Source organism: Protopterus annectens, chromosome 1.part1 (assembly GCF_019279795.1).
Source record: "Protopterus annectens isolate FY-2018-M chromosome 1.part1, PAN1.0, whole genome shotgun sequence".
Lineage (NCBI taxonomy): Eukaryota > Metazoa > Chordata > Ceratodontiformes > Protopteridae > Protopterus > Protopterus annectens.
In genome coordinates this window covers 655,627,151-655,699,239 of record NC_056726.1, presented here as the reverse complement: position 1 = coordinate 655,699,239, position 72,089 = coordinate 655,627,151, and positions in this window count along the sequence as shown.

Below are 72,089 nucleotides of genomic sequence, written 5' to 3'. Positions count from 1 at the left end.
TTTAGAGGATCACCAGTTCACTTACGGCAGGTCTTTGGCATTTCTCCCTGACAGAAATGTACAACTCTTTTGTGATCAAAACTTGTAAGTTATTTCTTAAGACATTTGACATTTAAAAGATGAAAAATAAATATAACATTTTTTTTTTTTGCAGAGGCAAGCTGCTCTGCACCCCCTAGATGGGTAATCACTCCCCAAACTCCTGCTACTTGTATATTCTAACTCCAAAACTGTTGTTTCTTGAGATGAGGATAAACTGCTGAAGTACCATCACCTTGATCTTTAAGTACATATCACAGGAATCAGAAATTGATGATTACACCACAGAGTCTCAATCACTAGTGTCTCAAATTTAAGCATGCCATCATTATGGAATGTAGAAGGAAACCTGAGCACTCACTAAAAACACAGGAATGACATGCAGACCCTGCACCGAAGACACCCCAGCTAAGAAAGCTGAGGCATTGGTGCCATCACGCATTATGTACCTATCAGAATAATGTCATGGTGTCAAAGTTATTAAAATATATAAATGGTTTATAGATTAAAACATTAGTGTTATATTTTGATCACAGCTTTCACCTTCTAAAAACTGTGGTGTGTGTGTTATGTGTTGAGGATTATTTAAGAATGGGTAGTTGCAACACACAATACATAATAATCTAGTCACAAATATCTGTTATCAGTACTGTCAAAAGGAACAGGTGGCCTGGCTCAGACCATAACTGGTGATTGTTTTGCAGCTTTAACAACAGTTCTGTTGTCCAGTTAGCATTCATGTATCTTCAGCTAAGTATCTGCTAAAACAAACTGCACCTCCACTAGAGGTTTACTGTACATGGCTTATCTGGCAGTACAATAAGCCTTTATATGCATACTATATTTCATTTAATTCTTGGACTGGTAGGGGAAAAGGAACATTCCCCTGGATTATCAAAAGCTTGCACGGAGTGCAAGATTAGTGCAGGGGCTCACGCAGGCAATATGTCTGTCGTGCGATCCAGGAACAGCCGGCAGGGGCATGCACGAGAGCTCCAGCACTAATCTTGCACGGACTAAGCCCTGGTATGCAAATCACCTTATTTGCAGGAGAAATCCATGCAAATGAGGTGATTTTGCAATACAGGAAGCTTGCAATAGTCCATGCAAGACTAGTGCAATCTGCAGAATTGTACTTGGTTAGTAACCAAGTACATTTCTGCAAATTCCAAAATGGAGCTATGACAGCACCAAATAAAGGCTGCATATCATTGAGGACGCATGCCAGTGGCCAAGTATAAGGCCATTGGCATTGCAAACAATAACAAAAATTAAAAAAATCAACTTTTATTTTTTTTTCGCCAATCTCGGCTGTTTAAGCATAAGGCAGCAGTGCTCAAATGGGATCGGGGGGAAAATAAGAAAATAAACCTAAAATGAGCATTCTAACTAAAATCAGTATTCTGCCATACAAGTCAATGGCAGGCAGAAGACAATCTGGCCAGTGAGTAGTGGTTGCTAAGGGGGGAGGCTCAGTGTGAGACATGTAACTATGCATTAGCAGGCAATCCTATGCAAATGAGGGGAAGGATAGTGAATCCCAGTTTTCCCCAGCATGTGAGACAGGTCCCATCAGTGTAAGAGTATGAATAGCTGGGTGCAAGCCTAGCAGATAGGTGACATCATGGTGGGGTGTCAGGCATACTGTAAAGCAGACTGGAGTCTTGTGGCCCGAGTTTGCTCCTCGCTTAGCACAGTTAAGCTAGGGGCTGTGTCTAAACCTGCCTAGCACTCTTTACAAAGTGTAAGCAGGTGTGTGTGCCGCTCACCAGGTTTTACAGGAAGAAAAAAGAAGTTAAACCAGGAAATAGCAGCAGTGTGCACATTTGAGCACTCTGTTTGCAAGGCGCGCACACGAGGTTAAACAGGTAAGAAGCTGGCAGGTGAAATGTATCAGAATCAGCCAATTACACAGGCAGCAGATCAGCCCAGCCCAGCACACCACTATAAACTATGCAAACACCTTTCCCCCTTGTTTTTTCCCAAAATACTCTGCACCACCAGTGTATATGAATGGGGAAATCGTACAAAACGAAAGCAAGAGAAAAAATGTTAGGGGCTGCTTTTGCTATCATAAAACAGCATGTGCAAGAGGCTGAGGGTGGTGAGGATGTGAATGCTGCCGAGCAATCCACAGTGAGGAGACGGAAAAGAGTGTACAGACCCAGGGTAACCTACCAAGGGCTACATGAGCTGCAGATAGTGAAGCACTATAGGGTGGACAGGGACCTCCTACAGCAAATTATTGAGCTGTGCTGGCCATGCCTCACACACAGAACTAACAGAGGGGAATGCATCCCAGTGGATACCAAGGTATGTGTAAGCCTAAGAATACTAGCTACAGGTACCTTCCAAAGACCAACTGGGGGTATGATGGGGATTTCACAGGCATCAGCATCCAGGGTACTCCACCAGTTCCTGGATGCCATGTCAGCACATGTCGGTGAGCATGTATATTTCCCCAACACCCGTGAGGTGTTGGCCAGCAATATGCGTCTCTCCCACCAAATAGCAGAATACCCTGAGGTAGTGGGTGCAATAGACTGCATGCACATATGCATCAAAGCACCACCTGGTGAGCAGGATAGGGTCTACATCAACTACAAGGGCTTCCCCTCCATCAACTGCCAGGTCGTGTGCGATGCCCAGGGCATAATAATGAACGTGTGTGCTGGCTGCCCTGGAAGCTATCACGATTCCCACATCTCACAGCTGTACCAGAGATTTGCCAGTGGGGACATCCCACACGGTCACCTAGTAGGGGATGCTGGATATGCACTGGAGCCATGGCTGATGACACCCATGAAAAATGCACATACACCCAAACAAGAACTCCATAAAGAGGCACATGCACAAACACAATTCATAACAGAGCACGTGTTTGGGATGCTCAAGTCACAGTTCCGGTACCTGGACACATCTGGTGGAGCCTTGCAGTACTCACCAACTGCAAGTACCCAAATTATCCTTGTATGTGCCATGCTACACAATATGATCCTTTGGAAACAGCTGCAGCAGGAACAGCATGGGGCAGGGCCACACAGCCCCCCACCATTGCCATGGCCTGCACAGGCACAGAGTGACGCGGAGGAGGAACAACCTGAGCCTGCCCCAGTAGGCAGAATGAGGCATGCCCAGTATGCCCTGGCCTTAGAAAGAGGCAACTCATAGCACATGCACTGACACAGTAGGAACCCAGGGAATGACACCTCTTTCTGACTTGCACATACAGTAAAATGGATGCCAAACATGACACTACTTGTGCTCAACCATGTATAGGGAGTGTACTATGTGCATCTGACATAGGCAGCCCTGCAGCACCATCCTCAATACTGGGACACCCACAAGGTAAGTGCCTCACATATGCCAGTCGGGGGGGGTCACATACTCAACAACAGTTACAGCCAACAGGACAGGTATAGACAAACACAAACAAATGCTGTACTATGGCCTCTGAATGAGCCCTATGGGTAACCTCCCCCCAAGGACTACACAGACTGACTACAGCATGCCAGGCAGTTGGATGTCAGTTGTGAAGGCTAGGAAGTCAGAAACTAACATGTAGGTAATTAAAAGCTAAGATCTGTAGTACACTGGTATGCCTCTAGCCAGCGCGATAGGTAAGACTACAGCCTGAAATGGAGTGCCTGACATACCAGTACAGTCCTAGCAAATGTGTACAAGTGTCAGGTGTGGCCCCCCCATCCTCCATAGACTTATAGTAACCATCAGGTGTGCCCCCTCACTCCTGTGTAGAAATGTAGAAATAGTCAGGTGTGTCCTCCCCCATCCTACATAGAAATATAGTAACAGTCAGGTGTGCCCCCCCCAATCCTGTGTAGAAATGTAGAAATAGGCAGGTGGCCCCTCATCCTACATAGAAATCACGTAACAGTCAGGTGTAGATCCCCCAGACCTGTGTAGAAGTGTAGAAACAGTCAGGTGCTCCCCCCCCGCTATGCAGAAACGTAGCAACAGTCAATGCCAAATGACCGATGCATACCCTGCAGACACAGCATGCTACCTATTGGTGTACAGCACAAAGGTCAGCACCGCAGTACAAACTACCTGGACTTGATTTACACATGCAATACAGATGGCCATACTGGGCATGCTCACACACTTAGAGGAATGAAAGCAATGTCAGTCAACAACATACTGAAAGCCCATGCTGGGCATGCTCACACACTTAAACACAAGAAGGCCATATTAAAAACACAAGAAGGCCATGTCACAAACAACAGTGGACCAGACATATCTGGCAGTTGCAGTTCTCAGTGCAGACACATGTCAGTATGCACCACTCCTGCCTTGCATACACAGTGGATAGGAATACAGACATATATGTAAGGACAACACACTATAATAAGCCAAAGGTAGACGGACATAGATGTGTAGAAGAGGGTGACTGTAACAAGGAGCCATACAGGCCTGTCCCACCCAGCACACAGCCAAAGGGTCCCAAACACATGAGGTGCAGATGTCACTCACTGCAGATACTAGCCACCAGTATCTGTCAGCATGACAGACTATGTGGTGCACATGCCAGCTGTGCAACATGATTGTACAAGGAAGTAGTGATCTAGTAGCTGTATACACGTACCTGTGACATACGACCCCATGTGTGCCCGCATGTGGCGTGTCAACCTCTACATGAATAGGTTATGGCCCATGCATACACCACCCTCCCCATAGCAGTACTATGACAAGCCAGCTGAGGTCATCCAATGTGAAATACACCTTTGGGAGAGCTGTAGCTCAGTAATCTCCATGGCACACCCCATAACTGCGTACTACTGTAGTGTTCTAAATTAGTTAGGTTGGAGTTCTAACCCCAGTCTTGGCAGCTGTGTTTGTGTGCATGACTGTGTAGAAAGCAATGCTTTTTAGGCTACTCACACTCCGTACAATTCATATATTCAACATTGGCAAGGCTGCTGATGTCACTCACCTAGAAATACACCTCTGGGAAGGTTATAGCCCAGTAATCTCCACAGTGCATCCTGTAACTGCGTACTGTTGTAGTGTGATAAAGTAGGTAAGTGTTCTAACCCCAGACTTGGCAACTGTGTGTGCGTTTGACTGAGTAGAGAGCAATGTTTTTTAGGCTACTCACACTCCATACAATTCATATACTCAACTTTAGCAAGGCTGCTGATGTCACTCACCTAGAAATACACCTCTGGGAAGGTTGTAGCCTAGTAGTCTCTGTAGCATGTCCTGTAACTGCGTACTGCTGTAGTGTGACTAAAGTAGTTAGGTAGATATTCTAACCCCAGACTTGGCAACTGTGTGTGGTGTGTGTGTGTGTGTGTGTGTGTGTGTGTGTGTGTGTGTGTGTGTGTGTGTGTGTGTGTGCGTGTGTGTGTGTGTGCGTGTGTGCGTGTGTGCGTGTGTGCGTGTGTGTGTGTGTTTGTGAATCTGTCTGTCTGTTTCTGACTGAGTAGAGAACAATGCTTTTCAGGGTACTCACACTCCTTAGAATCCACATACTCAACTTTGGCAAGGCTGCTGATGTCACTCACCTAGAAATACATCTCTGGGAAGGATGTAGTCCAGTAATCTCTGTAGCGCATCCTGTAACTGCATAGTGTGATAAAGTAATTACGTGGATGTTCTAACCCCAGACCTGACAACTGTGTGTGTGTCCGATGCGTAAAGAACAATGCTTTTTAGGGTACTCACACTCCTTAGAATCCATATACTCAACTTTGCCAAGGCTGCTGATGTCAACCACCAAGAAATACACCTCTGGGAAGGTTGCAGCCCAGTAATCTCCGTAGCGTGTCCTGTAGCTGCTTACTGCTGTAGTGTGATAAAGTCGTTAGGTAGATGTTTTAACCCCAGACTTGGCAACTGTGTGTGTGTGTCTGACTGAATAGAGAAAATGCTTTTTGGTGTACCCACACTCTTTAGAATTCATATATCCAACTTTGGTAAGGCGGCTGATGTCACCCACCTACAAATACACCTCTGGGAAGATTGTAACTCAGTAATCTACGCAGCGCATCCTGTAACTGCGTACTGCTGTAGTGTGATTTAGAACTGTAGTAGGGTTCCATCTCCACCCATGGCAGTTCTGGATGTTTTGTGTGGGTTTCAATGTCTGTGTATGGAGCATTGCATTATAGACTAGTCACTCGCAGTATATTTCAAATGCCCTACTTTGGCAATCCTGCTGATATCATTCATTGTGAAATACACCTTTGGGGCAAAAGCTCTCTAGTAATCCCTGTGGTGCATCATATAACAGCTTCATGTTGTAGTGTGATATAGATCTTGGTCAGGGGTTCTATACCCACACATGTTGGTTGTGGATGTTTTGTGAGTGTCTATGTAGGGAGCAATGCATTTTAGGCTACTCACTCGCAATACATTTGAAATGCCCTACTTTGGTAATCCTGCTGATGTCATTCATTGTGAAATACACCTTTGGGGAAGGCTTTCATTAGTAATCCCTGTGGTGTGTCCTGTAACAGCTCCATGCTCTAGTGTGGTATAGATCTTAGTCAGGGGTTTTGTTCCCACACATATCAGTTGTGGATGTTTTGTGTGTGTCTTACTGTCTGTGTAGGGAGCAATGCATTTTAGGCTAGTCACTTGCAGTACAGTTGAAATGCCCTACTTTGGTAATCCTGCTGATGTCATTCATTGTGAAATACACCTTTGGGAAAGGAGTACTCCAGTAATGTCTGAGGCACGTACTTTAACCGCTTAGTGTAATAAACTAGTCAGGCATGGTTTCTACTCACAGATGTGACACGGGTGTGTGTCTGTGTGTGTGTGTGTGTGTGTGTGTGTGTGTGTGTGTGTGTGTGTGTGTGTGTGTGTGTGTGTGTTTGTAACTTGTATCCTGTGTAGAGGTGGGTGTGATACCTGTGGGTAATGTGGAGGGGGTTTTCCATATTTCTTATATGGTGGCCCTACTTTATATCAGAATGTCAACCATACAGGGAAAACAGATGTAAAATAGCTGAGAGGATGGGGTGCAAAGCCATACCCATACATGTGACATCAAGGCCAGGCAATCACAGTTAGCAACCCCACTATTACCCAGAGCACACTCTCAACCCATGTTTCATACACACACATAACTAGGCAACACCTCTGTCAACCTTTGTACATATGTCGTGCATGAAGTGGTGCATATGTGCTGTACACCATAATTAGTGTCATCATATCTGATAACATGGCAGTGATATATCAGACTGCTAAACATGTTATGTACAGTAGGAGTTATATTTCATGACATAACCTGGACATTGTGTGGATGTTTGTACAGTACTGAGGTCTGTGTACTTATGGTGAATGTCAGCAGTGTATGTATTGTTAATATGTACTTTAGCCTGTGTACAGACTGTGGTAGATGTCATTGTTCTATTTCCCCTCCTATCTGATGTTACATGCTGCCCCACTGTATGGTACCATATTGGCGTACATGTTTGTAGGGCCATGCATACACATGTCCCATACCACAGACAGCCATCAGACCAAACTGTGTAGCATCCCAGTATATGTAGGGTCATTCTGTGAGTGGCACATATGAGGATGGTGTAGAACAGATAGGCCATATACAGTAATATTATGCTAGCTTACCATATGTGGCTGTGTTCACATTGGTTGTGGTTATGCACTTTCACACAGGTGTATCTTACCCTGTGCTGTGACATGCCTGTTGAGCCTGCTATATATGCAGGTACACGTGCATTCCCCCATAGGAGATGTAGGCCAGTGTAGAGCCAGTCCGCCTGTAGCCTGCACAGTGCACTGTCACATGCCTAGCAGCTTAGTGTACGTACCCAGTGAGATGTCAGGTGCAGATACTTGCCAGATGTACTGCTGTAGTGCCTCCCATAAAATTCATGTATGTCAGACAGAGCAGTGGGATGCTGCACAGATGTATGTCAATATCTAGTGGGTAGTATGTGGCCATGGCACCCCTGTACCAGCAGTCATTATGTGTTAGGCCAGACAGGAGTGTGTGAATGCATAACCTCTGGTGGCAAATGTATAACAGTCATTATGTGTTATACCCATCTACATGGCTGCCTGCATCCATATTGTCAGGCATGGTGCACATGTTGTGCACTAAGAGCTGATGTGTATACCTCTGGACTGTACAGAGTGTGTCTGAATTTCCACATATATTTGCCAATATCTCTGCTGCAGTCCACAGGGGCATTACATGCTAGCAGCGGTACTTTACAATGATTTCCTTAGGATGTCTGTCAGTAGCCAATGGCGCACATGTTATAAGCAGATGTGACCTTCCACACACACACGTCTGTGAAGACAATCCCCATGACAATAGCAATAGTGTACTAATATACCTGCTATACATACCTGACATCCTCTTGCATTATGACTTTGGGACTATAGGGCCTGGGGTAGGGCTATACTCTATGTCTAGGACATATGGTGGAATTATATGTACATATACTTATCCAGCTAGCCATATATATATGTATATATATATATATATATATATATATATATATATATATATATATATATATATATGTATATATATGATTACACATGTGTACTACTTCCAGTTACCACTGTCACAGCAACCACCCACTATAAATCCCTACATCATGTGGGTGTGGTCCCTTTACATTTCCTGTGTGATGGACATCCTTCCTGTGTGTGGGCATCAGTGTTACAAACAGCAGGTAGCAATACCTCTTACAGGGGAACCTGCACACTCAGGGCAGCCACATATTTCTAGGAGGATCAGGAACTACAGACAGACTGTGAGTAGAGTTGTGTTATGCTTTGTATAGTAGTGGTGTTACAGGGTGTGTGTGTGTACATACTAGTTTACCTTGGAATGCAGTCTGTCTGCATAGCTCACTACTGTGGGCCTATTCCTCTTGCTGGACAGAGGTATGCCTATCATGTGTTGTCCATCCACCACACAGGTCCTGTGTCAGATATTACATTGGCAGTATGTGTGTTGAGTGCGCATATGTGCCTGTGTTCGAGCCTCTGTCCTCCACTTACATACCAAGCTTTGCACATATTTCATGCAGCCGGGGGTTGTTCTGTACTGGGCTGTGAGTATATCACACTGCCATTGCTGCCATCAGTCCACTGCCGTTGTATCTCCTACAAATACAGTGGGGTTGGGGCCATATATGTGTGGCCGTCACCTACACAATACATGTGTGCCCTTATGCACTCCAGAGGCCAGTGTATGTAACAGTGGTATATGGCCCTGTATTATTGAGTCTGGTGGGGAAAACCATAAATGACCAAGGCTGTTACAAAATGTGGGGGTGTCAGGGGTGAGCCACAGTAAGGTATCTGTATGTACAGTACCGTATACTTCACCTATATTTACATTACTTACATGAATTGGGGTAATGTAAGCCTACTGCCTCCTGCCATACAGATTGTTTTGCTTGTCAGTGTGCCCATGAAGGTGTCAGTTATGCCTTGTTATGTAACAGTTACAACCCATTTGATCACATAATGTCTTTACCACCTACTGAGTTTGTACAGAGTGTAGATAGAGGCTGCTGAACTATACACCTGCAGTACATACTGTTGATTGTTTGGTATCCTGTGGCCCAGTCTGTCTTCACAATTGTACAATTTGAATGGCTTGGCCTGGACAGCAACAGTTGTGAACCTTTCCAGACTATGGCATTACTATAACTGTTTCACATTTGCAATACTCTGTTGATATGGTTGTCAGTGTCTGAACAGCTATATGACATGGCATATAGAACTGTAATAGTACACAATTAAAGGTTTTCCATTTCTGCAAACCTGTGTGTGGTGTCTTTCCTATGACCTCTCTATGGTTACATGTTGCAGGCAACGATTGACATTTGTATGGGTGGCCCATACAGTGTCCAGTTGTTTAGGTGTTAATTGTAAGTATAGTTGCTGTTCCATATTGTGTGCACTATCTACATATGAATCTTACTGTACATATATCTCCATTTTTAATTTCTCCAAGTCTTTTGGGTTTCTAATACCATGACGAGAATGGACCCCATTCCTAAGTCAAAGTACGATTAAAGTTCATGAAATTAGTATTGTTTCATTCTTTGATGTTAGACAAAAGTGCTCTTTGCAGAACCCGCAATGTGCCCAGTAATGACTCCTTCTGCAATTTGTACAGTGTTTATATATATATATATATATATATATATATATATATATATATACATACACACACACACACACACACACACACACACACACACACACATGAACATATTTATCTATATACAATTGATGTTATGTGATTATTTGTGAGTCATACATATATATTTATATATAATATAGCTGTTTATCCGTCTGCATTTACAGATATATTTTTGTCCATATGCCCATGCTCATATTTTTGGCCTGTACCTCATTCTCTTGGCAATTGACATGGATGATCGCAGCATTGAAGTCAGTAACTAGTGCCGACACTTTTGTGTTTCAGACTTCATCTCTTTCAAACTATGTGTTCTAATGCATATAACTGTGTAACTATCAATGATTTAAGTGTATTACAGCAGTATTTGACATATATCCCTATTTGTACCCACATTTTGGAACCCTTTGTCCAGACTTCTTGCATTAAGAGGTTGTGTGGTATGATAGTACTACATTTCCTGTACTGTTGACTGATTATGCTGGATGATATGTTTGTGAAAACATCAAAGTTATGTATATCAGCCATTGTTTAGTGATAAATCACTTTGTGTATGGTGTGCAGGGTCCTGAGTTTGAGCCTTGCAGAGGCTGGTTATTGTGTTGCTGAGCAAAACGCCGGCCGTTGGATACTGAGTAATTAAGGCACTTTAAAGCAGTTGTAAGTGGGTTTGCGCAGGTTTGCGCGGAGCTAAGCACTGCCTACACAGGTTAAGTAATTTAGAAGCTAACTGAGTGTAAGACACTGTAACCAGAGGTTAGCAGTGCTTAGCTTCACACAAACCTGCGCAAACCCACTCACAACTGCTTTAAAGTGCCTTAATCACTCTGTATCCAATGGGCCGTGTTCTGCCCAGCTACAAAATAAGCAGATCCTGCAAGCCTCAAACCCAGTAGACCATCAAAGAAGTGAATTACCACTAAGCCATGACAGACACATATAAATCTAATGGTTTCAGGAACATATCATCCAGCACAATCATTCAACAGTACAGAAAATGTACTTTAACATCTAGATGTGTGTGTGTGTGTGTGTGTGTGTGTGTGTGTGTGTGTGTGTGTGTGTGTGTGTGTGTGTGTGTGTATATATATATATATATATATATATATATATATACATATATTTATACCTCTCTCTCCATGCATACATCTATACATATATGTCTAATATATATATATATATATATATATATATATATATATATATATATATATAGATATATATATATATATATATATATATATATATATATATATATATATATATGCCTATCTATATAATTATATATGTAAAACCCCATTCATATATATATATATATATATGTAAATATTTATCTATCTACATACAATTTATGTTATGTGATGATTTGTGAGTCATATATATATATATATATATATATATATATATATATATATATATATATATATATATATATATATATATATAATATATATATATATATATATATATATATATGTATATATATACATACATATAGCTGTTGGTCTGTCTACATTTTTCACTACATATCTGTCCATATGGCCATGCATGTTCAGCTCATATTTTTATCTGTACCTCATTGTCTTGGCAATTGACATGGATGATCGCAGCATTGAAGTCAGTAACTAGTGCCGACACTTTTGTGTTTCAGACTTCATGTCCTTCTACATGTGTATTCTAATACATATAACTGTGTAACTAGAAACATTTTAAGTGTATTACAGCAGTATTTGACATATATCCCTATGTGTACCCACATGTTTGCACACTCTGTCCAGACTTCTTGCATTAACAGGTTGTGTGGTATGATATTACTACATTTCCTGTACTGTTGACCGATTGTGCTGGATGATATGTTTGTGAAAACATCAGAGTTATGTATGACTGTCATGGTTTGGTGGTAAATCGGTTTGTGTATGGTGTGCAGGGCCTTGGGTTTGAGCCTTGCAGAGGCTGTTTTTTATTGCTGCTGGGCAGAACACTGGCGGTTGGATACTGAGTGATTAAGGCACTTTAAAGCAGTTGTAAGCAGGTTTGTGTAGGTTTGCGCAGAGCTAAGCACTGGTAACTTCCAGTTACAGTGTCCTACACTCAGTTAGCTGCTGTATTGCTTAACCTTTGTAGGCATTGCTTACCCCCATCAAACAAGCTTAAGCCTGCTTATTGCTGCTTAAAAGTGTGTACTGCCGCTTACCCTCATGCTAATTTCTTTAAAAGAAAAGAAAAAAGGTTTGATAGGAAAATGGTGAAAAAGGGGTACAAAGAGGGTAAGACAGTAGCGAAAATAGCTACGCATGTGCAGGAAGGGTGTAGGAAAGGTCCATAGCTGCCCATTTCTTCTACAGCAACAGCTGTGCATATACACTGAATTTGGAGGTAGATTTGGACCCTCAAACCCCTGGGAGAGGGGTGAGGACAACATAAATTCATTGTGATGCCAATTAGACTGGATTACGTGTCCAGTGGACACATGTGTGAAATGGACAGCTATGTATGGAGTGAGATTTTTTTGTGGTAACAGATTGCCCTTTTTTTTCAGGTGAGAGTGGAATGTTGGGGAGGCGTAGTAGGTATATTTGGGGAGGTAGGTTGGGTAGGTTAACAGACATGACACACAAGATGCATACTGAGGCAGTATATGACACATTTGGGGGTAAACACCTTTATGTGGAGGGGTGTTGGGATATCGGAAGCCCACAAGCCTCCCAGTGGTAACAGTGGGACTGAGGTCCCCACCCATGGGTAGTCACCACTTTACCTTCACAGTCCCGAAGGTGGCTGTACTGGCGGCTGTGCCACAGAGCCAGGCTGACTCTCTAATTGTGACACACAGCCCTTAAGCTGGCATAGAAGATCACCAAACTGCTCGTTGATTGCTCTACGCACGACGACCCCTACCTGGCGACAGGTGATAGGTGCCTGTCCGTGCCCACTCCCGGGGGGACGAGCCCCATCCCCTGAGGTGGTTCCACCCAAAGGTGGTGCTGGACCAATGTTCAAAGAGGTGTGGGGTTGGGCCCCAGACATGCTGGTGCCTGGTGCCTCGGCCAGCTGAGGTAAGACAGGTGGGTCCGCTGGGACTGGCCTTCCCAAGCGTGCTATAGTGTGTAAATTTCATTATCATATATGGGTTAGTAATTGTCAATACGTTCCAGGGTTAGGTAATACAGCATGCATAGATATTCCCATTTACACAGACACCAGATACGGAACAGTTGCATAACAAACAGAACACATGCATATATGGGACCACAGTGGTAATAAGAACAGCATGCAGGTACGTTGATGGCACCATGCCAACAATGTTGGAATAATTCAATATGGCACATGCATAGGAACCATTAGAATATTTATCAAATGATTGGCCTTTATCAGAGTCAGTACATACCAGTTGGGGGTGGGTATGTTGATTATTGTTGGAGATAAGGTGGGGGAGAGAAAGATGTCAATTAACAAGTAGTATATTCATGTGCTCATCATTACTTTCCTAGTCAGTGCTGTTATCTGTACCTTACAAGTCTTACTAACTACCCTATAGACCTATACTGGACACTGATATGGCTGTCAACATCATTACACATGAACCGGTTTTACCTGGAGTATATACCTCTTACCTGGTATACCTGTGGAGGGAATGTTTGTTAACACTGACTAACTGTTTGTGCACATACGCCCGGATTCCGGGTTGATGTTTTGCACTATGCTATCCAACTCTTTCTGCACAGACTCTGGCCATGTGTTGACCACATGCTGGTGTGTCTGGACATATCTAGAATATTTCCCTCTTCCACCTTTAATGACCTGACACACACATATACATGCTTTCATACACAGTTATATTATGTAGCACAGTGTGGATGACAGTGACCAGTGATACTTTCTTATTTAGAGAAACTGCAACACTCACAATGACCTACAATACCAGGGTGGACAGTACCAGTACAGGTTGTATTGGTCTGTATTTATCAGCACATTGTTTGTATCCATAGTACCTGTGGAAGCAATGTTTGTTAGCACTACCTGACTGTTGCCACACAAAGTTCCAGATTACACATAAGAAATCTGCACATACTACTCACTCTGTTATTGTACACACTCTGACCACAGCTTAACAAGTTGGGGTGTAAATGGGACATATGTGGTTTCTTACTAGTGTGGCAGACGTTTGTCATAGATGTGCATCAAGCAGTTGTATTTCCTGTTTGCTGCCTATACGTCTGGGATTATCCCACTGATTTCCCAGGGGGACAGGTTGATAGGCAATAGATATGGGCCACTTTAATAGACATTCTGGACATATCTGTACAGTTGTGGGGTATGATTCTGTATGCAGACTCCTACCACTGGCAGGATATGAACCATGGCTGTGTGTGCTAAAAAAACAACACTTCACATCTCAGTTACATGTGCTATTCGGTTTTTGTTGTCTGCATTTGTGGCCAGTTTTGAAAAGGCTAAGCTATGGGCACACCTGCTTACCTAATGTTGGCAATGCTTAAAGAGGTATACCACTAGGCAGATTGAATTGGCTCCCTACACATTGCTTACACTTACTAAGTTGAGCTGTGCTGTGGTTAGCATTGATTAATAGTTAATTAGAACTATATTTGCCTTTTGGCAGTGATTTATTATTCATTACAGGTTATATATGTGTCTGTAATCCGTGATTCATGTGTACATACACTGTATGGGGACCTGGGGACTTCTACACTTTATTACAATAACACCTCAAATCTATGCTTACTGCAGTACTCTAGTTCACATATTTATGTTCTGTGGCAGTTTATACAACATCACACTGTACATAGATTCAGTTCACATGTTTCATTTGATTTTCCTGTGGTGAGGATTAGTTTGCTGATACCTCATTTATATGTATTGCTATGATGGCTTAGTGGTTGACTATGGTGTATAGGGTCCTGGGTTCAAGCCTAGCAGAGGCTGTTTATTTTGTTGCTAGGCAGAAAAAGGCCCATTGGATAAAGAGTGATTAAGGCACTTTAAAGCAGTTGTAAGCGGGTGTGCTCGGGTTTGTGTCGAGCTAAGCAATGCTAACCTCCGGTTACAGTTTCTTACACTCAGGTAGCTTCTACTTTGCTTAATGCAATGCTTACCCCTGCGCAAACACACTTAAACATGCTTACTAGTGTTTATATATGCTTACTACTGCTTATTTCTGCTTAAACCTGCTTACTAGTGCCTTATTCATTATGACACTGACACTTCACATGTGCATTTAATGCAGTACTCCAATTCACATTTAAATGTTATTTAGTAGGTTATACAGCCAAAAAAATGTAAAGAAAGGCTCATATACAGATTTCACATGGAAAATGGTATTTGCTGCAGTGGGACTCGAACTGGGAATGCCAGCTCATTAGGCGGATTCTCTGACCACTACACTATTGCTGTGTTGTGTCATTTGCATATATCTTCCTTGTTATCCTCTTCAGCCTTTTAAGCTGCTTTAACTGTAGCTTAGCGATGGGCACACCTGTGCACCTACAGTTAGCTGTACTCGGAGTTTTAAAAAAATAAAGGGGTTTCTTCTTTTTATTTTTATGTCCTGTTGCTGTTGTACACATGGGGGACTGTTGGTGCGGATATGTGGACACCTATGAGCGGTCCCGCTCATTTATTTATACTTTCTGCTGTTCTATTTTTTAGGGACATGTTTATTGTGAGAGCTCTGCTCTCAGACATGCCCCCTGCACTTGTCCATGCTCCGTGTAGGATTAGGAGTTCAGGCAGCGCACCTTCATTATTATGCATGGCGCAATGCTGTCCTCCTCCTAAACGGCCGCTTCCATGCAGGACTAGACTGGTCCTGCATGGAAGATTAGTAAATCTGGGGGATTGTGTTGTTTGTGCTTATTCAGTGCACCATCCTGCAAGCAGCTCCACTGCAGTGTGACAATGTTCTTTTGTCCAGTACCGGCAAATGTTTATGTCTGAACCATTGCTATACAAAGCCAGGCTGGAGCTGAAGGGATCAAAGAATGGACCTCTAATGTGTATCATGGTAAGTATCAATTATTAGATTTCACAAAATTAAGTGAGGATGAGTTTATCCATAAAGCAAATGTTAGGTGACTATGTTCAGTGTAAACATACTCTCATACTGGGTGACGTCAACTACTCCTCCATTAACTGGTAAAACTACTCATGTACCAATACACTTGGCCAATGTTTCTTGGAATTCATTAATTCCAATGCCCTGGACCAGCTTGTTCTTACTCCCACTAGAGGTAGCAACATCCCTGACCTGGTCATTACTAACATGAGTGACCATTGCTCTATACTAATAGTCAGCTCTTCCCTGGTTAGATCCGACCACAAACGAATCAACTTGGAAATCCACATCCCTCCCACCCCACCCCACCCCACAAAAGTATCCACCATGAAAAACTTCTCCAAAGCTAACTTTGTTCTCCTAAAAACAGAGGTGGCTAACTTCATGGCACCCATGCCAATGGAGAATAGTTGCATGACTGCCAAATCATACACCAGTGCACTGTACGAACACATACACAAATGCATGGATCTCACCATACCCAATAGAATCAAGACACTCTCTTCCAAAAAAAGGAAGCCAATCTGGTGGCCCTCTGCCATAAACAAACTCTACAATAGAAGGAGGAAATGGATGCGGAATAAGGTGAAGTCCCAAGACTGGAAAAACTTCCTTATCAGCCTCAACAAAAAGTTGAGATCCCTCATTAAATCCTCTAAAGCTAGCTATGAAAACAGAATTGCAGCAGATAGTAAAGACACCCACAAGGCCTTCTATAGTTATGTAAAGAATCTCCACAGCAATACCCAGAGCTACTGCACAATGGTACCTCCTATACCGAGCCAACAGATATTACCAATATACTGGCCAACAGATTCAGTGCCAGCTTTACCCCTCCCCTCTAGGACCAATCACAATACCAGTAGATTTCCAGGCACCCAGTATTACTGCTGCACAGGTTAAAACTGCACTGTCCAAGGCCAAGAATACAGCTTCTATGGCCTGACAATATCCATGGCTGTGCTCTACATGAACTACAGAGTGAACTGGCATCTTACCTGTGTGCCTTGTTCAATCACAGCCTCACATCAGGCTTTGTTCCTACCGAATGGCGCACTGCTACAATCATCCCTCTCCACAAAGGAGGAGCAACTACAGACCCTGGGAACTATCACCCCATTAGCCTGACAAGTCTGATCTGCAAAGCTATGGAACACACCATCATGGACCTAATAAACAAGGATATAGAGAATTGCCAAACTCTGGATCCCACACAGTTTGGTTTTGTGAAGGGTAGAATATGCCTGCTCAACTTGATCGACTTCTTTGAGTCAGTCACCAGAGCTGTGGATGAAGGTAAGGTGGTTCATACAGCCTAACTTGATTTGGCCAAGAGCTTTGATACCATTCCCCACTCAGGAATCATAGAAAAACTCACTATGCTAGGCATCAACCCATATATCACTAGGTGAGTTTCAAACTGGCTCTCAGAACCCACAGTGTGAATGTAGCTGACTCCAAGTCAGACTGCTGACCAGTCACGAGTGGAGTCCCACAAGGATCGGTCATGGGTCCTCTCCTGTTTGATATCTACTTCTCAGAAGTCCAGGCCAACACAAAGGGACTCTGGCTGACAACATTTGCAGATGATTGCAAGTTGGGAGTCATTATTAACACCTCAAGTGATGTTGACATCCTACAGAAAGGCCTCACTCAGACCAATGGCTGGTGTTAGAACCATGGCCTTAAGCTCAATGCCAAAAAATGTGTCATCATCCCCTTTGGAAAAAAAAACAGTTCCCATTAATTACCACATTGATGGTAGTCCACTGAACACAGAAGGCGTAATAAGAGATCTGGGAACACAGGTTGACAGCAACCTCTCTTTTGTCCACCACATTGCCACTGTGGTCAGAAAGTCCTTCTATGTGGCATATCTCATTACTAAGGGTTTTGCATCCAGGAAGAAAGAGGTCATTGCCTCCCTCTACTCTTCCCTCATTAGGCCAGTCATCGAGTACAATGCCCTATTTGGCATGTACCTCACTAGACACCTGCAACAACTGGAGAGGCCACAAAAGTACCACACAAAGAGGATCCTACGCCTTAAACACTTGTCCTATATGGACAGACTCAAAAAACTCCAACTATTCTCTGTCTCATATCGCCTACTTAGAGGTGATCTCTGCTTAACTTACAAAACCATGTCTGACCCAGCTTTGTTAGAAATGCTACATATAAAGAAATCCCAATCCCTCTGCACGACATGCTGCAGAGACCTCAACCTCATTACCACAATCAACAGAACACGCTGGAGGGACAGGTTCATAACCCAGAGACTGCCCATGCTATGGAATAAACTTCCCATACATGTCAAACAGAGCACCTCACTGGCCCTCTTCAAAAGAAATCTTGATGAGTGGATGGTAAATAGGAAATTCATCCTGTGGTTCACTGCAGTAGCTCTACTCGACAGAGGCACTGGGAACTAAGATTGAGTGGCACGATGCCTGGTTAATCCTATGGGCTAGGCTTGTAAAGGCTCCAGGGCCATTAGACTAGTACACACCTATGAACCTATGAACATTACTTAAAATATGACGTTTATTGCTCAGCAGTGATAGCTCTCTCTTCTATGTCATCCAAATAATCCCCATTAGAAACACTCCACATGAGAGACAGTATGACCCAGTAATTTGTTCTTCTTCTGTTCTACAAACATTCATATTTACATTTAAAAAAATCAGTCTTGCATTAAATTCAGCAACTGGTTTCCCATCATTCTCAGTGATGCTAGGATTTCAAATACTGCCTGTATTCAAAAATCAAGAGCTTGAGGCCAAACTGAATTCTCTCCTTCACCACAGGAAAACAAAGTTAGGGAGGGAAAGTGTGAAAGGTTGTGACATGCTTGCCTTCCACGGCGGTTGGTTGACTGAGTGCACATGTTGGGGGTGGCTAACAATAAAATCAACAAACAGCAGGGGTCAAAATGAGATATTAAAAAAAACATACCGTGCAGAATCCATGTCAGTAAACAAAACTCATGACAGCATGTCTTAACTCATAAATCAATATCTGTGTACAGTATTCCTATACAAAAAAAACTCAGTGGAAATAAGAATAAAATCTTCTGTCAGTACTCGACACAAATGTACACTAGCCAGATCCCGGTCATTCATATGGGGCACAGTTAAAAACACCTGCTATTCTTCCTGGAAACATTCCTTCATCTTGTAAAAAAAAAATAAGTTTATTTCAGAGTTGCAGTCATTTTAATAGATGGTCTTTACATGTTATTTCTGCAATTTAATAAGTATGGCTTTTTTATTTTTTTTTTATGATAACACATTCATTGCATAAAATGATGAACTGTCATGTGACAATCATAGTGACCTTTGTTCAGTTTAAAAGTACATTCCCAGAGTAACTTCTGAAAAAAACTTTGTGTCTGTCAGCAAAACTGCAGTAAATAAACAGATAAATATCCAGAGCTTCCTGCTAGTGCAACTCGCAGTTTCATGAAGCCAACTCACTGAACTGCATTTTTCATGGTACTCTATATGCCGTGGGCATTACAGCCTGCATTTAATAAATGGTGTGGGTCTTCAAAATGTGCTGTGCTCACATAGTTATATAGGTAATTATTATGCTAGCTGCCCTTTGCAGGCCTTTTAAAGTCTAGCCAAGTTCCGTTTTAGTGCTCAAATTAACCTACCCGATTTGGCGTTAGTTTGGCCGAACTGAGCAGCTACGGAAACTAATTTGAGAGTTTACTGAAACTTGTACTCAGCTTTGAAAGTTTTATATGAACTGACTGAACTGCTGTTTTATTTTTTTTTCTATTGCTGCCCAAGCTTCATAAAAGCTTATTTTCATTATACTAAAATGTTTAAAATTGCAAACCTGCCTTCAATTACTATTTCTGTAACTACAAACCTCACCAAAATGGAGCATAAGTGGAGAATAAATAGAGTTTTTTCATACCTGTAAACCACAGGGTTACCACCTGTCCTTCTTTGCAAAGGAAAGTCCCTTTTCGGGTAGTGAAAAAATTAAAACTTGGTAAATGTACTGAGATTTTAGGACAAAAATATTTCCTAAGTTTTTTTAAGTTGCATAAAACAGTGAAACTCCTAAATGTTATATGAAATAGCATATGCAATTCAAATGCTTTTATTTGGGCAAAAAATTAAGTTCTGTACTTTGCAATGGCCATGGTTATGTTTTGTCCTGTAAAATTATGTTTCTACATAAAAATGTCCCACTTGCACATTTAAAAAGGTGGCAACACTAGTAAGCAAAATTACTCTCCCTGAGGTATTTCTGCCCAAGCCATGAATTGGAATACAGGTCTGTGTCAGTGAATGTAGTTCTGAAAGGGAAACTACTGACTGGAAAACTGAAGCCAGTATTTTTCCTTGATTATTAAATCCTGTTAACATATGTTTTATGAAGAGGACAAAAGCCCTGTTCCTATATGGAGACTTGTTCTGATCACAGAAATGGATTATACAGCAGTGAAAAGGGTTATTTCCTAAAAGGATTGTACAACTAAGTGTTGACATGTGTGTACTGCAATGAATGCATTTTGTTAAAAATGCTAAAGTTGAAAGAGGCTTTATTATCCTCCAATAAGTCCCTTCAAATTATTAGTTTCAACTCGACAAAAAGCAAGAAATATATCTGCAGATGCACATTTCATTCACCTAGAAGAGAGATGTTACAAATCAGCACTTATCTTTCAACAGCAAATAACAAGAGATAGCAAACTGAACCTTCTACTTTGTTGCATTACCACAAACCCAGTACAGCAAGCATTTGAAGAAGCTTATGTTGGAATATATGTTGGACTATGGTATATAGATGGTGCATTATGCCTGGGCAAGTATGAAGCCAGAGGAAACTGTGGTGGAGTCCCTAGCATTCCTGTTGTGCAAATCGGTCATCCAACCTAGGTATAGGGTTGAAAGACTAATTCTACCATCTAGTAACTGGTTCATTCTAGTCTCCCTAAGGATAGCTGGTGATCAACAGATGTAATTTTATTGTATGACTAGAGGTCTTGGGGTTGAAATGATCTCAACCTATTCTCAAAAGTTTTATCTGGTAAAACAAATATAGAGACATACCTACTGCTGTTCAAGTGATTTGCCTAAAAGGATAAGTGACCCCAAGTTGAGTGTGTTAGGATCCTGTCCTCACACTTGTCCAGAACTGCACTGAATGTGTATATGGATCTGTGCAGTCATGATGCACATAGTTGTCAAAACTGAACATAAAGAGATCTCATTTTGTCATTTAATTCATTTACTTGTTTTTTTATCTATAGTTTTTATATGAAACTTGTTTGAAGTTTTTTGAGGTTCTTCACATTTAGCTGTTTCAGTCTTTTCAGTTTTGATTATTAACTTGAGTCTCTACAATTATGATTTTTTTCGTTAAAAACCTATTTAGAAACATATTGAAGGTTCCCATTTGAGTATGATTGCATCCCTGAAGAAGAAATTCGAAAGCACCACAAATGTTTAGTGTATTTAACTTACTTAGGCACCCATCTGACACTTTTAACATGTAAGTTAAATTACTTTGGTTTGTGGACACTCCTGTTTTACTCATTGCATTTTAGTGACTGAATGCTCAAAAGGTATTTAAGCTATAGATGGGATTGTAACAATTCTTATTGGTGTTTTATGATCACTCTGATAATTCAATGGGAGTGCGAGGACTGGGTTCACCTTTCAGATCTGAATAAAGGCTTCAGCCCACTCTTACACACCTATACACACCCTAGCCACTCCCATTTACTATACAATAAAAACAGACTTAACCCTGTAATCTTCTGTAACACTAAGTAACGCTTGGATACAATAATAAAGGAGTGTGAAACAAACATCTGTCTGCTGGTTATTTGGAGTGTCTACTATATGTTTTTTGAGGATTCAACAGGATGCTGGCTGACTGATAAGGCAGAGAGATATCTCTCTCTAGTGCATTTCCTACCTCTACTGAGCATTTTTGGTTGGGTATACCGGTCCTGTCTATTTTATTGTTACTAAAATACCACTCTTAAGTTGAACAGGACTAGGCCCTTTTCTTGACACAGGACTATTTTCCCTTTGTGAGTGCACCTTAGCATAAAGAGATCCTGGCAAGGCTGGTGCTTGACCTGAGGCACAGTCATTGAGACTTCACAACTGAGCATTTAATATGGAGACTTCACAGCTGAACATTCAATATGGACAGACAGATAAGGTCATAAATCACAGATTTAATACATATTCTGAAGTTACCACACATAAAAAAATCACCAACCAAGGGAGCTAAAGTCACAAGAACACCAGTTTGATAAATGTTTTCATTCCAAAAAAATGGAACTTATCTGATTAAACACTCACTCACCATTTCCTCCAGTTTTTCAAACTGAGCTAGTGTTGTCAGAAAAACATTCATTCTTAGCTAAAAATGTAAGTCAGATTTGCACACACCAAGGGTTGACAATAAGCATTCACCGAGGCATATGCCTGTACCCATAAATAAACAAAAAGTGTTACCTTCTGAACTGATTGGTTTTGAGTGTTGTAGGAAAGGCCACACAGCAAAGCACTATGTAATTAATACTAATATTGTGATTGTAAAACTCTTAATGCTAACTCCCTGACTTTTTAAAAATTCATATCTAAAAGCATGCCAATAGAATGTGAGACATTGTTCCCTACTAGATTTATAGAATCTGCTTTTTGCCTTACTGGTGTCACTAAGTTAGATAAATGCACCACTGTAGTAGATTGAAAAATCATTGCAGTATACAAAAACTACAAGGATCGTTAAACTCAGAGATCATGGTTGCATTTTTTAGAGCACAATGTATGTAAGCATTAAAATAATTGATACACAGAAAATTAGGTAATGCCATGACTTTCCTCAGTTCAAAGATGAATGCAATGCATGAGGGTAAGGACAGTGGTCATCCAGTAGGTATCAGAAGTACAATGTCACAGTAAAGGAAGAAGTGTGGAACTCAAAACTTAAAAAAGGTACCAACTATTGACTCTGGTAGAAGGGACGGATAAACCTGAGTCTTAACAAAAGAACCCTATACTTGAGATAACAACAGAAATGAGTACTGAGCATGGATGGGCTGACAGTTAGTTAAGATAAAAAATCAGTACAGAGACTGATATGGATTGAACAGATTTATAGGTACATAGAGAGAAATAGGTTTAGAGAGAAAGTTGGAAGAATCTCATATTGAAATAAAATGGAAAAAGGAACTTGAACAGAGTCATACGCTTCTTCCTGTTACACTAAAGCAGAGAGTCAGTCATGAAAAGGATGCAGGACTCTTAAGGGTAGAGAAAGAAAAAAAAAAACTACTGAAGTAGGGAAAATTCCAGTAGCCCTGCCAAAAGAAAAATATTTTGTGTCACGTTTTGTGAAAGAGGAACTAGATGAAGAGGAAAAATGTGTACCTGCATTTATAGGTGAACAAACCACAGCCTAAACTTTGAGGCAAGGAAATAATGCTGACCTGCATGACTAAAGAGAAAGTGATACTAATTTCAAAAAGGTCCAGTAGGAGAAGAATACACAAAATAAAGCTAAAGATAATATAGCAAAAGAGGAAGGGGATCAGCACAAAAATAAATAGGACATGCTGGAGGGACAGATTCATTTCCCAGAGGCTCCCCTCACTCTGGAATAGAATCCCAATTCATGTTAGACATAGCCCCTCACTGACCCTCTTCAAGTGAAATCTGGACGCGTGGATGGGAAATCGCAAATTCACCCCTGGGATCTCTTCTGTGTCCCTGCTAGACAGAGGCGCAGTAAACTAATCTTAAAAGGGTACCTTCTGTGACCTACTTTACAGAGGCACAGTAGGCTAATCTAATAGAGAGGTGGAAGACAACTACACTCTGGCTAGGCTTATAAATGCCCTAGAGCAGATAGCCTAGTATCTACCTATAACCTATAAATAGCCTCACTCTATTTCCACCCTTTGAGATAAGAGGTTAATAGTTCTGTAGAGTTGCTAAGACAATAAACAGATAATGAGGCAGCTGTTAGTCCCAAAGCATTTAAAAGACTTGTAATAACATTAGAAAATAGTCATATTTTTTGGTGGTGATTTAAGGACAGATAACACAAAGGGTAGTATTTTAGCCAGGTTTTATTAGACTGATACTAGCAGGAAATTGAGAACTTTTGTGCTGCATGCCCAGAATGTTAGAAGACAGCACCCAGCCAAGAATGTAAGAGCCCTTTGAGCCTCTTTCAATTCATGAAAGTCCCATATGAAGAAATAGTGACAGACTTGGAAAGACCACTTGGAAAGTCAATTAAGGGCTGCCAGTACATCCTAGCAATCAATGATTGTGCAACAAAATTTCATGAGGCAGTATACCCATGAAGAGATAATACAAAATCTATAACAAAATAGATTTTATATATACTAGAAATCCTCTTAGACATTCTTATTGAGCAAGATGCCCCATTCATATCTGGAGAGTACAAATCTGAGGTTGTCTGCACACCATCGTCAAATACATAGGTTAGTTGAATATTTTAATAAAACAACAATGTTGAAGTTAAGGATGGTCATAGAAAATAATGAGAGAAATTGAGGAAGACTGCTACTATTTATTCTCTTTGCCATAAGAGAAGCACCCCAAGCCTCAACTGGGTTCTTCTCATTGGAATTACTATATGATAGACATCCTTGATGCTTGCTGTATACAGCAAAAGGGACAGAGAAAGAGGAAAACACCTCCTGTAAAAGTCTGTTAGAGCATTTTGCTGGCATAAAGGATAGGATAGAAACCATAATGTCTACAGTAAAAGGACATATGGAAGGAACTCAAGAGACACAACGCACAGGCTATAGTAACAGTGTTTGTTTCAGAGAGTTTAAACTAGGCAATATTCCTCTGAGGTTAAATAAACAATAAATAAAGTAAACTATAGGAATATCCTGGAAAAAGGAAACAGAGAAGACATATTTCATATATTTCTGAAGTCTTGGAGAGGGACTAAAGTTTCTGTAGTGCATGTCTGCAAAAGAAGCTAAGGCCCCCACAGCATTTACTGAAGTAAAAATTGGAGAGACATTATCTAAGTTCCAGGAATAACAAGTCACAGTGTGCACTTAGAAACAAAGATATATTTTCAGAGTTGCCTGGCAGAATACAGTTAATCCATCACATCAATTTGACACAATATCCCACTCGGGCATTTTTGACAAATTCAAGAGGTTAGGTACAAACCCATATGTCACCTGGTGGATTGCCAACTGGCTCACAGAAAAATTCCAGCAAGTTAGAATTGGGGAGTCCACCTCTAGAAAGAGGCCAGACACAAGTGGAGTCCCTCAGGGATTGGCCCTGGGATTGCTCCTTTTTGGCACTTACTTCTCTGAAATCAAGGCCAATGTCAATGGTCTCTGGATGACTAAATTTGCAGATGATTGCAAATTAGGAGCTGTTATTGAATCCAACACTGACACAAATGTTCTCAAGGAAGGGCTGGCACAGACAAACAACTGGTGTCAGAGTTATGGACTAAAACTAAATCCCAAGAAATGCATAATAGTATCCTTCTTGAAGTCATCCACCCCTACTATCATATTGACAATTCATCCCTTAGAGGTGACCCTTCACCGTCACATATCTACAGTAGTGAGGAAATCATTCTATCTTGCACAACTTATAAACAAAGGTATAGCATCTAGGTCCAAGACAGTCATTGCTCCACTTTATTCGGTATTCATCAGACCTATCATTCAGTACAATACCCACTTTAGTGTGTACCTAACCAGGCATATCCAGCAAATGGAACATCCACAGAGGTTCCTCACTAAAAGAATACAGGGTATCAGTAAAATGTCCTATGCAGACCACCTCAAGGCCCTATCCCTGTATTTTGTTTCCTATAGGCTGTTGAACAGAGAGCTACGCCTGACATGCAGGGCATTGTCAGACCCCACTCTGATGGACTTCCTGCATATCTACAAAAATAAAAAACAGCAGAATTACCCATTCTAAAGACATAAACATTGCCTTAATATAAATAGGACCTGCTGAAGAAACAGGTGTGTATCCCAGAGACTACCCTGTCTCTGGAAAAGGCTCCCCATCCATGTGAAGCAGAGTTCCTCCCTAAACCAATTCAAGTGTAACTTGAATAATTGGATAGGGAACAGGAAATTCATCCCTGGCTTGGTACCTATGTCAGTAATGGACACAGGCAATCTGTAAATGGCTCATCTCCCAGGCTCTTGTTTGTAAATGTTTCATCACCCAAGGCCCTGCTTACACTTATCAAGGTTATCAGAATTTGTCAGAAATTTAGGATGTGTGGCTAGATTTAAAAAGGCCCTTGTATTCATTAGCCTATTAAACACCTACAAACCTATGAGCCATGCCTCTCAAACTCTTAGAGCAAGAAATCTGGACAAACCCATAAACAAAAGCAGGAAAGAGGCCCAAAGAGAGAGACAATTTTTAAATATTTCTCTTACAAACTTATAAAGTCAATAGAATAACAGGTGTTGCATTAGCATGAGTTTGCTGAAGGGTATGAAGTCTGAAACTCAAATGTCTGTCATTATTTTCTAATTTCAGTCTTTAATGATTTGCCACTAATTTGCCAGAAAAACACAATTGTATGAAAAATGGACCAGAAATATGAGGCAAAAATCTGTACAGTTGAGAGGTGTGCTATGAGCATATTAATCACAGCACAGAAACTGTGCCTGGTGAGAAAGTAAATGTAAAGCTCTGCCCAATACCAGAGTATCAATGCCAAACAGATAGGGAAGACATACAGAAAATGGTCCGACGTGGCGCTATGAATCTCTTAGTGAACAGAATAATTCATCATGGTGATATTCAAGCTGAATTGGTTTGTAAGCCTGTGCAATGATTTAGAAGATTGAACAACAGGTTATGAAAACACAGTTTTATTACAGGGACTGGAGACTACTTCATGATGCTAAAGGAAATTAAAATGAATGATGAGGATCTGTTTAAGATATTCATTATTAATTCCATCTACAAAAGCATGGGTTATAAAGACAGCATATTGCAGGTGTGTCAAAACTTAATAACCTTATGTATGATATGTAAATAATATAAGAACAGACTCCCAGACCAAGATCAATTTTTTAAGTACATCATTTTCCTTAATAGCAGTATCTTCTAGCTCTTTTATCTGATAGTTCTTTTCACAAACTGAAGTGGAATAAGTCTTATTTTTACCACACAGGTCCAGCTGGATGTCAAGGTCTATAAGCTTAGTAAAAGAACACACCAGAGATTGAACTGCAACACTTGTTAGGATCTTTTTCACTTGCATATAAATTGGAAGTCACTTAATGCTGGTAAGTTTTAGCTGTCTGCCCTGCATGGTTAAATAGTTTAAACTTGAAAATGCTGAGTTGTAACAGCAACTAATTAAGAAATCTGATCATAGTCAGAACAGGTCCTGCTGTGAGAGAACATTGGCCTAGACAGTGGCTGTGTAATGTGATGAACATTGCACTTGTCTACACATCTCGCTAATGCTCGGCCCACTTATGTACACACAAGAGTGGCAAGATGATAAAGGCAGCTGTCGGCTTTAAAGGGCTCATTGCATATTTTAGATTAAAGGATGAAAATGGGAGTATAGGGCAGTAGGCAAAAGGAATCCTATAAGGGAAGCAGGTAAGGATAGGCAAAAGGAATCCTATAAGGGAAGCAGGTAAGGATAGGCAAAAGGAATCCTATAAGGGAAGCAGGTAAGGATAGGCAAAAGGAATCCTATAAGGGAAGCAGGTAAGGAAAGAATTTGATGTGGGAGGAGAATGAAGGGCAGCTTTATTTATTTATTTATTTTGTGGGACAGGTACCCATTTTCTCTATGCAAAGAAGATAAGGTGGTTAAAAGTAAGGGAAGATGAAGGAATGGTAAGAGGCTGAATCTACATAGCAGCGGCAAACACACAAACATATAACACAGACAAGATTAATGGGTAACAACTTCCACACTGTCCAACATCTGCATGACTGTTTATGGATTGAAAACTATCTCAAATTGCATAAATATTCCACATTCAGAGCTAACACAGTATGTCAACATAAGTCAAAATGAAAACTGCATATATTGACAGTATTATTAATTTTTTTTATCTGTGATGAGTTTTTTTTTTTAATTTATATTGACATACTGTGTTAGCTGTGAATGTGAATGTGAATTGTTTATGCTATTTAACACAGACAAGATTGACAGGGAGAGTGGACAATGGGATTATAGAGAGAAGACAAATAAAGGGGTGACAATGTTGATGAGGTGGACTGGACAACAAACAAGGGAGGGCAAGGACACAAAAAGGAGGGTAAAACTGGGATGAAAGATAGTTTAGGTATGATCTTCAGGACCGGCTTGCCTTTTCAACTCTACAAGCTGCATCAGGCATCTTTCCGGGTGGGTGATGCAAACTTACTCAGTTTCATCCCATGTGCCTGCAGTTTTTCATTACATTCCCTTATCCTTTGCTGAAGTTCTTTCTCAGAGTCTGCCTGTAATGCCACACCATCTCCATACAGCAACTTTGTTGATCTGTCCTCTCCAACCTGTTTGGTTATGTAGTCCATCACCAGTATGAACAACTCAGAGCTGAACCATGATGCACACCCATTCCCACTGGGAACCCCTCTGTGAGACCGGACACTGTTTTTACTTGAATCATATATACCTTGTACATAGTCTGCACTAATTCTACCAATGTTTCCATAACTTCAAACCACTGCTGGAATGCCCAAATCAACTTTTGGGGGGCCTTCTCATGCTTTCACCAAATCTAGGAATGTCCATTTGGAGTCTTTCTTCATCTCTAACTTCTTCTCAACTATCTGTCTTACTGCAATCATTGGGCCAGTTGTGCTTCATCCTGATCTGAATATGAACTGCTTATCTCCCAGCTTACTTTTTACTGCTCTCAAAATCATTTATCATTCATCTTCTCCAGAACCTTCATGCAGTGTGATAGGGGTTTGAGACCTCTATAATGCCCAGAGTTGTGAATGTCCCCTTTGTTCTTGAACACTGGCAATAGTATGTTTATTCTCCAGTCATCTGGAATATGCCTTTCTGCTATGAGTACCCTCATAAGCCATTTCTCCCCCCTCTCGTCCATCATCTTTATCATATCTGCTGTGATCTCATCTGAGCCTGCTGCTTTCTCTGACTTCATTTTCCGTGTGCATATCTTACTTCTTCTTTGGTGAGATCTTCCTCTTCTTTCATCATAGGCTGTGAATAGAGTAGTAAAACTTCTGTGGGATATTCTTTATTCATAATCTGATGGAAATACTCCTTCCATCTGCCTTTTGTTCTCTGAACTGTTGAGTACGTTGTTACTGACATCCCTTATGAAGGGTATCCAATTATCTTCTTTATCTTTCTGTCTTTGCCTTACAACCTGATGAAGTTTCACTGTGCCTTCTATTGAGTCACTTTCCAAAAGCTGTTAGAGTGCCTCTGTTGCCATGTTCTTTGCTATTGCAACTCCTCTCTTAGCCTCTTTTTAGCTAATCAATATCCCTTCCTATCCTGGTCTGTCTTTTCTAACTCCCACTTTTTCCTGCCATCCTTTTTTCTTTTGATGACTTACTAGACTTCTTTATCCCACCACCAGCTTTCCTTATGTACCTTATTTCCATACCTGGCTTGGCAACATATCTGTTTTGTAGTCTTTACAAATGCTGCTATGAGGCACTGATATTCTTCTTCAACTCCACTATTATATCTTCTACTTGAGGCACTAGAGCCCTGAGTAATGCCTCAAACTGTTTTGTTTTCTCTCCAGTCAACTTCCAGGTCTTCAGCCTGGTCTCTGTTAACCTTAGAGCCTTCTCTGACTACTGCTTGCAGTTGACTGTGGCAACCAGTAGTTTATGCCATGGGCCAACTGTTTCACTGAGGATGACTTTGAAATCACTGATTCTTCCCCCCTGGACTTTCCTTACTAGGAAGAAGTCTACCTGAGTTGCAAGTTGGCCGTTCTTGTATGTCATCATTTGACTGACTCTCTTGCTGAACCCTGTGTTGGCCACTACCATCAAGTCATTTGCCAGACAGAAGTCTACAATGGCGTCTTCTTCTTTATCCTGTTGCCCCACCCATGTGGAAACCAGGAAGCCCTCATTTCCTGTTCTGTCTGTCTGATATGTGCATTGAGATCACCCATTATGAACACCACTTCCTGTTGTCCTGTTTTATCTAGTAGGTCCAGCAACTGCTGTCTGAATGCGCTCTTTTCCTCATTATCACAACCCTGCTGTGGGGCATAGGGTGAGATTATGAATAGTATCCTATTCTTACACTGGAGTCTGATTGCCATGAGTCTATTACTAATTCTGATGACATCCCTCACTGTTTTCTGATGTCTCTTCTTCACCTCAATTCCCACATCATTTCTAGTCTGCCCTCCTCCTGAGTAATAGACTCTATATCCCAAACCAAGTGGCTTTGCTGCACTGACCTTCCACCTTGTCTCTTGGATACATATGATGTCCAGCCTCCTCCTCAACATCATGCCATCCACTTCCAAGCTGCATCCTGTCAGTAAACTTACACTGAGTGTAGAAATTCTTAGTTCATGTTTGGCAGGTTGATTGGTTTTATATCCAGCTTTTGCTCAACAGAGCTACACCAGGTAACCCAAGCTGGGCAACTGGGAAGCTTATTCAGCTAGGGCTGCTGAGCTTTATGGCAGGAACACACTGGCTAATAGGGGCACATACACTGGCAAATACCCTGCCATGGCTTACTGACTGCTGCTGGTGAAATGATATGGGTTAGGAATCGTAAGTAGTAATGGTCACTGGACTGTCTGTGAACTGGGTTTTGTTTTGGTGGAATGGCAAGCACAATGTGCCTGGGATGAGTCAGAAGCCAGCAGTAAATATGGTATTATAAAATATGATAGCAATTTTAAAACTGCAAAAATTGTAGACAAAGCACCACATTTCTCTTAGAGAAGCAGAAGAAATTTGAAGGACAATATTAAAGGAAAATAACAGATACGAAGTTGGAAAAATATAAATAACTGTATGAAATTGTTGTAACACATTTAGCTTTATTAGATGTGCAAATGTCTCTGAACATCCAGATACCTGTATTAAGTGTTATTTTAAATGAAAAGTATTTTTTTGGTGTATATTGCTACATGAGTAGGTAAAAGATTTTACACAGCTATCACTATTTTGGTACCTTGTTTAGCTTTCCTATAATAATTATTTCAAACCTTTTCTTGTTAACCTAGCTATACCAATCACATTCTGTTAGAATCTACTTAAAATTTCTATAAATGATGAAACATAGTTTGTAACCTTGTATCTTTGTCTCACTGCTATGTACATACTAAGTATATTTTCAATAATTTGTACTATTGTAACATTCAATTTATTTTGCTTTATATTTTATGTCAATTGTACATAACTTTTTGTCTTTATGACTGTGGAGCTTTTCTCTCTAGGCCTCTGCTGAAAATGGGTCTCCATTGGTAAACAAATGTCAAATAAATAAATAAAAAATAAATTTCATGAAAGAGCAAGATAACATATTGTTATCGATGAAAAAGTCAAATGAGTGTAATGCACTGGCTTTGCATTTATTTATTTGACATTTGTTCACTGGGATAGTCTGACTGGGCAAAAGCCCTTTTTCAGTGGAGGCCTGGGGAGAAAGCTTCACATTAAACAAAATACAAAAAAGTTAACAAGATAAGATAATGTGCGCTACAAAAATTTAGTAGTACATCTGTTACTGTAAACAGAAAAAGCCACGAAGGGGCTGTTTTAGGGTGTAAACAAGTCTGAGATAAGTGATTTCATTTAGTCTAAAGGAGGAGTAGAGGTGGAAAATAAAGCCATGTATTACGACAGACTGTGGGTAATAGACTACCTAGGATCTAATGAGTAGGAGTCTGAAGAGAAGTGAGTAATTATCAAGTTAAAGAATTTGGTGGTTAGTTAGAATAAGATAAAATTTGAATAAAGGATGTGAGTTGAGGAAAGCAGAGGAGGTATTAGAGAATATGTAGGTATCATGAGGGTTTTCAGGTTTTAAAGGTATTCAATAAAACAGATTGGAATGATGATTCTAGAAATATGCTATTGAAGACAGAGCAAATACCAATTACATCTTTATCTTTGCATGGACATGGGGTTAAATGACTGAAAGTCAAAAGCCAAAATTAAATTTAAAGAATACTGGTTTTATTCAATGTCGTTGTTATAATGATAAAGTTTCCTATAAATGTTTTAACATTTTTTTAATGCAATATGTGATTTAATGTTCGTCAATGGGAAAATAGCTATCTTCCTAACTTGTGTAGTGTTCAACATAGTGAGAATTTGATTGAATGAAATTTCTCATGTGACTTATTGTGGGACTTTTAATAAGCTTTTAGTGAGAATTGGATTAAATGGAATTTGTCATATGATTTGTTGCGGAACTTTTAATAAACTTAGGAGGGTTTGGTGTGCACAAAAGCTTCTTTCTTTTTTGGAACCCAGTAATATATACATTAGCATCACATGTATATTCCTTTTGTAAACATAGCTGTTAAGCTAGGAGTTGTACAAGAGAAATGTATTGTAAACATTAAGTTTGTTTGCTATTTTTATGTATTAAAGAGAGCTAATGTGCAATAAATAAAACATATGTTTTCCCTTTAACTTGAATCACCAGACGGATTGCACTTTGTCTGCTTTTCTTATCTAAAAAAAAATTAAAAAATAACAGAAATACACAAATGCTGCATTTCAGCTACACCTCCACATGTGCTTCAGCTGTGAGCCCTGTCCCTCTATAGTACAGCACAACCACCCACGAGAGTCCCCAGCTTCCACCTTGGATCTAAAGTGATGATGCAACTAACAGCATACCCCACCCCTGATGGGCACACTCATACTTCATGTCTGCTTTGTTAAACATCCATGTTACTAAATGAACCTGGGTTACCTGGTCATAGTCAGGGCTTTAGCCCTCTATGTCATGGGTGCAGACAAAGTCTGATACTGAAAAGTAGGATTTTGGTCATGCCATATACTTGAAGTATTTCTGATCATTTGTTGCTTGAAGTAAATTGCCATTAACTGATGTAGTGGCAACACTTTGCATTCACTGGAGAATACCTAACATCATGACAGTAAACTTCATGCAACTTAGTGTTAGTTTGATTACAATTAACCATTTCCTCTGTTACTGTAAATCTTTTTTGAGAGAACCCTGCAGTCCTCTTTTTACTTGTGTTACTTGAATTTAATAGTAAACTATTTCTTCACATATAATTTAGTTTAGAGTCAAGATAATCATAAGACAAATCACTGATAAATAATAATACATGACTGAAAGCCAAAATAAGCTCCATTAACTCTGAGAACACTCTGATTGTGAACACTTCTGTTTCAGGCCTACTTAGATTCCTACTGGGGAATGAGGTTGACTCAGTGTTATTTATAGTTACTGCTGTAGACAGTCACTAGAAGGACACTTCATATTTATCTCTCCACCAGTTTATCTGGTTCCTTAGCAGCAACATTAAATACTGGCTAGATATTTGTCAGTATATGAATAATAACCAAGTTTTGATAAATCCAGGTTATAAAAATAAAAGTTAACAAATTACTATTCTGGTACAGGAAAATTTTCCATTTCAGTTCTCCTGCAGCTAGGATAGCAATAGGGAAAGACGTCCTTTTCCTCCAGCTTGTATATTGTCTCCTACTCATTGTTTCCTTATCACAGAAAAAAAAACTCTGCAGCTTTACAAACCACCTGTAACATTTGCTGATCATTACACTTTCTACTAAAAGGGAACATCACTACCTTTCTTTTTCAGAAGCCAAATAGCTGCCAATACCACATGGAGCCTCACACTTACTGGGTATCCTATTATAAAGAAGAAAGCTTCATCTTCTTTGCACAGATGTTTCCAGAATGAGCAGTACTTCCTTATAGTCTGAGATCCTTCACTCATATCATTCGCCATTTGCTAACTCCTTTCTCCAACATGAAATATACAGAGCATGCATTCTCTATACTTGCTCCAAAGACATGGGAGGCCAAAAACATGTTAACTATACAGTTATTCATGCTCTTCAAACAGTGGAAGCATTTCCTTTTCAAACAATTAAAATGCAACTGGTCCATAAACAATAATATCACATAACATACTCTGACTACAGTTCTTCACTTCAGTCCCCACTCCGTCTGCCACCCCTAACACACTCAATAAGTTTGTATTTCAGTGACTGCATTGGTGGGATAGTAACTACTTCTACTTACTCTGTCGCTCTTACCCAACTTCTTTCATACACCTTTCATTGTCTCTTCCTTCCCAGATCCACCCCCCCCCACTTTATCTTATCGTACCTACTGAATTCAAAACCCCATCTCTTACTCCCTGCTTTTCCTGATATTCTAGTCTCAATATGTTATCAAAGAGCATTACAAGATTCATTAAACAGGATAATGTTCTCCTTCTAAAATGAGTTAAACAACTCAATGCCTAACTTTGTACTGTATAATTATATATTTTCACATGTATTTTTTTAACAAAAAAAATCTTTATTGAATTATCATTTATGACATAGGTAATCATGCATTTATATAAAGGACAACAAACCATAGTGAAATGTTTTCAATTGCAAACATTATACATCACATACAATTTTCTAAACAGTCATTGTCACTCGGACATTACATAGCTCATTCAGTCCCTGCCTTTCCTTAAACCTACTTCCTATTCCAAAACATTATTCTGCATATATTGTCCCACAATTCCAATTTCTTTTATGTAATTTGCTCATACCCTTTTCTACAGATCCCACTTCTAGTTATTTTATCTGTTACCATATTCACTACTTCTAATATGGTTGGCTTAGACTTTGATTTCCATTTTCTAGTAATTGCTTTTTTGCCAGCAACCATAATTAAAGTCAGAAAGGCCTTACTATGTCTAGGCAATTCTAATTCTGCATCATAGCTCAAAAAAACATTTCCTTAGTATCATCAATTTGCTCACCCAGTATTTCAGGGAATTTTTAAAGTCTGCCAATTCATTATACTTCCAAAAGATATATTATCAATTACATCTTTCTTACGTTCAAAGGTTCATACTAGGCTAATGACCACCAGGGTCTTTACAAGGCTAGCAATGCAACTCAACTCAGTTTTGTTCCAGAGTTCCTTGGATGCCTATACGGTGGGGTATGTTAGTAAGGAGGTAGCTAAGGTTTATGTGTGTGGGGGGTACATTAGTTGAAGATTTATTTACTTACTGTTGACCTCTGTCCATCAAAGACATGGGGGCAGGTCAGGGTTGAATTATGATTTCCTATCCAATGAACAAGGTTTCTTTTGAACAGGATCAGGGATGAACTCTGCTTCACATAGATTGGGAACTTATTCCATAGCACGGGGATCCTTTGAGACACATATCAGTCCCTCCAGCAGCTTCTATTTATGTTGCAGACAAAGTTCAGGTCCTTGGATCTAGTGTTTCTGGTCTTGTTTGTCTTGCGGATGTGCAAGAGATCCATCAGAGCTAGAGCCTAGGATGCCTTATTTGCTAGGCATAGATCGCCTCTCAGTAAACTGTAGAAGACTGAGTACAGAGGTAGGGCCATAAAGCAATCTGTGTAGGATAAACTATTAATACCCAGGATTCTCCTGCTGAGAAACCTTCGAGGACATTTCAACTGCTGCAAGTGCCTGGCTAGTTACATGGCAAAAGGGGCATTGTACTCAATGATGTGTCAGATATGGGCTGAATAGAGTAGTATTCTTACTTCCTTGGACCTGGATGTCATACCCTTGCTTATTTGTTGGGTGACGCAGAATGATTCTCTTACTATCTTGGCTATGTGTTGGTTGAATACCAGATTATTGTCTACATATGTTCCCAGATTCCTAACTTTTGGGTCAACTCTTAGGGGTATTTTATCAATGAAGTAATTAGCTTGGGTGAACACTTTCACAAATGGTACTATAATGTATTTCTTTGCATTGAGTTTTAATCCACAGTTTTTGCAGAAGTCATTTGTTTGTGTTAGACCCTCTTGTAAAATGTTGGTGTCATGGGGGGAATCTATAATGCTCCAAATTTACAGTCATCTGTGTACTTGGTGAGCCAGAAACCTTTGACATTAGCCTTGACTTCTGAGAAGTAGATGCCAAACAGGAGCAGGCCCAACATGAGCCCTGGGGTACTCCTCTGGTGACCAGTCTCTTGGTGGAGGTCTCACCGATCCTGACTTCTTGGGTCCTGTCTGTGAGGAGCTGGCAATCCAGCAAGTTATGTAGGGATTTATGCCTAGTTCTGAGAGTTGTCAACAAAACCTGAGTGGGTTATTGTATCGAATGCCTTGACCAGGTCAATGTAAGCAGTATGAACCATTTTCCACTTATCCATAACCATGGTGACCCTCTCAAAGTTTACCAGACAGTGGCAGCTGGTGACTTCAAATCAAAAGGAGGCTGCAGGAGACAGCTGAATGGGTGGGGCCAATGGGAAGAGGTGTATCCAACTAGAAAGGGGTGGAGCTATGCTAAAAACTGCCAAAACTGAGACTTTAATTAAATACACTGCCCTGGGTGCCACTGTCAAACCGTCATTATAAGAGTCCAATCAAGACAAAATGAATTGTAGAAGAAAAAAAATATTTCAATGCATTGGCTACATGACAGCTTACTTAATATCTAGATGGAAATAAAAAGGTTGTGAGGCATGAAAAAATACATTACTTTTTAAATACATTACTGGAATGCCAGTCAAAATCAAGTATAAAAAAACAAGCAGCACTCAACTCAAATCACTTCTCCTTGCATTGCAGTTCAAATTATAATTTATATTTAGCTTTATAAAAGTACCAAATAACATGCTGAAAGTAGCAATACCCCCACTTGTAAAAATGTTTCTTATCCAAAAAAGACCTGCTGCCTGACAACAACTATCTACTTGTTTCGTGGGGAAAACATGACCAAGGTAAAAAATGAACAGCAAACAAGAAACAAGCTCAAGATAAATTGCTTAAAGGATTACTGCACAGGTTATGGACCACACATGATAGATTGTTATTCTGTTTAGTTTACAGGTAAAGCCTACAAAGATGACTGCAAGTCTCCAACAAATGTAATAAGCTTCTGAAAATACTGTAATCCTGTCCTTTATTACAAATACTGTCATGTGCATTTCAATACCTAAGGCTTATACGCTATCTAGTTATGTAAATATTCTCTGCATGGCAACAACAAAAAGGCTTTCAATGTTAGTAATTCTTTAACAGTATGCTTATTAAAGCTTACTTGCATCATACAGTCTCAGACAAGCTTACCTGATGGTCATTAAAGCATTGCTACTTAAACACAGAGCAACAGGCACTGCAACAACATGCATTTTCCGAATAAGAAGCATAAATCAACAGTATAAAAATATGACAGAAAACCAGAACATTCTGCAAAATCAAGGACAGATGAAAAGCCACTGTAGTACTTGTGTCTACCTTGGATGGGGTGATACTCTGCACACTTACACTGCATAACTGCTCCTTGCCTTGCTTCGACACATCCAGAGTCACTACTTGGGGGAGTAGGGTGCAACAAGTATGTCACAATTTAAAATATCTCTGGCTGACGGTGATGGCTGTGACACATTTGTCATACCTCTCAACCTCAGAGCAAGAAATCTGGACAAAGCCATAAACAGAAGTGGGACAAAGGCCCAAAAATAAGGACAATTTTTAAATATTGCTCTTATAAACTTAGAAAGATAATAGAATAGTAGGTCTTAAATTAGTATGAATTTTCTGAAGGGTATGAAATCTGAAACTGAAATGTCTGTCATTTTCTAACTACAATCTTTAATGATTTGCCACTAATTAGCCAGAAAACCATAATTTTATGAAAAATGGACCAAAAATGTGATGAAAAAATATAAAATAGTCACACAATACAGCTGGGAACCTGTCAAAGAAGGGACACTTTTTAATATTAGTACTTTTAACTTGAGCAGCTGACAAAATAAGAGAATACACATGCATTTCTGAAATTAAAAGTAATCTATAAACTCTGATCATTACAATTATTTATTAATTGTTAACCCTCCATGTTTTCTTCCAAATTTGCCATTTTGCGAAGGGATTGTTAGGGGGAGAGCAACATTTTGAGCCACAATTAGGGACAGTTGAGAGGTTTGGACATACCTAATTCTATAAAGTGATTTATTTGCATGTACCTCTCATCCTCTTAACTCAGAAAAACTGGACAAGGCCAAATATATTGGGTCAACATACAAACAGTACTAAAATTGCTCTTGTATAAACTTAGCTGACAGAACAGCAGGTTTTGCTTTAGCATGCATTTTTCTGAAGAGTATGAAGTCTGAAACTCAATGTATGTCATTATTTAGTGACTTCATTCCTAAATGATTTGCCAGAAAACCACAAATTTTATGAGGAACAAACCAAAAATAAGAAGCAAAAATCTATTCATTCTACAAAAATCTGGACAGTTAAGAGGTATAGTTCAGCTGGGGCTGTCTGAGTTTGCTGCCCTTCCCCTCTCACAAAATCATGGCCGAATGGGCCCCCCCCCTGCAGCTATTCCAATGTCCTATTACTTGACTATTTCACACCATTTACCATAAACACTGTAATGTGCATACTGCTTTGCTTCTACGATGATTTGGATTTCATTTAAAATTTTTATTTTACATTTTACAGCACAAACATTAATAGACATCTGCTAAAAAAGCAATGCAGTCTCACAATGAAAATAGACTTAGCATTAAAACTTCGCTGTCCTTGAAACTCACATTCATTGAAACAGCATTAAAACCCACATTCAAAGAAAATACATCTAGCCAGTGGTAGATAAAGATTAACTTTGGGCCATTTTCAAATCATAGGCCCCTTGAACAGGAAACATACATGTGTTCTTTGATACACCTTCCTGATTCTATTAAATTATATTCCTTGCATAATACAGTACAGCTGTTAGAGGGCATTTTAAATTTGTTTTGTACTTTTCCATCATAAAAGTCTACTCAAACTTCTACAATCCACCAGTGTTAGTACATCATCAGATGAAGTTCAACCATATGTTTTGGATGAAAAGTGCTTAATAATAAATTTGTGAGTAGTTATTCCAGTCATGTTTTCTTTTTATGAGTATTAGAGCTAAATTTACCAGCCAGTAAATTTTCTATATCACCCTGGTCAGTGAAGGTTGTGCCATTTACCTCCAGTTCTGCCCACTGTTGAGTATTACCTTTAAGATTCCTGACACAGCTAAAGAAGGACTTGTGATTGTCCTTAGCCTGGGAGGCCATCCTGACCTCGTAATTGGTCTTGCTGGACTTTATTAGACATCTTTGTTTCTTATTTAGTTGAACCAGGGAGCGCTTGTCTCTATGAGAGTTGTTCTTTCTTATTTTGACCATGGCTTTTGTTTTCTTTTGTTAAATACCCTGTTATGTTAAGGATTCCACCAGTATGGTTTGCTTTTAATGTTAGGTATGGGCTTACTCCTGGTAGGTACAATAGCCTCAATGCAGCCATTTACATGTCTGTACAGAGTTTTCATAATTAATTCTGCATAGGTAGCTGTGTTCCCAGAGTCTGGGGGAGTTTTCAATTTTTAAATTTTGAGAAACCATTGTTTTGTAGGAAGTAATTTACTTTAGTATAGTTCTTGTTACAAGTTTAGTTAAGTTTTCCAGGTTGAATTTTATTTTGAGGGAGACAGATTTGTGGTCCAACTTGACCAATGAGGACTTGACATGGGAGGTGCAATGTTCTCCAATATTAGTGAGTACTAGATCCAATATGTTTGATCTTCTAGTTGGATACTGTACTATCTGGTTCAGGATCTATGTGTGGATGAAGTCCAGGAAACACTATGCCTGTGAGTTAGAGGCAGTGTTCATTTTCTATTCAATAGATGGGTAGTTAAAGTCTTCCATAAATAAGTTATTTGGTTGGATGGTGAGCACCTCTAGTAGGTCTAGGTAAGAGCTGTGAGCTTCATGGGTCATAGAGGGTGACCCGTAGCTGGCCAGTAAATTGGTAGGGAACCTTGACTATGGAGACTTGGATGTAGATGAAGTCCAGGGCATCATCCTGTTTAATCAACCTAGAGTTGTATTTGCTACTAACATAAATTGAGAAACGTCCACCTTTAGGCCCAGAATGTGCTGCTTTTGATCTAAATGTGTGTAAGGCACTGTAGCATTCCACTGCTGGAGTACGTTCTGCAGCTTTAAATCAAGTCACTGCAACAGCATCAATGTCTACATTCTTAATAACAGCTTCACTTCTAGATACTGCTAAAAAGTCTACCAGTGCTGGTTCTTGCATTCCTTTCTCTTTCCCTATACTCTGATATCATTCCTTGATAGGGAAGGTAATTTCTAACCTGCAGTTCAAATATATTCTTGGCCTTTTGCCATTCTATTACCTTTCCTTTCTCTAATTATTTTCTCCAAATACCTTGCTTCCTTTGCCAGTGTTCTCCAATCAGTTCCAGTCCCCTCTTGCCTATTCTCTGTACCCCTAATTGCAGTCATCCCTATCATCAAAATCTCCTTTCTTCATTCCTGTGTTGGCTTAGTTCGCAGAATAACTTATAGAATGCATTATGCAATTCAAAAACTAACTGCATGTAATGGAGTTCTTTTCATGATTACTTCTTTGAATACCTATCTACTACTTGCTTGGCAACTTATACAACTGCAGTTGTCTTTGAATAATACTACTATAAGACTGTAAATTCTGAACAGTAGTCAGGCTTCAGTGTTGTCATTGTGCATTGCTGATTTACAATTTGAATAGTAGAGCACTAAACAGCAGTGATGAACAAATTGTTTAGGAAAGCTTTAAACAGATACTATGCCTTTTTATTTGTTCTTCAAGAGTTAGAATATTTCATGTGCTCTGAGGAGAATATTACTGTTATCCCCGATAACCTTTTCCGGATAATAAAACTATATCATTGAAGCTATAAATTTGTGTTAATCTAATTTTAAGTAATGCAATATTGAATGTGATCTCAAGAGTACTGAGTATCAACTATGCAATTATCTAGCAGTGTCTTTAGTAGCATTACTGTTTTCAGGATTTACTGTCTTTCTTCTCCCAGTGTTTTCTGCTCCTCACCTAATCTTTTACTCTCCTGTTCTACTTTATAGTTCCCTTCTTAACCACCTCCCAGCAGTAAGCTTTAACTGAGTCAGCCAATACTGTGACCAGCCAAATGGCCAGGACCCACCTAATTCAAAGGGAATAAAGTGTACCTCAAAAAATAAGTATGTTGAAAGCTTCATGTTAAATAGTGATTTCTGTTTAATTTGTAATATACATTGGAGACCACACCGCCAGGGAAGCCAGCAATCCAAACCCCTCCATTCCTATTATTTTAGTACACCCCACACCCCTTAAATCTCCACATAAGGCAACACTCTGACTTTCAATCAGTGATTATTATGCACTCAAATTGCTTTGGTGTGCTGATTAACTTTTCTTACTTAAAATGGCACCACAGTTTCAAGAGCACAAGTAAAAAGTTGTGAGCACCAAAACAAAGATGTATAATTTTTTGCACAACTTTTTCTGAACATTACCATTTCAGCATTACTGTATACTCCAATCTAGTACAGGGTAGGTGATAGTTTTTTGTGCACAGCATGCATGCTGAGAACTCATGCTATTGTGCTAGCCCAGCTACATTCACCCTCGCTACTCTTGGGCTCACTCTACTCCCCTACCCTACCGCCATTCTCACCCACCCCACATACTCTAAACTTATACTCTATCCATCCGAACCACTCCCTCTAGCCACTGCCAACCTCCTCACAAACACTCTAATCAACACTCACTTCCTTTTTACATTGGAACTCCACCTAAAGATAGGCCTAACCCTACCTCCCTAATTCTAATCTTCTTACAGTATCATAAACCCTCCTATCTTAATAAACTGCTCTCCCTAACTACGTCTCCTCCTGCCTTTGCCCTATCACACATGATACATCTTCTCCTCACTACAACTCTATTATTCCTTCTCTCTATCTCTACCACCTATACTCACACCCTACCATTCAAAAACCCTGCCTCTACTCTTATCTTCTCACAAACTCATCTCTCAGCTACTTACTCATTCTGTATTGCCCCTACACTATTCAACCACAATGACACCCATCTTCACAAAATAAATCTATTTCAACAGCCCTGACTATCTCCCAAAATAAAGCTCAAATATATATTTGGTAACCTCAAATATTCACCACTACAACTTCCACTACTAAAATTACTACTCTCAGGTGATATACACCCCAACCCAGGACCTATCACTACCAACCCAAGCCTCACCCCCTCCTTTCCACCACTGTTTTCCTCTTCCCAGATGTAATCCTCCACATCCAACAGAAACTTAACTATACTATCTCTTAACATTCAAAGTATTCTAAACAAAGTCACTGCTCTACATTCCTGGTTATGTCTCCACACCCCCAACATTCTGATGCTCTTAGAAACCGGGGTAAAACTCCACATATCTGACAGTGAATTCTTATCCCCTCCCCCACTACAATATCATCTGCCAAGATAGACTCAATAAAAAAGGGGAAGGTATAGCAACACTGTACTCAGAACAATTCTCCCTCTACCCTTTATCTCTCTCTCCACCAAATTTCCACCCGGCTGAAGTCCCTAATAGCAAACTGAACAATCATAAAAAATAGCCGTTGCTCCCAACTATATTCCTCCAGGAAATAATATCCCTGTCCTCGAACACTTTATTTTTGGATCTCACTATCTCCTATGAAAATATAATATTGAGTGATGTTAACATCAGTTGGAGTTCTATCACTTCGGACTCTTCTAGTGCCACTATAAACATCTGTGGCTTCTCCCAACTAATCACTTTTCCACTCATCTGAATAAACATATTAAGGCTAGCTCTATACTTGACTGGATCCTCACTTCCAACCCTAACCTATACCACAACCCCACCACACTACCTGATACCCTAAGTGACAACCTTCCAACTTATATTCCAAGACACTCCCTCCAATTGTATAAATCCCAATAGTACAAAGACTGTCACAAACTTAAAACTCTTGGGCTCACGCTACTCCCCTACCCTACCGCCATTCTCACCCACCCCACATACTCTAAACTTATACTCTATCCATCCAAACCACTCCCTCTAGCCACTGCCAACCTCCTCACAAACACTCTAATCAACACTCACTTTCTTTTTACATAGGAACTCCACCTAAAGATAGGCCTAACCCTACCTCCCTAATTCTAATCTCCCTACAGTATCATAAACCCTCCTATCTTAATAAACTGCTCTCCCTAACTACGTCTCCTCCTGCCTTTGCCCTATCACACATGATACATCTTCTCCTCACTACAACTCTATTATTCCTTCTCTCTATCTCTACCACCTATACTCACACCCTACCATTCAAAAACCCTGCATCTACTCTTATCTTCTCACAAACTCATCTCTCAGCTACTTACTCATTCTGTATTGCCCCTACACTATTCAACCACAATGACACCCATCTTCACAAAATAAATCTATTTCAACAGCCCTGACTATCTCCCAAAATAAAGCTCAAATATATATTTGGTAACCTCAAATATTCACCACTACAACTTCCACTACTAAAATTACTACTCTCAGGTGATATACACCCCAACCCAGGACCTATCACTAGCAACCCAAGCCTCACCCCCTCCTTTCCACCACTGTTTTCCTCTTCTCAGATGTAATCCTCCACATCCAACAGAAACTTAACTATACTATCTCTTAACATTCAAAGTATTCTAAACAAAGTCACTGCTCTACATTCCTGGTTATGTCTCCACACCCCCAACATTCTGATGCTCTTAGAAACCGGGGTAAAACTCCACATATCTGACAGTGAAATCTTACCCCCTCCCCCACTACAATATCATCTGCCAAGATAGACGCAATAAAAAAGGGGAAGGTATAGCAACACTGTACTCAGAACAATTCTCCCTCTACCCTTTATCTCTCTCTCCACCAAATTTCCACCCAGCTGAAGTCCCTAATAGCAAACTGAACAATCATAAAAAATAGCCGTTGCTCCCAACTATATTCCTCCAGGAAATAATATCCCTGTCCTCGAATACTTTATTTTTTGGATATCACTATCTCCTATGAAAATATAATATTGAGTGATGTTAACATCAGTTGGAGTTCTCTCACTTAGGACTCTTCTAGTGCCACTATAAACCTCTGTGGCTTCTCCCAACTAATCACTTCTCCACTCATCTGAATAAACATATTAAGACCAGCTCTATACTTGACTGGATCCTCACTTCCAACCCTATCCTATACCACAACCCCACTACACTACCTGATACCCTAAGTGACAACCTTCCAACTTGTATTCAAAGACACTCCCTCCAATTGTATAAATCCCATCAGTACAAAGACTGTCACAAACTTTCTAACTTCACTCAAGACACCTTCAACCATATGTTCTCCTCAATCAACTGGTCCTTCTGCTATGAGCTCTCCCTAGAAGATTCTGTTCTAAAATTTAACAGCATCTTCCTAAACATTCTAAACTCCCTAGCTCTAGTCAGGAAAATTAGAATAAAATCTAAGTTTGTGACTTGGATAACTCAAGACACTCATTCCCTCATGTACAAAAGAGGTAATGCCTGGAAAAACTGGAAAAAAAAAACAAATCCCCTTCCAATCTTCAGTCTTACAGAGTACTTCATAACTTAAAAAAACAAGTCAACCAAGACAAAGAAACTTTTACCTAAAGCCACAAAATAACCTCCACTGCACCTTCTCCCTCCCCCAATAGCTCTGCCTTAGATACTGCTGCACTTCTTAATTGCTTCTTTATTGACTCAGTTCAGAAGCTAACTAAAAAAGATACAAGTACCTTCCTCTCTTCCACTCCTTCTCCATCATACCCCTCAACCTCTTAGTGCAGGAAATCTGGGCAAAGCCAGACAAAATGGGACAAAGGCCCAAAACCAGGACACTTTTTAAATATTGCTCTTATAAACTTAGAACATTGCTAGAGTAACAGGATTTGTTGTAACATCATTTTCTGATGGATTTGAAGCATGAAACTGAAATGTATGCCATTATTAAGTGACTTTAATACTCAGATCATCCCAATGATTTGCCAGATAACCACAAATTTTATGAAGCCCAGACCGAAAATATGACTCAAAAATCTGCACATTCTGCAAAAATCCAGACAGTTGAGAGGTAGACTCTCCATCCACCCACATTACCACCTTCTCACTTAAGCATGTCCCTACTGCTTATATCAGAACTCTTGTCTGCAAACTCAAAACATTTTCCTCTTCTGCCAATAATTACCACCTGTTTTCCTTAAATGTGCTGCAAAAGCCATTGGATATCCCATCTCCATACTAATCAACAGATTTTTCCAAGAAAACATTGTTCCTGTTATCTGGAAGAAATTCTATTTTACACCCTTACATAAAGGAGGACACTCCACTGACCCCTCCAATTTCAGGCCTATAGCCATTCTGTCTCCACTATCTAAGATTCTTCAGATAAACAACTCCTAGATCATCTTCCACAAGAAAATCTCCTAGCCCCTACCCAACATGGCTTTTGCTGTTACCACAGTACATAGACAGCACTAGTAGCTTTCACACAGGCTATCTTTAGATCTCGAGACAACAATAAATTATTCTCCTGTCTATTCTTTGACCTCTCAAAGGTGTTTGACACTGTCTCCCACAACCTTCGTCTATCTAAACTTTCTAGCCTAAATCTGTCCAATGCTGCTCTTTTCTGGTTTGCTAGCTACCTCTCAAACAAACTACTGTATGTAAAATGGCTCTCTGCATCCTCCCTCTTCCTTCTAGTACATACTGGGGTTCCCCAAGGCTCCCTTTTTGATCCCCTACTATTTAACATTTTCACTAGCAACTTCTGCACAACCTGTCCTCACTCTTCATTAATACAGTACACTGCTGAGTCTACAATATTTTTCTTGTCTGATAATCTCTGTCACCTCCTCACCCCTACTCAAGAATCTCTCCACTCAGTTGAAAAATGGTTAACTTACAACCAACTCCTTCTCAGCCCTAAGAAAACCAAACTTCTCCTTTTCCTATATAAATCTTTTCAGCGCCTACCTTCACCATCTTTCCCTCAACAACACAACTATTAAGGTTGAATACCACACTAAATTACTCCACTAAATTACTTGGGGTCATAATAGACGACCCACTAAAATTCCATCTTTACATATAACACTGCATTAAAAAGACCCATCAAAAATTTGGCATGCTCCATAGAAACAAAAAAATCCTCACAAATGAATCTAAACTCTCTCTTACACAAGCCTGTCTACGACTATATTATTATATTATTATATGCTGCCCCAATTCTTATTACCCTACAAACTATTCATTTGACTAAGCTAGAACTCACATATAATAAAATTGCTAGATTTGCTTCAAATAAACCCTATTAATCACACCATTGCCTATCTTTAAAAACCTTCAGTGGCTTGAATTATGCCAAAGCACTCCTTCTGTCTCAGCTACACCTGACTCGCTTTATCCTAAACTGAACCAACACCTGTCCTGCTCTCTCAACTCTCATCTCCCTCTACATTCCTAATCATATTACTCTGTGGCTCTAACTAATACCTCTTGGAGATTTACAACCCCCCAAAAAATTGGTAAACTTCTCTACAATCACTTAGTTGCCAACATATGGAATAAACTGCCCCTATATGTCAGAATGATTACTAACACTGTTTCAAAAAAACATTAAAAGACAACCTATTAAACTCTTGGACTTCCTCTTGCACTAATCCAACCCAATCTACCTCTCTCCCTGCTCCAACTAACCTCTCCATCCTGTTACTCTTTTTCGCTGTACATGTTACCTAACTTTATTTTATACCTGCATCTGTTCCGTAAAATAGGCCATACTACATTCTGTATGTTTATTGTTAATCTCCTTAAGGACCAAGATTCTGCCCAATTTCATCATCATCCCTTTCTACTTTGAATTATAACTTTCTGCTTGTGCTAGGTATAGCAGCCTTAACCATGTAGCTCTGAAATACCCCTCCAAATGAGGTAATCCCATACCGGCTTGTTTTATTGGAAGGATCAATTTATCCCACTTGACTCTTGCCCTCTTACCATCCCAGATAAAATCCTTCAAATTTTTATTAATTGTTATCCAAAACTTCTCCTCTGTTAATAAAAATATGCCTGACCTGTGTATAAAACTAAAGGGACTAAAACCTTTTCACTGCTTGTGTTTTGCTATCCATAAACCAGAACTTCCACTTTCTCAGTCCTTGTATTACCTTTTGTTTATCTTCACATGTATTGTTTTCCTGTGTTCACTATGTAAATGTTTGAGTAACCTACTTGTTATATTAATTTGTATCTTGCTTCTTAATGGTTGTAAACCCTGAGCAGAGCCTCAAAAGGATCCACATAAATCAAGGCTTTACCCAGATTAACAAATGCTTACATACATTTTTTTCTTAAATAAAACATGATGTTTTGTAATCATTGAAATCAAGACAATAAGTTAGTTATGATCGGTTTTATTTTAGCAAAATGTTGTATGTGATATCAAGAGCTTTACCGAGTTAGGGCATTTGAAAAATCCTCTGGCATGCAAAACAACGCATGTGATGTTTCCAGCAGTTCTGCTCTGGTCAGCCTTCCTTTTCCTAACTACAGACAGAGTTGCCCCTGCTGCAGAGAATAGTATTAGGGACAGAATGGAAAAAAGTGATGAAGGGATTAGACCAACAAAAAGAAAAAAAATAGTCAGCAGGCGGTATGGAAAAAGGGTAAAAAATAGATAGCTGTTATTATAATCTTTTAGGATAATGGCTAATTGCTGCATGATTTTGAAAATTGAATACAAAGATTTGCTGTTAAAAGTACACTGGCGCCAACCCAACAATGCAGTCTGTAAAATAACATTTTTTGTACATTATTCAGGTATTCTTCATAAACTGATTAGATAGATATAGGGTTTACCGATATTATGAATTGTGTCAACCTTACATTTTGACACTGGGTCTGCTTACTACATTTTCAAAAACAAGTAAGGGGGCCGAAAAAGGAGTTCATCTGAAAACCGTTCTTTGACTCTCGCCCATGTGTGTGTGTGTGTGTGTGTGTGTGTGTGTGTGTGTGTGTGTGTGTGTGTGTGTGTGTGTGTGTGTGTGTGTGTGTGTGTGTGTGTGTGTGCGTGTGTGCATGTGTGTGTGTGTGCCTTAAGAAGTTTCACTTCAAAAGCTGCAGGGTTTGTAAAGCCAGAGCAAAGCATTTGTTCAGGTAAAAAATAATAATAATAATAATAATAATTTACCAAGATTCCTTTCTGTCATTAGGAGCCTGGCTCATTAACTCCCAGCTGATACTAAATCCCCCCCCAAAAAAAATCTCTTTCTTTTCAGTCCAACTAAATTCTCCTCATCTTCCCAGTTCTTTAATATTTTCTCCAGGAACAAAACTATGATTACCCCAAGCACTCACACTAAACTGGTTGGGGTTGAAATTGAAAACAACTTGAAATTTGATATTCACATAGCCCAAACCATCAAAAAGGTTCACAAGAAAATAGGTCTCTTATATAGAAATAAACAATTTCTTACAAACAACACAAAAGGTACCATAGCCCACAGACACCTCCTATCAACCCTCGTCTATGCCTCCCTAGTATTAACCAATCTCTGCAAAACGGACCTAAACCAACTGGAATCTTGCTAAAAAAAAAGCAAGATTTACCACTGGAGCTTTACATAGATTACATCACTGTACAGCACGAAAACAGCTTAATTGGTTTGAATTCATGCAGATTCTACACTTTAATCAACTAACCTTTGCCCACAAAATTCTTCACCAACCCAATAAAACCCTTTCTATCCAAAAAACCCATTCAACAATACACCACAGCTCGATCTCTTTGTTCCAGTAACCAACACCTTCTAGATACCACCACAGCCAACAACTCAGCTGGGAAATCTCTGTTCTAACTATATTTCTAAATGTTGGTATTAACTGCCAATCCCAATAACGTCTAACAGCTCTATCTCACATTTCAAAAAGCTCCGAAAATCAGATCTAGTGGATACCTGGCTTTGCTCTTGCTACTCCCCTGGTTGGACATCCAGATTTCCCAAACAATCTACTACCCTTTTTATTTTATATAACAGCAACTATTAACTTCATCTGTTAAGATATAACCCTCTTTATCATTTAAATCACATTTATAGCAACTACATCTTTATATTTATAACCCTCTCGATCATTGTAACTGCATCTGTGGCATTATGATCTATAATTGGACTGTATGCTATGTATGCTAGTATATGTATTATTTTGCCTTCAAAATTATTTATTTATTTTTATATTTATTTATTTGACATTTGTTTACCGAGGTGGTCTGACTGGGTCTACAGAACCTGTTTTCAGCAGCGACCCAGGGAGAAAAGCTCCACATACAGTACAATAACAAACAGTATAATCCAATACAATATAAATGACATGAGAAATACTCTACAAAAATAAGTTGAAAGAATATCAGCACAGCGCCGCATAACTATCCTATATGTCTGTTAAACTGCTGAAATGTTTTTAACTGGTACTGTATGTATGGTAGTATATGCCTTGTAACTGGAGCTTTTCTCCTCGGGCCTCTGCTGAAAAAGGACCTGTGTCCAGTCAGACTTTCCTGGTAATCAAATGTAAAATAAATAAAATAAATTATATATTGAGATAAAACTGCATCAAAGGTTTACAAACTTTGTGATTAATCTAAATGATATTCATTTACAGTTCTTTTAGTCACCAGTATAATTTTGCTTAGAAACAAAATATTTTGGAGAAACAAGCTGATAACCTCTGCCCTAGAATTCAGACAACTGACTTATAGCACTACATAATTAACACAGAGGGTTGTCCAGTCAGTCTGCGATAACCTGAATTTAATCAGCATCTTGAGTGTTAAAGACCAGATCTGGAGAAGGTGCTGAAAGGGAATGATCAAACTACCATTCACCCATTTCTTTTTCTTTCAGAAAATAAGTGAGATTAAGGCAGTCCAGCCTGGAGATATCAGGTCAGACCTGCTAACACTTAAGGCTTCATAGCTGAGGTCCTTGGAGTAATGCAAATGCATGTCAGCATGTGTGCAACAATAGTACCTGATGCATTTCCTTCAGTACAAGATGTCAAAGGGTAAAAATTAAAGCCGTTGGATGACAACAAAAGGAGGGTGAAATCTAAAGCAGGATGGATAATATTTTTCTACATCTAAACTCTCTCTGTAAGTGAGTGAAGAGAAAATGTTAATAATTCTGTATTGCAGAGAAGAATATCGCAGCTTAAATAGCCCTCCCCCTGTTCCCACACACAATTTTGAGATATCTGCCTAAAGATTAGAATGGTGCACATAATGACCTTAGTTATTCTGTGATAGTGTCTTGCTAACAAGCAGTGTCTTATCTCACAGGTGTTAGAGTGAGAGTTCATACATGGCAATGAACTATAAAATAATAAAATTTGTAAGATCAGAATAATAGGCTTGAATACATTCTGTCTAAACACAAGCCACAGACGGAGTCTATAAAAAGACTGCAGTGCAGTCAATTAATTATGTAGACAGCTGTGATCTGAAGCTTAAGCAGTGTGATACAGTATTTCAGAATATTAACAGCAAGCTCACAGCCTGACTTTAAGCAAGGGCAGGTTAGCAGCTCTCATTCAACACATAGAGCTGACTGGTTTAAAGAAATCTACAGCAGTTTAAAGCATAAAATAGGAGGAAACACCAAGTATGGCACAGTCTTGAAGTTTGTTCATATTATCCAAGTAGCTTTGCATTGAATGTTTAGAGAGGAAACACTATTCAATAATTTAAAATACCTAGTTGGCAGTTCTGATAAAATAAATTAGTATGTTTGATTTTTAATTTGCCTTATTTAATTCTTCAGCTGGGAAGAGAACAACCAGTGGATCTACTTGATAGAGGCACTGGGAGGCAAATGAAGCGTGGTCTAATGGTTAAGGTGTTTGCCTTATAAACACAAGGTGCAGGGTTTGAGTCTTACAAGAGGTAATTGGCTAGGTTTGCAAGGGTAGTTAGCCTACTATGAACCTATAATAACCCAGAGACTCCCTATGCTGTCGAACAAAATCCCGGTACATGTGAGGCAGAGCACCTCGCTGGCTTTGTTCAAGAGAAATCTTGACCAGTGGATGGGAGATCGCAGGTTTACCCCGGGGATCACCTCAGTGTCACTGCTGGACAGAGGCATGGCAAAAAAATGGACATAGTATCCTTCAAACTTAAGGGGTGGTGAAAGCCACAAAACTTTGGGCTAGGCTTATAAATGCCCTAGGGCAGATAGCCTAGTATGAACCTATGAACTAACTTCAGGGAGCACAATGCCAGGGCACTTCTATGGGCTAGGCTTGTAAAGACTCCAGGGCCATCAGCCTAGCACACACCTATGAACCTTTGAATCTATGTAAATAATAAAGTAAAATGTTATAAATTTAAATAAATCTGAAAGATACTTTGGGTGGTTCTCTGCTGCTAGACATAAATATATGTTTGAAACAATCAGATGAACTAGCTTTGACTTTTTTTAGGAGGTGATGGGGTGGGGATTGTTACTTAAGATGCTGCTGACTGTCTCCTTATTGCAGAAAGTACAGTTGTATAAGCTGAACTTGTCATAACAGTCGATGTTCAAATGGTCACTGCTGCAGTAGCCTTATATGGCTTATGTCCTGTCAAGGATATAGCATCTGACCAGCTTCTACAGCTTCAGTTTGGGCACAAAAAGTTTTCCTGCCAGCAGACAGAGGGAGACTGAGCCTGAAAGGATGGTGCGAGGAACAACAACAACAAAAAAAAAATAAATGTCTATACCCTGGCATAAAAGAACACACCAAAAGGCAAAGGGTGGTGGAGGATGTAGTCGCTAATGCAGCAATGATCATTTGAGCATCTATTTTTATTGTAATTTCAACTTAAACAGCTATACTATGCTCTTCATATTGATCACTGCTGCAGTAGCCTTAGCTATATGGGTAGATTATGCTAACTATATTTAAGAGATGGAAAGAGAAGGGTCCTGGAGTCCCTGGAAAATGGTCTTAGCAAAACTTGATCTAGACCTAGAGAAAGAATCAAGCTAATAGTGCTTTGTAAAAGTATGTACAGAAGACCAAGTAAAGGTTTCTAGAATACTTCTAGAATCCAACCCTTTCCAAAAAGCCACAGATGAAGGCAAGGTCCTTGTAGAGTGGGCCTTGACCCAGCCTGGAATAGACTAGTCATGGTGAGTATAACAAAAGGCAATCGGCTTAGACAACCATTTGGAAATAGTCTGTTTTGACACAGGCTGGCCCTTCTTCTTACCTTCACAAGAAATCAACAATTGATCTGAAGATCTGAAAAATGTATTTCTGTAAAGTCACAATGAGTTGTTTGGATTTATGGAGTATGATGCTCCTTCATTTTTTAGATTCAAGAAAGAAAATGGGAAGATGGAAAGTTTGGTTTAAAGTAAACTAAGATACCATTTTAGGCATAAAAGAAGGATAAGTTCTCAAAGAAACCCTCTCCCTGTGGAAAATGAGATAGGGTGCATCAGCAGAGCAGCTTGCAATGCACATACCCTTCTTGCAGAGACTCTTTTCTATATTAAGAACCTCAAGCTATATTAGCAGGTTCAAGTAAAGCAAGTGTTCTCTAACACAAAATTAAGGTCCCATGGAGTGGCCACCAGTTTTCTAGGAGGCATCTATGCAAAGCCCTTTCAAGAACATTTTGACATGAGACTGCATTGACAGAGGAGGATCCATGGACAGACAAGCTGAAATGGTCGATAAATGAACCTTGACGAGGAATAAGAAAAGCCATAGGACAGTAACTCACACACATACAGAGAACTAGTTCTGAATGGGTGTTGGTTGTGTTGTTGGCACCAACTAGAAAACCTTTTCCATTTGCCAATATATGATTTTCCAGTTGCAGGTTTTCTTGCCTCCATTAGTACCTGCTGCGCATCCTCAGTAAACAGATGCATTATTAACATAATTTAAAGATAACTTTATAATTATTGGGGGTGACTGGAATTCTTATCAAAATCCAGATAAAGATAGATCTAACTCAAATAAAATATATAACAAACAGGCCACACTAGCAATTAGGGAACTGAAACAAGACTTCATACTGTTTGATACCTTTAAGTATTCCGGGAGAGACAATAAAACAGAAAATTTCACCTTCTATTCACAATGTCACAAAATGTGGTTGAGGATTGATTTCTTTCTAATCTCTGAAACATTCCTTAACATGAAAGTCACAACCCATACACATACCAGATTTTTTTCCAACCACTCAAAAATAACACCTCTCATTGAATGGGACAATAAACAACCACAATCTAACATAGGCTACAATTGGACATTGAATTCCAATCTCTTAACTAAACAAGACATGGTAGAAGGCATAACTGCACTACTAAACTCCCTAACTTTAAAACTAGTCAATTCGCAACTACCACTAGACATTGTATTGGCTTCAACAAAAGCTCAAATTAGAGGCTTTTTGATTAACAAAGCAACACACTATAAAATATTATTCTCCAAGGAAGAATTTGTATTAAAAGAAAAAAAAATAAAGCAATTAGAATTGGAACTAATGTCAGGTCCTAACAGAAACACTGAAGACCTCCTAAGAAAAACACAAAAAGAACTATACCTAAAAGAGATAAGAAACTTATCATTTAATGAAATGAGAAACTTGGCCAAATACGCGGAGACTATTCAAATGTCATTCAGGGCCTTAGCGAGACTAACTAGTCTACACAAATCCACACCCATTATAACAGAAATTTACCACCAGAACAAATCATACTTAAATAACCAGACAATAATAAACCTCTTTGAACAACTTTGTATTCAGATTTATGGAGAACAATCTTTATCATCTTCGGAAATGGACAGGGAAGCTTTCCTTCAAGATATAGTTTTCCAGCAACTAGATACTAACCAACAAAATAATCTAACAAACCCAATATCAACAAAAGAAATCATCAATACAATTAAAAATCTAAAAACAAATAAAGCTCCATGTCCAGATGGCCTCACACCAGAATTATACAAGTGCTTCACAACACTAGTTGCTAAAATATTACAACAGGTACTAAATTACATAATAAACAACAAAATACACGAGTAAACAATAATAAAGTACACCACTAGTAAATAAAGGTACCTGCACAGTTCAAGAAAAAGTACCATGAAATAACAAATGTTAATAGCTGCTGTGCAGGTTCCACCCAGGCAGTCATTCAAATATTAATTCTGAAATACAACACTAGTAAATAATCCAATAAAGTGCTTAAAAACCATCAAGCACAAGTCCAGCTGTCTATTCAGACCAGTATTCAGTTCATAAGGCTCTTTCAAATAACTTCCTCCAAGAAAATACGAAATTATATTCAAAAGCCTTTATTAACTAAGGAACAAAAAGGTAAGCGCTTTTGCTGTATAGCTTTTTCAAACCATGATAAAACCAATCACAAAGCTAATATATACATATATATACACATGTACATAATAATTATTTAATTAAGCAATAAAACAATCAATTTTTAAAAGGAATAGAAACAAACTACTTATATAAGTCACATATTTTATATGTTATATTTTATAATAATTGATGTTAATACCTTTAAAAAGTGTATAAAACTCATTAAAAGTAAAATAAAACTATGCTGAAACTTCTAATATTTAATATTTGAATTTTCTACCTTTTAGTTTAGGTTTTAAAGGAATGTTATCATTTAAGCCAGGGGAGTTATGTGCCTGAAGTCTAATTATCCAGTCTGCTTCTATTTGTTCAGTTCGGTTTCTTATGTCTCCCCCTCTTTGATTAGGTATATTAATTTGTATAATCATAAACTTGAAAGCATGTATAGGACCGTTTTTTAATACATGTTTAGAAAGAGCATTAACTTCAGATTTCATTCTAATTTGATAGATGTGCTCCCTAATTCTATTTTTTAACTTCCTGTCCGTTTTTCCTACATAGAACGGATGACATTGCAGGCAGGTGGCCAAGTACACTAAATCTTCTGTAGTACATGAACCAGTAACATTAAAAGTGTAGACTTTGGAAGTAAGGGGATGCACAAACATGTTACTACTCTTAATATACCTACAAAAATTGCATTTACCACATGTTACAGTACCATAAGAACTTACTGTATCTATTTTAGTGCTATCTGGAAAACATAATAACCTGTGTAGATTCTTCTTATTCTTGTATGTGAATCAAGGATATTCACCCACTAATTCCTTGATGTCAGGATTAGTAGTTAAAATATCCCAATGTCTACTAAACACATCCTTAACTGAGTTTATGTCCTGGGTATAAAATAAGGTTATTTTCTGTTGCTTTCTTTCAACTCTATTCTCTACTTTATAAGGATCTTTATAATAACTGCTACCTTTATCTGAGAAATAGGGACATGCTTTATTTTCCCTTTCTTGGCCAACACTCAAAAAGCATTCTTCAACTTCTTTATGTTTATAATTGCGGGCTAATAACCTCTTATTTAAAACTTCTAATTCAGCTTCATAATTATTTTGTATAGGATTTAACCTAAACGCTCTAATAGCCTGCCCTTTTATAATGTTAGTAAAAACATGTTGGGGGTGCATACTGCTTCTATGCAGCAATGTATTCTTGTAACAATTTTTCCTGTGCACCCCAGTATTAAAATCCCCGTTCCACATAAGCTGCACAGATACATCTAAGAAAGCTATACTGTCCTTAGAACTAGTCATGCTAAATTTTAAAAATGAAGTTGATGTGTTCATTTCTTTGTAAAATCTACTTAAATCATCTACTGAACCAACCCAAAGAAAAAACAAATCATCTACAAACCTTCTGTAAAAACAAATGAACCTTTGAAACATCTCAAGGTGAAAAAGTCTTTCTTCTTCCCATAATGCCATATGAAAATATAACATATAAAATATGTGACTTATATAAGTAGTTTGTTGTTTCTATTCCTTTTAAAAATTGATTGTTTTATTGCTTAATTAGATAATTATTATGTACATGTATATATATATATATATATATATATATATATATATATATATATATATATATATATTAGCTTTGTGATTGGTTTTATCATGGTTTGAAAAAGCTATAGAGTGAAAGCGCTTACCTTTTTGTTCCTTAGTTAATAAAGGCTTTTGAATATAATTTCGTATTTTTCTTGGAGGAAGTTATTTGAAAGAGCCTTATGAACTGAATACTGGTCTGAATAGACAGCTGGACTTGTGCTTGATGGTTTTTTAAGCACTTTATTGGATTATTTACTAGTGTTGTATTTCAGAATTAATATTTGAATGACTGCCTGGGTGGAACCTGCACAGCAGCTATTAACATTTGTTATTTCATGGTACTTTTTCTTGAACTGTGCAGGTACCTTTATTTACTAGTGGTGTACTTTATTATTGTTTACTTTTTTATCTATTTTTTACAACACCACGAGTTAACCATGGCTGATGCTATGGAAAACAATGTTGAGTTACCTTATAACCCTATTAGTACCCAACCAAAGAAAATGGTATATTCCAGGCTACAAAATTGCGTAACTGTTGACGTCAACCCGCTTTGAGAAGTTGAGTTAGTGACGGCCAGCAATGGCGTTTCGCTAAGCAGCGTGGATTATGAGAACATTAATTTTGTTTTATCTTCGATGGAGTCGGAACTGCTGAAACTAAAACGATTACAGATGCAGCAATTTCATTTTGAAGTCTGCATCCAGAAGAAGGTGATACCTAGGGGTTTGAGGATCCTTAAGATGCCAACTACAGGTAACGCTTACCCAGAACTTCTTTTTCGTTGGCAACAATTGAACATAGACTTAAGTATTAACTATATGAAATTACTAAATGAGTTTTTTCTGCCAGAAGAAGGTAAACTAGAAGAAGCAATAGAAAAGAAACGGCATGATTTATTTAGTCAATATCAGCCTATTGTTATTAACCCATTGTTAGATCGTTTACTGGATTCGGTGTGTCTGTATGAGAAAAGACTCTTGGAACAGAAAAAACATAAATTATCAAGAGACTTATATGATTTTGCGAATGGGCAAGTCTTCACTTGGCCCAGGAATGTTAGAAATGAACATGACAGGACTTTTTATTCTTGTAATACCAATGTGAATTATGCATAATAATGTTACTAGTATTAACAATGATATAAGTGAAGATGTAAATCAGAATGGATTATCTTTAGATATTAACAGAGCTAACCCAAATGTGTTAACTAATGTGATTATTGAAGACAGTGTACCTATGCCTATTGTAGAAGCTGTTGCTAACATTAATCTTTCTGCTCCAGTTAATTTCAATATAGGTAGTGTGTCTAATGATTTTGCTTTAATGTCAATCAATACCCAAGATAATGTAACTAATATAGCTAATAAAGAAAAAGCTAAGGATAATGTTAATGAGTTAGTGGTCTGTAGCAAGACCACTTCTTCATCCGTTATCAGTGCTGGTTTGGATAAACATAATCCTTTCCCTATAGCCGAAACCTCTGCCAGGGGGAGAAATCGCTCAATGAGCAGAGGGAGACAAAAAAGAAAGGCTACAGGAACGGATATAAGGAAACTAACCATAAAGAAAATGTGAGAGAGGATGACTTAGTTTGGAACCTGTCCCACAGACCTCTAAGTAAATTTGAAATGGAATTCCTGAATAAAGGCATCTTGTTTATCCCATCCAAAGTTAGTAATGTTACTGAAACAATTCTTGACGTTAAATTATTTGTTAGAAATATACAGCTAAAAATGTTGTATGTAAATAATGAAAGAAGGATAAATGATGGATATTTTAGGAAAACTAGTACTTTTGTACCTGCTTTGCATCCTCTATTAGATACCTTCAGTAAAATTGTTGAAAAGGACTTGTTTAAAATGAAGGAAGATAGACAGGTCACTCTTAATAAGCAAAATTTAACATCAAAACATTTTCAAGCACTACAGAATTTGAAGAATGATAGAAATATCTCTATTAGGCCAGCAGATAAGAGTGGACCCATAGTTATAATGGATAAGGTTTCATATAACAGGAGCATGTTTGAAATGTTGAGTGACATAAATTATTATGAACCTATACCTATAATTAAAGCTCAAGAATACATTTTAGAGGTACATAAGGTTCTGGATGAATTATATAAGAAAGAAACTATTGATATAAATATGTATAACTTTTTGTTTATTGATACACCAATTATTCCGATAATTCAAGGGTTACCTAAAGTGCATAAAGACCCAGTTGCCCCCCCCCCCCCAATGAGACCAATTGCGTCAGGTCAAGGATGGGTCACAGAATCTCTATCAGTATTTATTGAGAAAATGTTAAGACCTATAGTGGACTCAAACACTGTTATTTTGAGAGATTCTAAACAGTTTTTATTAGATTTTTATGATGAAACTGTAAATTTAAAGGATATTGATTTAATTACTATGGTGACAATGGATGTCAACTCATTATTCACAAATATACCTAATGATATAGGAATCAGGAGTATTAAATTATGCCTAGAAAAACACTCCAGCCTGTCAGAGGATAAGAGAGATCTTATCTGTTTATTCCTTAAATTAGTATTGAACAATATTTTTTTGTTTGAGGAATGCTTATATTTACAGAAGGATGGCGTAGCTATGGGCACTTCATGTGCCAATAGCTATGCCAATCTAGTAATGGCATTATGGGAAGAAGAAAGACTTTTTCACCTTGAGATGTTTCAAAGGTTCGTTCGTTTTTACAGAAGGTTTGTAGATGATTTGTTTTTTCTTTGGGTTGGTTCAGCAGATGATTTAAGTAGATTTTACAAAGAAATGAACACATCAACTTCATTTTTAAAATTTACCATGACTAGTTCCAAGGACAGTATAGCTTTCTTAGATGTATCTGTGCAGCGTATGTGGAACGGGGATTTTAATACTGGGGTGCACAGGAAAAATTGTTACAAGAATACATTGCTGCATAGAAGCAGTATGCACCCCCAACATGTTTTTACCAACATTATAAAAGGGCAGGCTATTAGAGCGTCTAGGTTAAATCCTATACAAAATAATTATGAAGCTGAATTAGAAGTTTTGAATAAGAGGTTATTAGCCCTCAATTATAAACATAAAGAAGTTGAAAAATGCTTTTTGAGCGTTGGCCAAGAAAGGGAAAATAAAGCATGTCCCTATTTCCCAGATAAAGGTAGCAGTTATTATTAAAGATCCTTATAAAGCAGAGAATAGAGTTGAAAGAAAGCAACAGAAAATAACTTTATTTTATACCCAGGACATAAACTCAGTTAAGGATGTGTTTAGTAGACAATGGGATATTTTAACTACTAATCCTGACATCAAGGAATTAGTGGGTGAATATCCTTGATTCACATACAAGAATAAGAAGAATCTACACAGGTTATTATGTTTTCCAGATAGCACTAAAATAGATACAGTAAGTTCTTATGGTACTGCAACATGTGGTAAATGTAATTTTTGTAGGTTTATTAACAGTAGTAACATGTTTGTGCATCCCCTTACTTCCAAAGTCTACACTTTTACTGTTACTGGTTCATGTACTACAGAACATTTAGTGTACTTGGCCACCTGCCTGGAATGTAATGCGTTCTATGTAGGAAAAACGGACAGGAAGTTAAAAAATAGAATTAGGGAGCACATCTATCAAATTAGAATGAAATCTGAAGTTAATGCTCTTTCTAAACATGTACTAAAAGAAGGTTCTATACATGCTTTCAAGTTTGTGATTATACAAATTAATATACCTAATCAAAGAGGGGGAGACATAAGAAACCGAACTGAATAAATAGAAGCAGACTGGATAATTAGACATCAGGCACATAACTCCCCTGGCTTAAATGATAAAATTCCTTTAAAACCTAAGCTGAAAGGTAGAAAATTCAAATATTAAATATTAGAAGTTTCAGCATGGTTTTATTGTATTTTTAATGAGTTTTATACACTTTTTAAAGTTATTAACATCAATTATTATAAAATATAACATAAAATATGTGACTTATATAAGTAGTTTGTTGTTTCTATTCCTTTTAAAAATTGATTGTTTTATTGCTTAATTAGATAATTATGTACATGTGTATATATATATTAGCTTTGTGATTGGTTTTATCATGGTTTGAAAAAGCTATACAGCGAAAAAGAGCTTACCTTTTTGTTCCTTAGTTAATAAAGGCTTTTGAATATAATTTCGTATTTTTCTTGGAGGAAGTTATTTGAAAGAGCCTTATGAACTGATTACTGGTCTGAATAGACAGCTGGACTTGTGCTTGATGGTTTTTAAGCACTTTATTGGATTATTTACTAGTGTTGTATTTCAGAATTAATATTTGAACGACTGCCCGGGTGGAACCTGCACAGCAGCTATTAACAAAATGCATGATTTACACTTTAATGCCTCAAAAAACATTTTTAGTTTAAAAGAACAATCAAATCCTAAAGACTGTAGTAGCTACAGAGCAATATCATTGCTAAATATGGACGCTAAGATTACTTCAGTATTAGCAAATAGACTAAAGAACACTATAACCAACATTATTTCTTCTGAACAATCAGGTTTTACTCCATCTAGACAGACTTGTGATAACACCTTAACTCTTGAAGCCATGATAATCTTTGCAAACATTAAGAAAGCTCCCATATACACAATGGTGGGTGACACCCATAAAGCATTTCATAGAGTGAATATCACTTTCTTACTTCAACTCTTACCTTATTTTGGGTTCCCTAGCAAATTTATTCAAATAATTAAAATATTGTATGAAAATCCTTATACTAACCTATATATTAGCAGAACTTTATCAAACAAAATAAATATTAAAAACGGGACGAGATAAGGATGCTCTTTATCCCACTTCTTATTCAATCTATATCTCGAACTGCTGTTCCTGTACATTAAACAGAACATATCATAACCCACCATCTCTCTTCAACTTTAAAATCTTTTACACAGCTTTCGCCGATGATTTAAACATTTACTTCACCACCCCCAGCACTAATATACCCACATTACTAAAAGCAATTGACTATTTCTCAAGTATATCTAATTATAAACTTAACTTAAAAAAACAATATTTTCCCGTTAAATCCTCCCAAACTATTATCATTAATCCCAGTTTTAGATGCAATTAAAATAAAAGACTCAAGAAAATATCATAGGATTATGTTTTTCCAAAACAAAAAAGATTTTTATCAAAATAATATACTGAATAAATGGAATATGTAATGCTAGACTGCAACAGATGGAACAATCTCAAAATAGCATTCCTATCCAAGGTCGCGATAATCAAAATGAATATTCTTCCCAGAGTTATTTATATATTTATAACCACACAAGTGGAAATTCATAACAAATTCTTCAAACAAATACACACGTTTCTGGCCAACTTCATTTGGGAGCCTAAAAAAACAAGAATATAATAACAAAAACTATGTCTACCAAAGCTAAAAGGGGGTTTAAACTTACCAGATTTTAAACTATATTATACCATTATCAATAGTAGCAGAATACTAAAGATAGCAGAATTTGCCCCTTCAACCAACAAATGGTCTCCTATCTGGCTGAAAATATATTATAGTTATATCAAATCTCTAGAAATTAATCCTAGAGCTCTTCCTTTTCTAACCACAAAAGATACAACAGCTTATAAGATTATTGACCCTCTAAAACACTTCATTATCGTACTTCAAAAGTTGTTCACTCCCCTAGATCTTGGCCCAGCAATGTACATATTTCAACCAATCCATAATAAACCAAACTTAAAAATTAACAACTCAATAATAAATCTCAACAACTACCCTTTATTAAAAGACTTGAGAATTTGAGATCTCTGCCCTAACCACAACTATACAAATATAGACTTGAGATGTCAACTTAATTTAAGTTAACCAAAATCGTACACAATTATCTTGAAACAAATTAGGGAAGTATCTTCCAAATACCTTCAAAACACCAAATTAAACAAGGTGGATATAAACAATTGTGAAACTCTATGGAACACAATGCTATCCTGGAAAATATGATATCCAACACGTACAAATTTATAGCAGAGATCAAATTCCAAGACAATATACTTATTTCTAACTATTGGCTTAAAAGTAACTCATCAATAACTGAACAACAATTAAACCAAGCTTTAACATTAACACATAAAGCATTCCCTTTGAAAAAGTTAACTTACACACAATTCATTATCAACAACAATGCATATCTTACCCCCTCAGTATTACACAAATGTAACTCTTCTAATTCACCAAACTGTTCATATTGTAGGTCACAGGAAGCAGATCTAACTCGTGTGTTTTGGAGCTGCAAATGTGTATTTTAACTATGGAACTCATTAAAAAATCCAACTTAAAAAACAAGGCTATGAAAAAGCTACTCTTACATGGGAATACACACTACTTCACATCCCCCCCAACCAGGAATATGCCATAATAAAGTGACCATACACATCACATTATTCCTATTAATGAAATTATACAAAGCATCCAAATGGGGGGACAGAATGAATATCAATTGGGTCGATTTCAAAAAGATGGGAATGAAACACATGCTAGCTCATTAATGAGTAATTGATGCAAAAAATAACAGTGTTAAGAAACTAAAAATGTGGGAACAGATATTTAACATACTGCTAGCTTAATACACCCACATTATCATAAAGACACAGGCATTTATGCACAAAGTTATACCTTCAACATACATATAGGTATGTAATAACAAGATTTCTCCATAACAGGGTAAGCTCGATAAATGGATGTAACAAAATAATTGATGGCACTTTTGTACAGCTGTAAATATTGAGGTTTCATGTTGATGTATAAATACTGTTCACCGTTAATTCTGTACCCAGTATATTAATATTTGGTTGATGTTCTTTGGTCTTTGTTCTGTACATTGAAAAATTCAAAATAAAAAATTTTTTGGGAAAAAAAAAAAAGAATAGATGCATAAAAGAAATTAAGACCCTATCATCAAAGCAGTCAACTGAAGACGATTGATGCTGGGGTGTATAAAATACCCCTAGTCTTGTCTGAGTAGATCCAATCTGTGAGGAAGTTTGTGGTAATTGCCTCTGGCTATTTCCATAAAAAGAAAGAACAACTGCTTCCAGGGCCAGACATGGGTCACCATGTTGATCTTGGGAGATTCTTTCTGAGTCTTCAGAAATAACCTGGATATTAGTGGAAAGAGTGGAAAGGTATACAGGAACATTCTTATCCAAAGAAAAAAAAGGCATCTGTCTTTTAGACTTTCTAGAATGGAGCCCTGGAGCAGAAATGTCCCAGTTGATTGTTCAGAGAGGAGACAAATAGGTCAACATTAGGAATTCCTCACAGATGGATCAAACCTTGGAAGACCCTGATCTAGTTTCCATTTGTTATGGTCTGCTCTGGTCCTGCTCAGCTAGTCTGCCAAACAATTTTGCTTTGACAGAATGTGGGATGCCTGTAGATGAGATTGTGCAGTAAAACTATATTCCCAGCATACATGGCTAGTCTGCAAAGGGGGTGCAGCCTGGTTCCCCTTGTTTGTTGTTGTACCGCATAACTGTGGTATTGTCTGTAACCACTTGAAGAGGTCCCAGGGACCAAAGATGATTCAGAGAATCAAGTGCCTTAATCAGGACAAGCATCTCTTTGATATTTATGTGCTTGCATCTGTCATTGGTGTCCTGCATTTTATCCCTCCAGAAACTACTTCCCAAGCAGAGTCAAAAACATCTGTGGTGGCTGATTACTTTGGAGCAGGGAGTGCGAAAGAAGACCTGGATTTAAGGATATCTGTTGTTTCCACTAAACAATTTCTCTTATGACAACTCCCTGGCACTGGGATCTGAAAAAATAAATGGAATTGACATTTGGACCAAAAAGATTTCAGCTACCACTGTATAGTTATCATTTGGAGTCTTGACAGGGTTAGCATGAGAATTATAGATGCCATGATACCGAAAACCTTGAAGTATTCCCTTGCAGTAATGTAAGCTGAGTGGAAAACCTTAGAAACAGAGCTACATAAAATATATTATTTCATGTAGAAGGCAAGATTTTTGAATTGAGTTGTCTAGTTGACATCCCAATAACACAATCCTGCGTGAGGGAGTCAAAAAAGACCTTTGAATGTTCTCTTGGAATCCCAGTTGGCAAGAGATCTCTCACCCAAGAAAGATGTTCCTGATACCTTGAAAAAAGTCTCTGCAAAGATAAGTAACTGATCTAAATATGAAAAAATGTGGATACACTGTAGCCTGCAATGAGCTATAATCAGAGCTAGACACTTTGTGAACACTCTTGGTGCAGTGGATATTCCAAAGGCTGAGGTTGAGAACTGATAATGTGACCCAGACACAGAAAACCTTACAAAATGTCTGAAGTCTGAATGAATAGCGAATTGATGATAAACATAGTTTAAGTCTAGTGTTACCAGCAAACTAGAAGGATGAAGAAGAGGTAACAGGTTGGGAAGTGACAACATTCTGAATCTGGGCACTATCACAATTAGGTTTAGAAAAGAAAGGACCCTGGGCTGGTCTCCAAACATTTCCTAATCTTCGACACTAGGAACATCCTTGAATAAAACCCCTTCTGCACTTGGGAAGCTGGAACTGGTTCTATCAATCCTTGAGGTAGCATGTGATGACAAACAGGAGGAAACAAAAGAGTCTGGTCTGCTGTGTGAGGAATGACCCCCTGGAAAGGAGGAATTTCCTCCTCCTACCATCTGAAACCTTGATGAATAGTTTCCAGAATCCATTTGTCTGAAACAATCTGTTGCAAAAGAGAAAAATGGGGATTCAGACTTTCTAGAAGAGAAAAGGGGCAGGATGGGAGAGAGTCACAAGGTCTCTTGAATATTCACTCAGACTTATTGGACTGTCCTTAGTTTAGGGGAGGTTTGAAACTTCTTTTTGGAACCCCCTTAAATGTTTGTTTGACTGAATTCTGTTGAGGTTTTTATTCTATTTTTGCCAAAACTGGAGGAGGAGAAAAAAATTCCCTTGAACAATTTGGAAAATGGGGGCTGAAAAATCTTAGAGATTCCCTGGATCAGATTGCCCCTTTCATCACATTCTTTGATCACCTGTGCAGAAGTGGGGCCAAACACTAAATCTCTATCCAAGGGAGAATTTAAAATCTTATTTTTTACATTATCTGGCATGTTCTGAGAATGCAGTCAAGAAAACCTCCTTAAAACAGTACTGGTGGCCATAGCCTTGGAATATGTATCAACAGAGTCATACACACACTGCAAACAACGAGTAGAAGGTTTTATTCACAAAAATAAATTGTAGATAAATCATTCCTCATAGTTTCCTAATTTGTCAGAACAAACTTTAACATATGTCTGACAATTCATAATTCTGAAAATCAAAGTTGCAGAAGAATGCACTTTTACCTATAAATAATTTTCCCATTCTTATCAAAAAGAGTAGTTTTGGAATTAACTAACTGCTTAGCAGCAGTGGAAGCAACTTATAGCTGCTGGGTCAGGTTTGGGAATGGTGTATAAAAATGTAAAAGACTGAGGAACTTTAGACATCCTATCTGCCTTTTGAGGGACTACTGGGTGACTGTCAGGAAAATTGCAGTCAATAAGACACATCCTCTAATGCAAACAGGATAGGGGGAAGAAGAATGGGTGTAGGTCCTGGAAACTCTTTTTATAACAGCTCATAGTATTTTCTGAGGGACTGTGAAACCTCAATATTCTCCCACTGAAAACACTGGGGCATTCTGTCAAGTCTCACAGAAAGAGAACCCTCTGTGGGGAGAATCAGAAATTGAGCTCTCCTCTGATTCTGAATCAGAAATCTAAGGACAAATCCCTGAATCTATCCCTGCATTTTCCTGTTCATATTTAGAATCTTGAACCTCTTCAAGAAAAGAGGAATCTTTCTTTCTTTTACCACAAACTACATTACAAGAAGGATCAATAGCCTGAATTGAACCATGAGCCACTCCCAATAAACTACTCCTGTCCAAAGATATTTGAGGAGGGGTAGATACATGTTTGATTTTCTGTTTTTTTTTTATAGGAAAAATTGGGGCAACTGTGTTACTAATGGCAGCAACTGCTTCCCAAAGATGGGTACAGGATTTTGACACCACAGGGAAACCTTCCCTTTTCCCTCTAATTGGGCTGACAAGATTGGCTCCCCTTTGCCCACTGAGATTACTTCAACAGCTTCAGAGGTCATGGCTAACCCCCAGTCCATAGTGGCTGTAGGTGCTACACCAGAGGGATCCAGGGTAAAAAATGAGTGGTCTGAGTTACTACAAATGGCCACAGCAGAATCATCCATCTGCGGCTGAGGCAAATTGTTAGCCTGCTGTAATGGCAAAGGCTGTCTGCTTAAAGTTTTCTTTTTGTGGCGGAAGGGCTGACTTTTCGAACCAGAAGTCTGTACCATGGTTATGCTGAAAATGGTGCCTCATTCCCATCAAAGACATATAGCAAATGCCAGTAAAATTATCAGGCCACAAAAATGTATTCTTAGACAGAAAAAATACAGTAAGATGTACTACACTATAACATCACTTTGTTTGTGTCTTTAATAAGCACAATTTTGCCACAGCAAATATGTTTTCAATTAGTTTATACTATATTTAAACTGACAGAAAGAAATGAGTGCTCCATTTAAAAGAACATTATAGTCTTGAGACAATCCATTAAATAACAACACTCCAAGCTTTAAAATAACCTTCCTGAAGAGGAAAGTAACATCAAATTAACAAAACTTAAGAAAATGGAAGTTTTTTTTCCCCCAAAGAAAATTTTCCCTAAAATGATCTGCCCGGCAAAAAAAAGCACAACTCGAATGCCGAGCTTCAAAAGCCTCAGAGGAGCTTACTCTTTGGCAGCAGTAAAGCTGTGAAGGGCTTCATACCCAAGCTTCTTGACAGTTTGCGGACAGGGAAGGCACCCTTAAATTTTGGAAGCTGGCCAGTCATTATATCCTTGGCAGGACATAAACCATATAGCTAAGGCTACTGAAGCAGTGACCAATATGAAGAGCATCAACAGAATCTATAGAAGTAATAATTAATCTGACACTTAACAGAATTTTCGATAATTAGGATTATACTAGAGTGTAAACAGATAGTGTGTACCATTGACCTGTGCAAGCAATAGCAGTGTTTCCTTAAAAGTACAATTGTACATTAACATAAGAAAATACTGTGAATGGCCATTGTTCTCAGTCTACATTATCTCTGTGTTAAGTAATAAGGTAATTTTAAAATATAAACTTGATCTAAGTGAAAGCTTTTCAAAGTATCAGACAAGAAGAGAAAGTGTCAACAGGGTTTTCATCCTTAAACTGTGCTGGAAAACTGATAGAGACATTTCAGTTGAGAAGAACTGAAGAATTTAACCAAATATGGAGTTCCAATCTGCATACATGGAAAGAATTTAAGAGCTTTTGTGGAGAATGACATGGGTCTACTGCAGGCACCTGAGTCAAGGCAACCAAAGGGTACTGTCTAGCAGTCATGAACTCTGACATCTTGTAGCTTACAGAGGCGAGATGCAGTAGCTGTGTAGAGAGAGTAGAGCTGCTGCACCTCAACCAAAAACATAGCCAAGGTTCAGGAGGGTAAGTGCATCAGCCATGGGGAGGGAGTGTGAGTATATCTTAGCATTTCAGGCAGTGATCCAGTGGGGGATTTAGGTTTAGGGAGCAGGAAGGGAGCTTTAGGTTTAAGGAAGGGGAGGGGAGTTTGGGGTTACAGAGCAGGAGTGGAGTTCTAGGTTTAGGGAACAATAGGTCCAGGAAAGGTGGAGTATTATTATTAAGGTTAGGGAGTGATGATTCAAGTTCAGGTTAGAGACTAGGTAGGAGTTTTATGGTTACAGTTAGTACTCTGGTAGGGTTATGCAGATCAGTAGGCTTGGGTGGCTGGAGAGTTAGGTAATTATGGAGGATGGGGTAGTGGGAGTTAGGGCCCTTGCCGTTTAGAACAATTAGCTGTGAGTAAGTGTGTTGTGACCTACTAGCATGCTAGCACCTGTACTAGGCCCAAGTTACAGCCTGTAGCAGACCCAAATTACATTTCTGTGAAGAAGCTTGGGACAACATTGACCAGTTTTGTTGGTATGTACAGATATGGATTGCTTTGGAACCTGGTTCAGCCATACAAGGATAATACATGTAAACAGACCAGGAAATGTTAAAATAATTTTTTTCGCCTAACTGTTAAAAACTGCATAAAGATTTTGTTGCAAAGATTGAAACCAGAGGCTCGACAAGATGGTGATACAGCTATGTTGATGAATTAGACCAATAGGCTTCAAAATGTGAATTATGTTTACAGCTATGTTGATGAATTAGACCAGTAGGCTCTGAAATGTGTATTATGTTTGGATAGAGTATTGACATGTAGATTCATGAGTGGCATTTGCAGTGAAGCTTGCCAGAAAAATGTATACTTTCTGAATTTAACATTTCCATAAGCATCTGAGATTGTTTTAATTATGAAAACAACAGGCAGAAATATAGAACAGTTAAACAATCACATGGTCCACATGCTGGTGCAGCACATAAAGCCAAAACAAAGACAAATACTTTCAAAGGTAGAAAGTTTTGTTACAAGTATATGTGAACAAATTGTTTGTACCTGCATTTATTTCCAATGGTAAAGTGATGGACGAGGTGAGTGATAATATACAGCAGTATATATCATACCTGAAAAAATATTGCACCATATGGTCTGTATGAAGTTCTTATGGAATGCTTCTAGGAAGCTTAAAACATATACATGGTATTTCATCTATACAAGTCTATACAGGAGGAGGCAGGTCTATAACAGATTGAGCTAAAGCATTTTTATGCAGCATACCAGATGTGCCAGGCAACCATCCTCCCTATGCATTCTCACCAATGTGAAAAGATGCAACCTCCCTTCAGGAGTACCACCTACTAAGATATGTCAGGGACCTGCACCTCCATCTTAATTCCCTTGTAAGCTTCCAATGTCAGGCACTAAGCAAGCAAAACATCACCATTGACTAATGTATTAACAGTGCTATCCCATTCAATGTCTGAGGTGATGGCTATTGTAACCCATGTTTGCAAGTATCGGTAACATATACAGATGACTTGTCCAAGTTGAATCTGCAGAGAATTCTCCTAGATGAAAAAGGAAGGAAAATTCTCTGTCCTTTACTTGTTGAACATTCACAATGTCTGGTAGCATGTTCCAGAAATAATTTAATGAAGAGAAAGTAGCTAGGTTATGGATAAGATCAGGAGCATAAACCATTCATCAATATTTAAATCTTATGAAGTTACAATGAAAACCTGAAGAAGTAAAATATAATATATATATATCTGTACATGCAGTAAAGCCCCCCCCCCCTCTGCAAAGGTAACCACCAGGAAATATTTCTCCAAAGCTAACTTTGGGCTCCTAAAAACAGAGGTGGCTAACTTCACGGCAACCATGCAAATGAAGAATAGTTGCATGACCACCGAATCATACACCAATGCACTGTACGAACACGTACACAAATGCATGGATCTTGCCATACCCAATAGAACCAAGATGCTCTCCTCCAAAAAAAGGAAGCCAATCTGGTGATCCCCTGCCATAAACAAACTCTACAACAGAAAGAGGAAACTGATACGGTATAAGGTGAAGTCCCAAGACTGGAAAATCACTCTTATCAGCCTCAACAAAAAGTTGAGAACCCTCATCAAAGCCTCTAAAGCTAGCTATGAAAACAGAATTGCAGCAGATAGTAAAGACAACCACAAGGCCATCTATAGTTATGTAAAGAATCTCCATGGCAATACCCAAATTTGCTCTGAGGTACTGCACAATGGTGCCTCCTATACCAAGCCAACAGACATTGCCAATATACTGGTCGACAGATTCAGTGCCAACTTTACCCCCCCCCCCCAAGGACCAGTCACAATACCAGTAGATTTCCAGGCACCCAGTATTACTGCTGCACAGGTTAAAACAGCAATATCCAAGGCCGAGAATACAGTTTCTATGGGACCTGACAATATCCATGGCTGTGTTCTACATAAGTTGCAGAGTGAACTGGCATCTCACCTGTGTGCTCTGTTCAATTACAGCCTCAACTCAGGCTTTGTCCATACTGAATGGCACCCTGCTACAGTTATCCCTCTCCACAAAAGAGGAGCAACTACAAACCCTGGGAACTATCTGCCCATTAGCCTGATGAGTCTGATATGCAAAGCTATGGAACACATTATCATGGACCTAATAAAAAAAGGATATAGGGAATCTCCAAACTCTGGATCCCACACAGTTTGGTTTTGTGAAGGGTAGATCATGCTTGCTCAACTTGGTCAACTTCTTTGAGTCAGTCACCAGAGCTGTGGATGTAGGCAATGTGGTTCATACAACCTACCTAGATCTGGTCAAGGCCTTTGATACCATTCCCCACTCAGGAATCATAGAAAAACTCACTAAGCCAGGCATCAACCCCTATATTACTAGGTGGGTTGCAAACTGACTCACAGGTAGAACCCACAGTGTGAAAGTAGCTGACTCCAAGTCAGACTGCTGACCAGTCATGAGTGGAGACCCACAGTGTTCAGTCCTCGGTCCTCTCCTGTTTGGTATCTACTTCCCTGAAGTCCAGGCCAACATGAGAGGACTCTGGCTGACAAAGTTCACAGACATTTGCAAGTTGGGAGCTATTATTAACTCCACAAATGATGGTGACATCCTACAGAAAGGCCTCACTGAGGCCAACAACTGGTGTCAGAACCATGGCCTTAAGCTCAATGCCAAAAAATGTGTCGTCATCCCCTTTGGGAAAAACCCACTTCCCATGAATTACCACATTGATGGTAGCCCACTGAACACAGAAGGTGTTACAAGAGATCTGGGAACACAGGTTGAGAGCAACCTCTCTTTTGACCACCACATTGCCACCATGATCAGAAAGTCCTTCTATGTGGCACATCTCATTACTAAGGGTTTTGCATCCAAGAAGAAAGAGGTCATTGTCTCCCTCTACTCTTCCCTCGTTAGGCCAATCATTGAGTACAATGCCCCATTTGGCATGTACCTCACTAAACTCCTGCAACAACTGGAAAGGCCACAAAAGTACCTCACAAAGAGGATCCTAGGCCTTAAACATTTTTCCTATATGGACAGACTCAAAAAACTCCAACTATTGTCTGTCTCATATTGCCTAATTTGAGGTGATCTCTGTTTGATTTACAAAGCCATGTCTGAACCAGCTCTGTTTGAAGAAATCCCAATCCCTCCGCACCACATGCTCCAGAGACCTCAACCTCATTAACACAATCAACAGAACATGTGGGAGGGACAAGTTCATAACCCAGAGACTGCCCATGATATGGAATAAACTTCCCATACACGTCAAGCAGAGCACCTCACTGGCCCTCTTCAAGAGAGATCTTGATGAGTAGATGGAAAATAGAAAATTCACCCCAGGGATCACTCCAGTGGCTCTACTTGACAGAGGCATGGGAACTAAGGTCGGGTGGCATGATGCCAGGGTAATCTTATGGGCTAGGCTTGTAAAGGCTCCAGGGCCATTAGCCTAGTACACACCTATGAACCTATGAATCTATATACATATATATATATATATATATATATATATATATATATATATATATATATATATATATATATATATATAAGCAACT